At 37.3% G+C, this 70,145-nt stretch overlaps 7 protein-coding genes and 2 long non-coding RNA genes across 11 annotated transcripts; 8 read left to right on the top strand and 1 right to left on the bottom strand.

Moving 5' to 3' along the window:
• Positions 1–7,047: 7,047 nt before the first annotated feature.
• On the top strand, positions 7,048–8,399 carry LOC131322185 (glutathione S-transferase U8-like). The gene is made up of 2 exons (XM_058353423.1): positions 7,048–7,395; positions 7,908–8,399. Exons 1-2 carry the CDS (start codon positions 7,078–7,080, stop codon positions 8,286–8,288), a joined length of 699 nt encoding a protein of 232 aa, XP_058209406.1. The 5' UTR covers positions 7,048–7,077; the 3' UTR covers positions 8,289–8,399.
• Positions 8,400–14,689: 6,290 nt separating this feature from the next.
• On the top strand, positions 14,690–16,372 carry LOC131322184 (glutathione S-transferase U8-like). Its single transcript, XM_058353422.1, has 2 exons — positions 14,690–15,283; positions 15,794–16,372. The coding sequence occupies exons 1-2, from the start codon at positions 14,861–14,863 to the stop codon at positions 16,169–16,171; spliced, it is 801 nt and encodes a 266-aa protein (XP_058209405.1). The 5' UTR covers positions 14,690–14,860; the 3' UTR covers positions 16,172–16,372.
• A 2,478-nt stretch (positions 16,373–18,850) lies between these two features.
• LOC131322186 (glutathione S-transferase U8-like) lies at positions 18,851–21,902 on the top strand. The gene is made up of 2 exons (XM_058353424.1): positions 18,851–19,227; positions 21,363–21,902. The coding sequence occupies exons 1-2, from the start codon at positions 18,910–18,912 to the stop codon at positions 21,738–21,740; spliced, it is 696 nt and encodes a 231-aa protein (XP_058209407.1). The 5' UTR covers positions 18,851–18,909; the 3' UTR covers positions 21,741–21,902.
• Positions 21,903–22,917: 1,015 nt separating this feature from the next.
• LOC131322183 (probable glutathione S-transferase) lies at positions 22,918–27,006 on the top strand. The gene is made up of 2 exons (XM_058353421.1): positions 22,918–23,296; positions 26,464–27,006. The coding sequence occupies exons 1-2, from the start codon at positions 23,111–23,113 to the stop codon at positions 26,845–26,847; spliced, it is 570 nt and encodes a 189-aa protein (XP_058209404.1). The 5' UTR covers positions 22,918–23,110; the 3' UTR covers positions 26,848–27,006.
• A 2,755-nt stretch (positions 27,007–29,761) lies between these two features.
• On the top strand, positions 29,762–51,793 carry LOC131322180 (uncharacterized). 3 transcript variants are annotated; one of them, XR_009198723.1, is made up of 26 exons: positions 29,762–31,160; positions 32,462–32,752; positions 33,853–33,960; positions 34,594–35,815; positions 35,908–36,791; positions 36,900–37,086; positions 37,287–37,438; positions 38,783–38,938; positions 40,190–40,490; positions 40,651–40,865; positions 41,635–41,780; positions 41,902–42,144; positions 42,263–42,365; positions 42,612–42,695; positions 43,732–43,816; positions 44,420–45,007; positions 45,103–45,314; positions 46,466–46,490; positions 46,604–46,673; positions 47,855–47,909; positions 48,485–48,543; positions 49,630–49,755; positions 50,313–50,390; positions 50,469–50,639; positions 51,291–51,401; positions 51,509–51,793. It is a non-coding gene; the product is annotated as an uncharacterized LOC131322180 (long non-coding RNA). The 3 variants fall into 3 exon arrangements; XR_009198725.1 differs by having other exon boundaries at positions 29,762–33,742; positions 33,856–33,960; positions 35,774–35,815; XR_009198724.1 differs by having other exon boundaries at positions 29,762–33,960; positions 35,774–35,815.
• Positions 51,794–57,935: 6,142 nt separating this feature from the next.
• LOC131322178 (glutathione S-transferase U8-like) lies at positions 57,936–59,748 on the top strand. Its single transcript, XM_058353418.1, has 2 exons — positions 57,936–58,374; positions 59,182–59,748. Exons 1-2 carry the CDS (start codon positions 58,057–58,059, stop codon positions 59,557–59,559), a joined length of 696 nt encoding a protein of 231 aa, XP_058209401.1. The 5' UTR covers positions 57,936–58,056; the 3' UTR covers positions 59,560–59,748.
• LOC131322182 (uncharacterized) lies at positions 58,660–63,211 on the bottom strand. Its single transcript, XR_009198733.1, has 2 exons — positions 62,890–63,211; positions 58,660–58,903 (listed from the first exon to the last, which is right to left on the bottom strand). It is a non-coding gene; the product is annotated as an uncharacterized LOC131322182 (long non-coding RNA).
• On the top strand, positions 62,057–63,778 carry LOC131322179 (probable glutathione S-transferase). The gene is made up of 2 exons (XM_058353419.1): positions 62,057–62,539; positions 63,222–63,778. Exons 1-2 carry the CDS (start codon positions 62,222–62,224, stop codon positions 63,597–63,599), a joined length of 696 nt encoding a protein of 231 aa, XP_058209402.1. The 5' UTR covers positions 62,057–62,221; the 3' UTR covers positions 63,600–63,778.
• A 1,817-nt stretch (positions 63,779–65,595) lies between these two features.
• LOC131322177 (probable glutathione S-transferase) lies at positions 65,596–67,154 on the top strand. Its single transcript, XM_058353416.1, has 2 exons — positions 65,596–66,181; positions 66,613–67,154. The coding sequence occupies exons 1-2, from the start codon at positions 65,864–65,866 to the stop codon at positions 66,988–66,990; spliced, it is 696 nt and encodes a 231-aa protein (XP_058209399.1). The 5' UTR covers positions 65,596–65,863; the 3' UTR covers positions 66,991–67,154.
• Positions 67,155–70,145: the final 2,991 nt, after the last annotated feature.

Below are 70,145 nucleotides of genomic sequence, written 5' to 3'. Positions count from 1 at the left end.
GCCAATTATTTAAATTTTTTTTTCCTTTTATCTTCAATTATAACTACTCATTTAGATTTCATTTTTATTATATTTTATCTTCAATTTTAACCGCTCATTCAGATTTTCTTTTTATCTTCAATTCTCAATATATATAACTACTTCACACTTATTCTCATTCATCACATTCTGATAATTTCCTCAACTTTCATTTCATTTTCGTAATTCATAGAAGAACATTATGGATCAGTACAATTATTCATTTTCAGATAGTTTGTCCGTTAGGAACGATGTTGCGAATGATGTTTTCCTTGTGGGGAGAGAAGCTCTTACGCTGGGCGTGATTACACAGCCGAATTTATGACTAACCAGGTTAATTATTACTGTTGTTATTATACATATTTGTTACTTATTTTGAAAGTAGGCTGCATAATATTGTGCTTAAACGTATTTTTTTTTTGTTATAAATATTTGCAACTAGTGCTATCATGTTAGATTGGGTGCAGAGAGTTGGTAAAGAAAATGATTTTGTGATTGTCATAAGTAAATCTGCTAGTATAAAGGGCAACAAGATGCCGAAGTGCATTCTTATTTGTGAAATGGGAGGATTGTACAAACCGTCACCAGAAGGGCATTAAATGCAAAGGATTACTGAAACTAAAAAATGTGATTGCCCATTTAAGCTGCGAGGTGTAGCACAACCTCCAGACGATGTCCTGTGGGGTTTGAAGGTTGATACAGGTTTTCATAACCACGAACCAGATGAATGGGCTCAAGTACGACGGGACCTTATCCAAGAGATTGAACAAAATTATGTCATGTACGATCAGCTTTATCCAGAACATAATTATGTATATCAGGTGCTACAAAGACTTCGTTGCTTCCAGCCATCGGCACCAGAGGATGATTAGATGGATTCTATACCATTGGGACTTGTCATCTCATCAATGCACAACGTTGTACTACATACATTCAATATGATTGCTTCGAATTGTCTTACTCACTTGCCATTGAACTCCCATCCAATTCCATTCGCAGAGCGCACACATATCGCTATTGGTCATGTTAATGGTAATCACTTTGTGCAAGTTTTTCTATACCCTCATTACCTTGTACCATCCATCATCATATGGTGGAGGCAAAATGCATCAGTCGAAGCACGGATGGACTCATCCTTATGAAACACGCCTCCAATTGTGGTACAAAGTAATGGAGATAGATCCGTCGGGACGATGACCATAATTTGGCGGAAATACTAACTAAATTTGTGTATTTACTTATGTTCATGTATTGTAACGCCCCTAATTTTGGGAACGTTAAATAGACATTTTCATTGAAAACTAAATAGAGTCTGGCTGATTATTACTTCATAATCTTAACATAAGTATTTTCATTCAACAAAACAAGGGGGAACTAGGGTTCTATCTACTGCTCCGCTTGTTCCTCCATCCTGGCTAGCTCCAAAGGCTCCATAGGCTTCCAAGGTGTAGAGTTCACCATGTTCGTCTATAAGATCTGACACATCATACCAGTGTCGCAACCAATATAATATGTTAGGGTCACCAAAAGGTAACACCGTGAGCTACAAAAGCTCAATAGAGTAACCTATACCTACTAACCCCTAACTTACGAACAAACGATCATAAATTCAATGATTTCCACATAGTTCATACATATTCGACAAAACAGTTAATAATAACACATCCACATTCATTATCCAAACTAACGTTGGTGTCCATGATTTTTCGAGTTTCTCCTACGCGACTCCTCGTAGACTGTGTCATCATTTCATAACCATATCAACATTTCCAAAACTGTCATTTTACACACCCAACCTCGGTTCCGCTGCACCGGTCTCCCGAGCATCCTCACAATGGTTCCGCCGCGCCAGGTTCCCATTGGCACACAAAATCTGCATTGGGCTCCTCTCCGTGGATAACCAAGCTACACACCCAATCTCGGTTCCGCCGCGCCGGTCTCCCGAGTATCCTTACAATGGTTCCGCCACGCCGGATTCCCATTGGCACACAAAACACATACCACACAATGGGCTACCACGTCCGGCCACATTGCGGTTTCCAAAATATTTCACCTTTTCAAAACATGTCTTTTCATTAACCACACCCTAGGTATCATGTTTCTAACTTTCTCGATTTTTGTGACACGTTTTCATGCATAGACTCCGCGGTAGGACTTTTCACATTCGACATCATAAAATCGTCCTTTATAAGCTTGGAATTTAAACTAACAAGATCATCCAACTCTATATTATTAATCATGCTCAAATCACCACTTAAAGCATAACGCCACATGTACGGACGCATTTGAAGTGAAAATCACTTATGCTTTACAAAAATACAAGTAATACAAACAATTCATAATACATGCTCATAACCATCCTAAATATCAAAAAATGAATACTTCTATCAACGATAAAGTCTTATCTTTCGAAAATCATTCTTTCTTCTTTTGTGAGAAATTCAATACAACATATGTTTACTAGAGTAAAAGTCGATTATTCCAACATGCTCATACTTTCATTAGCAAAAATAAGTTTACTAATTATCATGCATTTCAAATCCTGTAGGTGATAGATAACCTTATATTCGGAAAACCTACTTATACTTCCAACATACGGTTCTACATTATACGTTGAGTTTAGTGGACAAGGAACTCTACATTTCTTCTTGGCAGTAGTGACGACTACGGAGAGAATGAGTACGTTGGCGGAGTAACTTCCTATAGTTGGCTTCCGGTAGCTTCGAAAAAGAAAGGTTTCTCTCGAAACTACTTCATGACTAAAACTACTAAACTTTATGGATCGAAATGGTGGTTTGGGATGAGTTTCTTGAAGAACTTTAAGAAGAACTCAAGAACACTTGAAGAACAAGAAGAACAAAGTAAGAATGCTAAAATTTCTTAGAGAGAGAAGTTGGAGGATGAAGGTGTGAGTTGAATGCTTGGATAAGAGTCTTATTTATAGCAAAACTTAGGTGGTGTTCCAACTAACCTTCCTTTTTAAAAAGTTCTTTTTCTTCAACTTTCAAACTCAAATATAATGAAAATGAAAAATAATTTTTTGATTTTTTCTTGCACCGTATAAAAGATCTCAATGAAATCTATCAAACAAGATCCATATTGGTAAGAAAATTATTTGCATAAACATATAATTTTTGGGCTTGAAATTACCTTTCTTTTTCCAAAACCTTCTTTTTTTGAAGTTGGAACACCCCCTTAGGCTAGGTTCCAGAAAAAGATTAAGAACTTATTTTTTGTTGAATAAGAAGGGTTGTTCCAGAAAATAAGAAGGGTGGTAATTATTTTGGTAGAATTTATATAGGTACCAATGGGCGCCGGGAGGGAAATCGTACCGGCGGCCACGCCGGGCCGTCTCCGGCCACCGGACGGCTCGGATCGGCCGTCCGGTGGCCAGAGACGGCCCAGCGAGGCCGCGGGTACGATTTCCCTCCGTCGGCGCCCATTATCATAGCAACAGTCTTATTTTTTGTATAAGGCAACTTCAAGCTCAAAAATCATGTATTTACGCAAATAATTTTCCTACCACTATGGATCTTGTTTGATAGATCTCATTGAGATCTTTAATACGGTGCAAAAAAAAATTGAATTTTTTTTTTCATTTACATTATTTTTGAGTTTGAAAATGTGAAATGAACTTTTTAAGAAGGATTTTGTGGAATGCCCCTTCTTATTTTTGAATTAGAAGTGACAAAATAAGAACTTATTTTTTAAGAAGGTTTCCGGAATGGAGCCTTAGCCCTCTCTCTCCCTCTCATGGCCGGCCTCCTATCCCTCTCTTTATCCCATGGATTTTGCTCCATTGACTTGTCATTTTAAGCCTTTAACCAAGATCCTATCCTTCCCTCACTTGTCAATCCAATATTAGGCCAAATCCTAGGTTATTATGAAAGGTTTATGGCTTGTCTTGTCCTAGAAAGAGTTAGCTTATAAGGAAGAACAAAATCATGGGCTAGGTTTATGACTAAAGTAGCCTAGAATGGGTTGGCATGGTCATAAATAGACTTAAAGCTATAAGGTAGCTTGTTGGAGTGAACAATACACAAGCACACACTCTCCCTCTCTCTCTCTCTCTCTCTGTCGGCCTCCCCTCTCTCTCTCCCTCTTGCTTTCTCTCTCTCTCTAGTTCAATGTGTGTATATATATATATATATATATATATATATATATATATATATATATATATATATATACACACACATAAATGGTTGTATATAAGTACACTTAGGTACAAAATAGACTTACTAAGGCTAGGAAAAGAGAAAGATCTTGGAGAGCTTTCAAGTGACAATTCAATGGAAGGAAAATGACTAAGATTTTCCTAGAAAGTGTACTTATGCAAGCATAGGCTCATATAGACATGCTAACATAGCTTATGAAGTACATATATACATGTATATAAGTGTATATATATATATATATATATATATATATATATGCATTTAGGAAAGTAACTCTAGGATAATTAGACTTAGGGCTATACCTTAGGCTTGCATGCATGGTATGGCTAGGCTTGCTTCTTTTGGAAGCAACATGATGGCTATGACTTGTCTAGTCAAAGTTATATATACATTGGCAAGTCAAATGTTCATTATCCAAGGGATAATAATTTTCCTAGCATTTGTTAACCAATGGATAAGGAGATAAAGAAGGTAGGCATGGGCTTGAATGACTAATCATGGGTGAAATGATTACTCTAGTGGCCTAATGGTCCAATTAGGGTTAGGAGGGGTTCATAAGGCTCAAAAATAGTCAAAAATGTCCATCTAGGGTTAGGAAAATGTTACTAGGTGAATTGGTAGTCTGGTCCCTCCAACTAATCAGTTGGGAACTAACTTTGTAGGGTTTTTAATCAAGAAAAAGGACTAAAATCTAATTATGACGGATTGTAGAAATTAAAAAGGAATATTAAAAGTAATATTAAATAATTAAAAAGAAATTCCGATAAATAAATGAAATTTTTATTCATTAAAAATTCTGAGTCGTTACATGTATTGTTTCTATATACTCAATTATAATTAAATGAAGTTTAATTTCAATTTGCATTATTGACTGTTCAGAGAAGTATAAAGTAAATTTAAGTGGATTCAACATACATAATTTGCCTAAAAACTCAATATAAAAGTTTGAAAAAAATGAAGGACAAAAAATAAAAACAATGAGATAATATATTGGGTCCAAAAAAATCATTTAATTTAAACACATTATTTCATATTCAATATTAGACTTGTTTGATAGGTTTCGTTGAGTAGATTTCAAAAATATAAAATTTATTAAAAAAATACGTAAACAAAATTATTAACATTTAAAACTTTATAACAAAAAAAGAAAAAGGGCGCGGGGGCGGGGGCGGGGGTGGGGGTGGGGTTGGGGGGAAGGTTAAAGGGGAAAGGTAGGGGCCCGGGTCGGAGGGTTCTGACATCGGGCGGAGATTAACAGCACTCTGATTGTGTAAAAAAGTTGTCCAACACATCTTTACCAATAAGTCTAGGTACACTACATCCAACCACTACACCATCCACTACATATTTTGTAGGGTTCATCTCAGCTCCCAAAAAAAATATAAAAAAATATTCATAAATTTTAAAATAATATATTATGGGGCCCTGCTAAAAATCAGCTTTAACAAATATCGGTAAGTATTATTTCTTGATTCGTAGGGGCGAAACTGTGCAGTTAAATAGTTTCGTCCCTATAAATCAAGAAATAATACTTACCGATATTCTTTGAAGTTGATTTTTTACAGGGCCCCATAAAATATTATTCTAAAATTTATGGATATTTTTCTGTAATTTTTTGGAAGTCGGGGTGAGCCCCATAAAAAATATAGTGAATAATGTAGTGGATGGATGATAATGTATGTAGCATCTCTTCATTTTTACTTGAAGTTTTATCACTTCCCGGTTTTTAATTCCCCATTCAAACACTTGCATTTTTACTCCATTCCATCTGCGGGCAATCAGACCCCGCGAAATTCCGTTTGACCGAAAAATAAATAAATAAATCAGACCACGCGGCTTCAACAAGGGTAAATGATCCAGCGCAACGCACATTGTTTTGTGATGCTCCCTACTAATTTTTTAACGGTGTCATTTCGGGAGTCCAAACACACTCAAAATTTCTGTTCTGATGCGGAGATAAATGTGATGAAGTTGGCGCTGTGCTATGTTGCTCTGAACTTGAATTTGCGAGTGATGGGGCAAAATTGGGTGTCAATAATTCAAAAGAAAAAAAAAACGGAGAATGGTTTCGGAATTCCGCGGACGTTGGTCCCTCACATTTTGACTGCACTGCCTCAACAAAGAATGAAAATAGAGCAAAGTTCATTTTCACCCCCTGTGGTTATCGTCATGTGTGAATATCCCCCTCATGCTTCAAAACTGACTATATAACCTACCTGTGGTTTTAAAAATGTGCAGATAGATCCCATACCGTCATGTTTTTCATCCAAATTAACGGAGTTGTATCTCATACGCCTCTAGAATATAATCTGAGTCGTTCATAATGTATTAAATAAATAATAAAATATCTCTGTAAAAAATCATCTCGATCAGGCATCAATAGCCCAGTGATCTAATTTTTAGTAAATTCAAATTTGAAAATTTAATTTCATAACAAAATCGATTCGACCAAGAGTTTTTCATTTTTTGATTGACTTGAATTTTGGCATAGATGTAGTACTCGTCAAAATTTACAATATCAACAGTTTGGATTTAATTTTTGATGTAGGAGATGGCGTGGTTATATTTAAAAAAAGAAGAAAAATCAAGGGACATGATGACGGTATATCTGTTTTTTAATGTTGTGTCGGTTAATATGGATAGAAAACATAACGATAAGGGGTCTATCCGCACATTTTTAAAACTACAGATAGGTTATGTGGTCAATTTTGAACTATAAGGAAAATATCCGCACATAACAATAATCACGTGGGGTGAAAATGGACTTTGTCCAAGAAAATAACAAGTCAAGATTGCCGTCTAAAAGATTGCCAATTTTGACTCAAATTCCTTTTTGGCTAATATAAAATCATCAATCTCAATCTCTCTCTCTCTCTCATATATGGAAAGCAAGGAAGCAGTGAAGCTTTTGGGATTCTGGGTGAGTCCATTTTCCTTTAGAGTGGAGTGGGCACTGAGACTGAAGGGCGTGGAGTATGAATACATCGAGGAAGATGTATTCAACAAGAGTCCTCTGCTTCTGGAACTGAACCCAGTTCACAAGAAAGTGCCAGTGCTGATTCATGGAGACAAAGTGATCCTTGAGTCCTTCATAATTCTTGAGTACATCGACGAGACGTGGAAACAATTCCCGATTATGCCTCAAGACCCTTATGACAGAGCCATGGCGCGATTTTGGGCCAAATTCGCAGAGGAGAAGGTGATTATCAATTACTTCCTTGTTAGTTCCTTGCTTTGAATTACTTTTGAGTTTTGATCATGAGTATCCCCTGATTATGTGTGATGATTTCATGTGAATTACTCCCACTAATTATACAAGTTTTTAGGTTAATTTGGAAAAGCTCTGTAGAATCGGCCCTGTAAGTCTGTAAGCCGCTTGAGGGGGAAAATTTCATAAAGTTTCTATATATATGTGTAAAAAAAACCCACTAAAATTTCAAGTAATCAACTAATTTTTTTTTACGAGTCTGTATATACGATATTAAATTGTGGTTACGCATATACACACAATCTCATCTCTTTCGTCGAACTAGCTTGTAGCAATATATAAAATGGATTATATTTTGGTTACTAATGTAGAAATACATGTGATTCGGGTCCTGTTGAGTAAAAATCAAGCGTAAAATCAAGCATCCGCCACTGCTTCCATCCATTTTTTTAACAGAGTGTGCTATGTAAAATATACTATATATTGTGACTTGTTTGTGACAGTTTATGATGAGTGCTTGTTCGGCTATGTGCACCGAAGGAGAAGACAAAGAAGCGTATCTGAAAGAAGCCGTAGAGTGCTTGGAGAAGATAGAGCAAGAGTTGATCAAAGGGAAATCCAAGTTTTTCAGTGGGGAAAGCATTGGTTATTTGGACATTGCAATTGGATGGATCTCTTACTGGCTTCCTGTTTGGGAGGAAGTTGGGTCCATGACAATTGCAGACCCAACCCGATTCCCAGCCACCGCCAGTTGGACGGAGAATTTCTGCAGCCACCCCGCGGTCAAGGATAGGTTACCGCCAAGAGATAAGATGGTCGTTGATTTTCAGTGTCGAAGAAAGGAAATCGGAGCCGCCCAAATCGCCTCTGCTAGGAAAGGTTGATTACAAGATTTTGAAATAATTGAATAACTATGTATCAGAATAAATGAGATCGTATGTTCTAAGAAACAGAGGGGATTTAAAATAAACATGTATCCTATGAGTTGGCATTTACATATTGGAGTTTATTATAAATATTTTGGACAAAATCAAATTAACCAATTATTTAGTTATTGTAAAACGAGAAAAACGATACGCTTGTCTGTGCGAAATTAATAATTTTGATTTACACACGTCTCCATTGAGGTTTGGGTTTACTACAGATTATTTGCTCCTCTTGTCATAATTTGTCTGTCGAATATGTAGTGACCGTACCCCGATTAAATGGGAAAGAATAACCTTCAACGACACCCTCATCCCTGGGTTTCAATTATTCCCTTGCACGGGGATTGCTTATCCCAACTGGATAGCTTATCCAGGACTGCTGCTCCAAACAAAACCCTGGATATGGGTGGGCCTTGGATAAGATGAACTTTTTGATTTCTCATTTTAGTTAACAAAAAGACTCATGGATTGTATTCTGCATATATCTCCCAAACACCACCCCTATTGCAAAATGCATTCTGCACATATTTAAAAAAAAAATCAATAAGTAAAATGCACAAAGCCAAAAATTTGGACTTCCAAAAACACCCCTATAGTTATTGCAAGTTTCCAACTTGGAAAAAAGTGAGGTTTGTTTTTTACTCGGATTCTTCATTCTTGAACTTGAAGCCCAAACACACGCACGCGCGCGAGCACACACACACACACACACACACTCTCTCTCTCTCTCTCTCTCTCTCTCTCTCTCTCTCTCTCTCTCAAAACCCTAGTCGTTACAAATATCCTTCTTCTCCCTTCCCCTCCCGCTTTGGGTTTCACATCCTTGTACGGCGGTGGGAGGACGCATTCCACTGATTTTAGGATTCCTGGAAAGTTGTGGATTCAAATACTTGTATTTTTCTGTTCCGTGCTTATAATTTAAAAAAAAATAAAAACAATGGTTGCGGAAAGTCCGCCGATGTTGGTCCCACACATTTTGTCTAGACTACCACGTATAATCAGAAAGAATATCTAATCATGCTTCGTTCTGCTAAAGTAATTATTTTCTAAATATTTATTTTTTATTTTATAAGACAGATCTTCCTTTTATAATTTATTACCATTAACTTAAAAAATAAGTATTTTCTCAGATTGCCGGCCAAAAGATTGCCAAGTTCGACTCAAATTCCTTTTTGGCTAATTGGGTTGCTGGCTATTTATACGGGCAAGCCATACCTTGCCACAAATCTCTCTCTCTCTCTCTCTCTCTCTCTCTCTCTCTCTCTCACACACACACACACACACACGGAAAGCAAGGAAGTAGTGAAGCTTCTGGGATTCTGGGCAAGCCCATTTTCCGTTAGAGTGGAGTGGGCACTGAGACTGAAGGGTGTGGAGTATGAATACATCGAGGAAGATATCTTCAGCAAGAGTCCTGTGCTTCTGGAGCTGAACCCGATTCGCAAGAAGGTGCCTGTGCTGATTCATGGTGAAAGAGTGATACTCGAGTCCCTTGTGATCTTGACTACATCGATGAGACTTGGAAGCAATTTCCGATCCTGCCTCGAGATCCTTATGACAGAGCCATGGCGCGATTTTGGGCCAAATTTGCAGAGGAGAAGGTGATTATCAATTACTCCCTTAGTTCCTTGCTTAATTTGAACTTTTGAGTTTTGATCTGTGATTCAGTATCCCCTGTTTCTCATGGTAAACTTGTTGACATATTTTTTTGTGCGGTAATTTTACCCACTTTGGCGACATCCATTTCGAGTCGTACTTCAGAAGGACTGAATTAGAAGCGCTTAATTTGTATGGATTGATTGGTTAGGAGATTATGCCAAAGCTGGTTTATTCTTCGGAAATAAAAAAGCAAAAAACTATTAACGTTACCAAGCGCACCGATAAACTAAACTATGGATGTACTCGTATTATGATTCAAAGTACATGGATCAATTTGTTCTTTTTCAACCTAATAATCAATGTTCTAAAAATCGCTAGGCACTAGTTGGGCAGAAAAAGGGCGCTTAGCGCCTAGGCGCCGACTAGCACCTCAGCAACACTGGCTCTGAGCCAAGGCGATCAAGGCGGCGGAATTAGGCCCCCAAATTTTGAATCAAAACTAAGGCCCTAGATAGGTATAGCCAGATATGTAATATATATTTAATTTAGCACTTATATGACAAATAAGCTAGCTAGCTTAGTGGAAAAGTTTAGTTCCTTTATCTGAGCGGTTGTTTTGGCTCCGAAATGGCTTAAGGACCGAGCGGGCGTGCCAGGATTTGTCGCATCTAACGTAAAGAACTAAGTGCCCCTTTTCTGACTTCTTATCCGTGAGGGTGAAGTGCTGCAAACCTAAGGGCCGGATTACAGTGTTGGTTCGTGGTTTTGCCTCTACGAGTGATGACTTAATAATTTTCTAACCTCGTAGGAAAAGAAGTAACAACGTAAAACAATTTTATTATGTCGTAATAATAAAGTTGGGGATACAAAAGAGACGGAATAACTTTATTATATCGTAATAATAAAGTTGGGATACAAGAGAGAGAGAAATGAGATAATTGCTTCGCTGGGAAGGCTTTGGTTTAAGCGTTGAGCTTGATTGGTGTGTACCCTTTTATCATCTTGTGAACTAGTATTTATAGGCAAGGGTGTTCGATTTTCTGCATGCAAAGGCCTTGTTGTCTTCCTCCCGTGGCGCCATGTGTCCTTTATAACTTCCACTTTATGGGATCATGGTATCATGGGTAATTACCAGAAGTTACACACATATTGCCCATGTGTTTTTCCTTATTATGGGGAGTTATTGGAAGTAACTACCAATTACCCATACGTTAATTCTCCATCATGGGCAGTTGGATTACATCTTTCTCACCTTGTGCGGTGAATTTTTACAGAGGTGTGCTCAAAATTAAACTAGACAAAAAAATATAACTAAAAATAGCACAGAATTCGATCCATACTTATTTTTAGCTATGTAATCGCTGTCGTGTAATTCTAACTTACAATGAACTTGAGGGGACCGGGAATTTTCTCTCGAACCTAAACAGAGAGGCAGAAATGGCAACGGGGTGGGCGCGGGTTTTGGCATCACCCGACCCCGACCCCGCCCGGGTTATTCGTGGGTGTCCCCGTTCGGGGGTCGGGTTTAACCACCCCGCCCTGTGAAAAATAAGAAAAAAAATTAAAACTAAAGGCAAAAAAGAGGAAAGTGGTTATAGATATAAGGTGTTATCTTATTATAATGATGAAATATAAAAGAAAAACTAAGTTTTTTTAGAATAATGAGAAAAATAGTGGGGTATAAATATATATATTTAGTTTAATGATAAAAGTATTAGATTAAAAATATAATTTTGTATGGAAAAATATTTTGGAGCGGGTTCGGGGCGGGGTAACATCAACCCGTCCCACCCCACCCCGATCGTGTTTTTTCATATTTCTCCCCGAATCCGCCACGGTACCTGAAAATTTGAAAAAAAATCCATCCCATTCGGAACCGATTCAAAGCGGGACGGGGCAAATTGCCATCCCTAAAGAGAGGACTTCGGCCTCGAAAACTTGGAGAGTAGTGTTTTTGGGATTTTTGTAGACGGAGAGAGGTTTTTCTGTTTGGTGGAGGGTCTGGAGACCAAGGGTCCTTTTTTTTGTTTTTTTTGAAGAAGCAGGATTTTGGTTTATGTGGGTGAGAAGATGAGAGCTTCGCTCTCGGCAATATGGCTTGGGATGGGAAGAGAGAGGTGTTTGGTTTGGTTTTCGGATCCCCTTTCAATGAAGATAGTCTTTTTTCAAGGAGCTTTCACGGAACTGTTCAATCTCGCGCGTTTATTTCGATTTTGGACAGTTCATATTTTAATGAACATCCGTAAAGAAAAAGTTACGGAGGTCAATCATGACCGTCTAAAGCATTTTTGGACGTTCCAGATTGAAAACCAATTATAACCGGTAATAATTGATTGTGATTAGCTTTTTTTCGGAAAAGTTGCATTAAAATCTAAACCGTCTAAAATTGAAATGGACGCGCGAAATTGAATAGCTCCGTGAATAGGACTCCGTGAAAAAGACTTATCTCTTCAATGAAACTGAAGTTGCCAACGTATACCAGCTTGCATTTAGGTTTAAACCATTGAAGCATACCAAATTTGTTAACAAACAAATGAAATTCTCTCAATTCTTTTTTTGTCTTCCGTATCTTTTTTACTTCGGATTTATTTTGCTCATTCCAATAGCTGGAGTAGTCTTTTGTTTTTTTCCTTATGCCTCTTACATCTATTACGAAAAGAAGGGTCAATGGCCCAAGAAAAAAAAAGTACACAAACTACTGGCAAGAGAAAGGAAAATGCACCGGTATAATTCTTTGAATTTGTATAGAGTTTTCATAAAAAAAAAAATTAAGGTTCAACCTCTTTCAAGTCTCTCTATTAACAAACACATGATCGAGCAATGAGGTAAGTCCATCAGTTACATTCTTACCTGTGGAGAAATGGATGAGTGATGCTTTGTTTTCCATTATTACCTGTGGAGAAATAGTATATATAGGATGTAATGGGTTTTGGGGGGGCAATTTGGTCTTAGAAAAGATGTTATAGAAGGGAAAATTTCCGCCAACAAGCCATTACCTGCTTTTTTGTTATTTTGGACCGAAATACTAACAGTTTCAAATCATGCTTAAGTATAGGGGTGCGAGTGATTAAAAATGAAGTAAAAAAGATGTAGTTGAAAAATGACCAACGTACAGAGAGTGTATCTAAAATTTATCCTTTTGTTTTATGTGGGTGAGAAGATGAGTGCTTCGCTCTCGGCCTTTTGGCTTGGGACGTGGAAAGAGAGAGGTGTTTGGTTTTTTCCTGAGGCGTAGGGGAGAGAGAGAGAGAGAGAGTGATGAGAGCTCTTTTTTTTTGGTTTTCGGATCCCATGAAGATAGTCTTTTTCAAGGAGCCTTCACGAAGCAATTCAATCTCGCGCGTCCATTTCTATTTTGGACGATTCAGATTTTAATGAACATTCGCAAAGAAGAAGTTATAGAGCTCAATCACGACCGTCTAAAGTGTTTTTGAACGATCCGGATTGAAAACCAATTATAACCGGTAATAATTGATTGAGATTAACTTTTTTTCAAAAAAATTTCATTAAAATTTAAACCGTCCAAAACTAAAATATAGACGCGAGATTGAACAGCTCTGTGAACAGGACTCCGTGAAAAAGATTTATCTCTTCAATGAAACTGAAGTTGCTCGCCAAACTAGGAAAACATGATGGGCCCATGGCATTTGCTGCTGTTGAAACTGATTGGGCAAAGAAGTTGGCCGACACATTTTTACTTGAAGTTTATCACTTCCCAGTTTTTAATAAGAATAAATTATTTACATTATCGGTGTAAATATTTATTTTTTTAAAATCAATTTTATTGCGCAATATTATAAAACAGTAGTTTCAATTAATAAAATATGATGATGTGACACAATATAATTAATTTAAAAAAATAAATATTTATACCGACAGTGTAAAAAATTTAATCTAATTTTTAATTTCCCATTCCAACACTTGCATTTTACTCCATTCCATCTGCAGGCAATCAGACCACGCGAAATTCCGGTTGACCGAAAAAATAAAAATAAAAATTCAGACCACTCGGCTTCAACAAGGGTAAATGATCCAGCGCAACGCACATTGTTTTGTGATGCTCCCTACTAATTTTTTAGCGGTGTCTGTTTGGGGTCCAAACACACTCAAAATTTCTGTTCTGATGCTCCCTACTCAAAATTTCTGTTCGGTACCAATATCATTTCTCGAGATGAGTAGTGCTATATGTACCGAAAGGGGGGGGAGAGATTTCGTACCGACGGCCGCCGGTGGGCCGTCTCCGGCCACCGGACGGCCGATCCGAGCCGTCCAAAAATTCTAAAAAAAAAAAATGAGGGGGCCCGCGTTGGAATCAACGGCATCCGAGGTGTGTAAGGTGCGAATATACATATATATACGAAAAAAGGGTGCTCGGCACCTTACACATCTCGGATGCCGTTGATTCTTGCGAAGGCCCCCTCGTTTTTTTTTTTTAGAATTTTTGGACGGCTCGGATCGGCCGTCCGGTGGCCGGAGAAGGCCCGGCGCGGCCGTCCCTACGATTTCGGTACCGAGGAGGTCAGTACCAATATCATTTCTCGAGATAAATATGATGAAGTTGGCACTGTGCTATGTTGTTCTGAACTTGAATTTGCGAGTGGTGAGGCAGAATCGGGTGTCAACAAGGGAAATGTTAGGTACGAAGAAAACTTATCCCGAAAACAGTAATTAGTGGTTGAAAATCACTTTGATGATTGGGTCACACACATCAAAGTCAATCTCAACCACTAGTTAATCTTTTTGGGGTAGTTTCGGGATATTATTTCTTTGTCCCTAGCATTTGTGTCAACAATTCAAAAGAAAAAAAAAAACGGAGAATGGTTTCGGAATTCAGCGGGCGTTGGTCGCACACAGTTTGGCGGCACTGCCAGTCAACAAGGAACGGAAATTCCTGCTAAACTACACAACAAATCAAGATTGCCGTCTAAAAGATGGCCAATTTCGACTCAAATTCCTTTTTGGCTAATATAAAATCATCTTGCCAATTACTCCAAGTTAAAATCATCAATCAATCAATCAATCTCTCTCTCTCTCATATGGAAAGCAAGGAAGCAGTGAAGCTTCTGGGATTCTTTGCGAGCCCATTTTCCTTTAGAGTGGAGTGGGCTCTGAGACTGAAAGGTGTAGAGTATGAATACATTGAAGAAGACATCTTGAACAAGAGTCCTCTGCTTCAGGAACTGAATCCAGTTCACAAGAAAGTGCCAGTGCTGATTCATGGAGATAAAGTGATCCTTGAGTCGTTCATAATTCTTGAGTACATCGACGAGACGTGGAAACAATTTCCGATTATGCCTCAAGATCCTTATGACAGAGCCATGGCACGATTTTGGGCCAAATTCGCAGAGGAGAAGGTGATTATCAATTACGGAGCACTTCCTTATTAGTTCCTTGCTTTGAATTACTTTTGAGTTTTGATCATGAGTATCCCCTGATTATTTATGATGATTTTGTGTGAAATACTCCCACTAATTATACAAGTTTTTAGGTTAATTTGGAAAAGCTCTATAGGATCGGCCTCTGTAAGTCTTTTGAGGGGGAATTTTTTTTATAAAGTTTCTATATATATGTGTAAAAAAACTCACTAAAATTTCAAGTAATCACCAATTTTTTTTCGAGTCCATATATACGATATTAAATTGTGGTTACGCATATGCACATAATCTCATCTCTTTCGTTGAACTAGCTAGTAGCAATATATACAATAGATTATATTTTGGTTACTAATGTAGAAATACATGTGATTCGGGTCCTTTTGAGTAAAAACCAAGCGTAAAATCAAGCATCCGCCACTGCTTCCATCCATTTTTTTAACAGAGTTTGCTATGTAAAATATACTATATATTGTGACTTGTTTGTGACAGTTTCTGATGAGTGCTTGTTGGGCTATGTGCACCGAAGGAGAAGACAAAGAAACGTATCTGAAAGAAGCCGTAGAGTGCTTGGAGAAGATAGAGCAAGAGTTGATCAAAGGGAAATCCAAGTTTTTCGGTGGGGAAAGCATTGGTTATTTGGACATTGCAATTGGATGGATCTCTTACTGGCTTCCTGTTTGGGAGGAAGTTGGGTCCATGACAATCGTAGACCCAACCAGATTCCCAGCCACCGCTGGTTGGATGGAGAATTTCTGCAACCACCCGGTGATCAAGGACAAGTTACCGCCGAGAGATAAGATGGTTTTTTATAATCAGTGGAAAAGCAAGGAAATCGGAGCCCAAAGGGCGTCTGCTAGAAAAGGTTGATTAGCTGATTTTAAAATAATTGAATAACTATGCATCAGAATAAATGAGATAATATGTAATAGGGGGGATTTAAAAAAAAAATGTATCGAACTAGTTGCTTCATGGTTTTTTTTTTTTTTGCAAAATGGAAAAGATTATACACCGTATTATTAATACTCCGTATTAATAATAGTTCAGCGGCACTTATGATTTCATTACAAATCAGGTGGATTACAACCAAGTATGAACGTACTAATGAATTTTCAAAGACTACTGATTTGACAAGTCACCATGAGTTACTCCGCAAAAAATATCATGTAAAGTACGAGCACTATTGGCAGGGTTATTACTGTAAAGCAACATCGTCTCTGAGAAAATTTAACCTGGAGAAGAAATATTCATCTAAAGACGAAACTACCAACTCTCGAAAAGACGTGAGACAAAAATCTCACAGAGCATGACAAAGTTGTTAATTTAAAGAGATGAGAGAAAAATAAAATATAGACAAAACTATAAAATAAAAAAAAATAAAATAAAAGATGTTTAGAACTAGTACCATGACATTTCCCTCCCACCGTTATAAAAAGGTGTCAAACTAGAGGGGAGGGGAAGGGAGAAGAAAGATATTTGAGGTGACTATAGTTTTGACTTTTGAGAGAGAGTGGGGGCAGGGGAGGAGCTATTGGAGCCCCAGTCCGTCAAGTTTTAAAATTTTTATTTTGTATATACTTAATTTTAAATATTATTGATGTTTATTTGGGTATAACTATTTATAATCTTAATAATTTTAATTTGTTTTGATAAAAAATCGGTTATTTTATATTCTTATTTTTCAATTTCTTTAATAAATAAAAAATAAGCACATGACTGTTGAAGTTGCCCAAAGAAAAAAAATAACATGATTGAAATACTGTAACTGTATTAGGTTAAAATTATTTCAATGTACAAATGTGATCCCGACAGAGGAACCGGGGGAGACTCATTTGGGCGACATCGTGATTTCAGTTGGACCTTACACCGGAGCATGTGCTGGAAAATTATTTCCCCTTCCTTTCTTTTTTGTTTCCGAGGTTCCAAACACACGCTAAGTCAATGAAGAGAAAGAAAAGGAAAATTATTTTCTCTTGTTTGGTTTGAGTGGAAATAGAGAGAAAACCAACAAAATTAATATTGTACAGTGAAATTTTCTTTATTCAAAGTTTTTTTTTTTCTTTCCCTTTTCTGTTCTTTTCTCAAGTTCCAAACGGGTCATACTAACTCAATGAGCAAGCTTCTCACAAAGTGCGTGAAGCAATGTTGGCAATTATGTGCCGTACCGGTCTATACCGGACATAAAACGATATACATAAATAGGTGTTTCATACTGTCCTAAATACCGACATGTACTGAACAATATCGGGCTTGTACCGAAATCTCGGCAATATAAGCAATATGAGATTTGTTAACAAAACTTATATCTCAGGGGAACTTAAGCAATGTAAGAATTGTTAGACATGTCTCGTTCAGTAGATTTTAAATGTATATATTACTAAGCATTTTAAAATTTTGAGTTTTGAAATACTCCAGTAAAAAGGAGGGAGAGAGAGAAGTGGAGGCTTCATTCCGCTTTTTTAAACAAGTACTTAAAAAATAAAATTTTATTTTTAAGTTTAAAAATAATGAGTTTACGAAAATAATTTTTTATTTTTTATTTTTGCAAGGTTTGATAGATAGATATTATCGAAATCTATCAAACAAAATCCATATTACATATTTTTTTATTTCAGTAAATCTATTATTTTTAAGCTTAAAAATTGTAAATAAATACTTATTTTTTAAGAGAGGAATCTGGTACAAACCACATGACCTACATAGCATGTGCTGTCTGTTATTGAAACGCGCGGAGCATGTGCTGGCCCAAGAGAGAAAGAGATTAAAATGTGCGCGCTCATGTGCTCGCTGATATTAGATCGAGGTAAATTTGTAAAATTAAACCACAATAGAATTTAGCCAGCATTGCACTTGTAGGGTAAGGATCCTCCAAACCATAAACTCAACGGTTTTGCTAACCTCTGGCCACTAGGCAGAGAATAATATCCTAATAATTTTAAACAAGTTCGGATATCAATGCATATTTCATAAACATTAATACGCTTTTACAAATATTAATACACCTTTATCGAATATCAACATATCTTTTATTTATTATTCTATACCATTTGAGCTGATATTAGAATAATCTTATTAGCAATCATGCACAAGATGGCCTTACAGGCAAAGAAAGAACCCAACGTGGGTAATGGGTTAACCCAATCAATCAAAAACAGGGGACGCTATCCACTGATTTTAGAAATCCTGGAAAGTTGTGGATTTAATTACTTTTATTTTTCTATTCCGTGCATATAATTTAAAAAAAAAAAAAAAAGGGCAATGGTTGCGGAAAGTTCACCAATGTTGATCTCATACATTTTGGCTGCACTACCATGTATAATTAGAAAGAAAATTTAATCATGCTTTGATCCGCTAAAGTTATTATTTTTTAAATATTTATTTTTTATTTTATAAGATAGACCTTTCTCTTATAATTCATTACCTTTAATTTAGAAAATAAATATTTTCTCAGATTGCCGGCCAAAAGATTGCCAAGTTGGACTCAAATTCCTTTTTGACTAATTGGGTTGCTGGCTATTTACACGGGCAAACCATAGCTTGCCACAAATACATCTCTCTCTCTCTCTCCTCTCTCTCTCTCTCTCTCTCTCTCACACACACACACACACATGGAAAGCAAGGAAGCAGTGAAGCTTCTGGGATTCTGGGCGAGCCCATTTTCCGTTAGAGTGGAGTGGGCACTGAGACTGAAGGGTGTGGAGTATGAATACATCGAGGAAGATATCTTCAACAAGAGTCCTATGCTTCTGGAGCTGAACCCGATTCACAAGAAGGTGCCAGTGCTGATTCATGGAGAAAAAGTGATACTTGAGTCCTTTGTGATTCTTGAGTACATCAATGAGACTTGGAAGCAATTTCCGATCCTGCCCCGAGATCCTTATGACAGAGCCATGGCGCGATTTTGGGCCAAATTTGCAGAGGAGAAGGTGATTATCAATTACTCCCTTAGTTCCTTGCTTAATTTGAACTTTTGAGTTTTGATCATAGTGATTCAGTATCCCCTGTTTCTCATGGTAAACTTGTTGACCTATTTTTTTGTGCGGTAATTTTATCCACTTTGGCGACATCCATTTCGAGTCCTACTTCAGAAGGACTGAAATTTTATTTTATTTTGATCCGAGAAGGACTGAATTAGAAGTGCTAAATCTGTATGGATTGATTGGTTAGGAGATTATGCCAAAGCTGGTTTATGCTTCGGAAATAAAAAAGCGAAAAACTATTAACGTTATCAAGCGCCCCGGAGAACTAAACTATGCTGTACTCGTATTATGATTCAAAGTAAATGGATCAATTTGTTCTTTTCCAACCTAATAATCAATGTTTTAAAAATTGTTAGGTGCTAGTCAGGCAGAAAACGGGCGCCTAGCGCCTAGGCAGGGCTAGCTCTGAGCCGAGGCGAACAAGGCGACGGACTTAGGCCTCCGAATTTTCAATCAAAAGTAGGGCCCCAAATAAGTATAGCCAGATATGTAATATATATTTAATCTAGCACTTATATAACAAATAAGCTAGCTAGCTTAGTGGAAAAGCTTAATTCCTTTATCTAAGGTGTACATGATTCAAGTCTCAGGTCCCCCTCTTTTTTTCCTGCCCATATGAATATTTTTTCTCCTCATAAGTTCGTCTTGGGCTCCAAGAATTTTAAAGCCAGCCCTACACCTAGGCAGCCGACTAGTCGGATGTCTAATCTAAGCGTCGGACCATCGCCTAGCGCCTAGGTGGGGACTAATTGGCCTAGGCGGCCGCCTTTTAGAACACTGCTAATAATAAGTCTCATATGTAAATAAAACCGCATAACGTATTCAGAAGTAAATGTCTGATGTAGCCGTAGTGTCATCGATCACTATGCCCAAAATGAATATAGCTTTCATAATCACATTAATTTCTGCAACTCTTGTTATGACAATTCTTCAAACTAAACTGTGGATGGACCTTTCGAGTGATACGTTTGTAAAAAATTTTATGCTACACGTTTGGGGGATGTTTTGGATTGATCAGAGACCAACAACAATTTGTTGTGATGAGGCACGCACAGGTTGGTGTTTTGGTTTATAGTACTTTTACTGATGATGCATATCTAAAGAAAGGAAATAGATCCTCTCCCGCACCACACCTAACGGCCTGTTTGGCAGCATCATATAGAAGGGGATATAGAAAGGAAAATAGATCCTTTCCCGTTCATTCGCTGCAATTGTGCAACGATTTGAATGTGTTTGGTAAGAATTGATGAACGAATCCGAATCATTGATTATATCAATGGACAGTCCGGTTCTAGATTGTCTCGTCCAGTCCAAATCATTGGACTGTAGAGGATCCAGACCCATAGAAATCTTTTTTCGGGTATAGAAATCCGGGTGAGCGAAATCCGACGTTTGTTTCGTTCGTTTGGCACCGGATATGAAATCCAAGGATCCTTGTAGAGGGATTATTTTTGGACACCACCATTGTATCCAAATTATATCCACCTTTCACATTACAAAAATACCCCCTTTGGGCCATAAGTACTGAATATCGAATATATATATATATATATATATATATATATATATATATATATAGAGAGAGAGAGAGAGAGAGAGAGAGAGAGAGAGAGAGAGAGAGAGAGAGAGAGATGTGTTCAAAAGGACCTCGCTGACCGATTCTGCGTCAGTGGAAAGCCATCTAAGACTGAGAATTAATGAGGGGATTTTTTTTTTCTGTTCGGGGCCAAAATAGGAATTTCATGGTATTGTATGTACGTTATTCCAACCCCCCTCCAAAAACAACTAAACAAACCAAATAACTTTTAATTTCCTCCCTAAAAAATAATTCCCCCTCCAAATACATCCACCATACGTGAATTCTGGGTACTTTTCTTAACATATTTCTCTAGGTACCTAACACTTCTGTTGAACTAAAAAACCCATCATTTTGTACCAAAGAAAGGTAGGCAACAATTCTGTTTGTGCTTATTGACATTAGATTTTCCATAACTGTACTTCGTTTAATTTTTCTATGTAAAATATACTCTTGCGGGGTGTTTCCATTGAACAATTTTAATATTAACTTTTGTTTGTGACAGCTTTTGGACAATACATGGATGGCTATGTGCACCCAAGGAGAAGAAAAAGAAACGTATCGGAAACAAGCCGTGGAGTCCCTGGAGAAGATAGAACAAGAGTTGATCAAAGGGAAATCCAAGTTTTTCGGTGGGGAAAGCATTGGGTATCTGGACATTGCACTTGGATTTATCTCTTACTGGCTTCCCGTTTGGGAGGAAGTTGGGTCCATGACAATAGCAGACCCAACCCAATTCCCAGCCACATCCGGTTGGACGGAGAATTTCTGCAGCCACCCTGCAGTCAAGGACAAGTTACCGCCGAGAGATAAGATTGTCGTTTATTTTCAATGGCGAAGCAAGGAAATCGGAGCCCAAATCGCCTCTGCTAGGAAAGGTTGATTATAAGATTTTGAAATAATTGAATAACTATGTATCAGAATAAATGAGATCGTATGTTCTCAGAAACAGAGGGGATTTAAAATAAATATCTTGGACAAAACCAAATTAACCAATTGTCTAGTTATTGTAAAATGAGAAAACGGAATTGATAATTTTGATTTACACTCGTATCCATTGAGGTTTGGGTTTACTACATATTATTTGCTCCTCTTGTAGTAATTTGTCTATCGAATATGTAGTGACCGTTAGTTCCCTTGCGTCTCTACCCCATTAAATGGGAAAGAATAACCTCCAACGACACCCTCATCCCTGGGTTTCAATTATTCCCTTGCACGGGGATTGCTTATCCCACCTGGATAGCTTATCCAGGACTGCTGCTCCCAACAAAACCCTGGATATGGGTGGGCCTCGGATAAGATGAACTTTTTTATTTCTCATTTTAGTTGACAAAAAGACTCAGGGATTGTATTATGCATATATCTCTCGAACACCATTCCTATAGGAAAATGCATTCTGCACATATTTATCGAATACTCTATCAATTTCAAAACACATTCTGACCATAATCTAAAAAATCAATAAGTAAAATGCACAAAGCCAAAAATTTGGACTTCCAAAAACACCCCTATAGTTATTGCAAGTTTGCAACTTTTGGAAAAAAGTGAGGTTTGTTTTTTATTAATTGGTTTCTTTTTTACTCAGATTCTTCATTCTTGAATTTGAAGCCCAAACACGTGCGCACGCGCGCGCACACACACTCTCTCTCTCTCTTAAAACCCTAGTCGTTACACGTGCGCACGGCAGTGGGAGGACGCAATCCACTGATTTTAGGAATCCTGGAAAGTTGTGGATTCAAATACTTGTATTTTTCTATTCCATGCTTATAATTTAAAAAAGAAAAAAAATAGACAATGGTTGCGGAAAGTCCGCCGATGTTGGTCCCACACATTTTGGCTGGACTACCATGTATAATCAAAAAGAAAATCTAATCATGCTTCGTTCCGCTAAACTTATTATTTTTTAAATATTTATTATTTATTTTATAAGACAGATCTTTCTCTTATAATTTATTACCATTAATTTAAAAAATAAGTATTTTCTCAGATTGCCGGCCAAAAGATCGCCAAGTTCGACTCAAATTCCTTTTTGGCTAATTGGGTTGCTGGCTATTTATACGGGCAAACCATACCTTGCCACAAATCCATCTCTCTCTCTCTCTCTCTCACACACACACACACACGGAAAGCAAGGAAGCAGTGAAGCTTCTTGGATTCTAGGCGAGCCCATTTTCCGTTAGAGTGGAGTGGGCACTGAGACTGAAGGGTGTGGAGTATGAATACATCGAGGAAGATATCTTCAACAAGAGTCCTATGCTTCTGGAGCTGAACCCGATTCGCAAGAAGGTGCCAGTGCTGATTCATGGAGAAAAAGTGATACTCGAGTCCCTTGTGATTCTTGAGTACATCGATGAGACTTGGAAGCAATTTCCGATCCTGCCCCGAGATCCTTATGACAGAGCCATGGCGCGATTTTGGGCCAAATTTGCAGAGGAGAAGGTGATTATCAATTACTCCCTTAGTTCCTTGCTTAATTTGAACTTTTGAGTTTTGATCATAGTGATTCTCAGTATCCCCTGTTTCTCATGGTAAACTTGTTGACCTATTTTTTTGTGCGGTAATTTTACCCACTTTGGCGACATCCATTTCGAGTCGTTCTTCAGAAGGACTGAATTAGAAGCGCTAAATTTGTATGGATTGATTGGTTAGGAGATTATGCCAAAGCTGGTTTATGCTTCGGAAATAAAAAAGCAAAAAACTATTAACGTTACCAAGCGCACCGGTGAACTAAACTATGGATGTACTCGTATTATGATACAAAGTAAATGGATCCATTTGTTCTTTTCCAACCTAATAATCAATGTTCTAAAAATCGCTAGACATTAGTTGGGCAGAAAAAAGGTGCCTAGCGCCTAGGCGCCGACTAGCACCTCGGCAGGGCCGGCTCTGAGCCAAGGCAAACAAGGCGGCGGAATTAGGCCCCCGAATTTTGAATCAAAACTAAGGCCCCAGATAGGTATAGCCAGATATGTAATATATATTTAATTTAGCACTTATATGACAAATAAGCTAGCTAGCTTAGTGGAAAAGTTTAGTTCCTTTATTTGAGCGGTTGTTTCAGCTCCGAAATGGCTCAAGGACTGAGCGGGCGTGCCAGGATTTGTCGTGTCTAACGTAAAGGACTGAGTGTCCCTTTTCTGACTTCTTAACCGTGAGGGTGAAAGTGCTGCAAACCTAAGGGCCGGATTGCAGTGTTGGTTCGTGGTTTTGGTTCTACGAGCGAGGACTTAATAATTTTCTAACCGTGTAGGAAAAGAAGTAGCAACGTAGAATAACTTTATTATATCGTAATAATAAAGTTGAGGTACAAGAGAGATAGAAATGAGATAATTGCTTCGCTGGGAAGGCTTTGATTTAAGCGTTGAGCTTGATTGGTGTGTTGACCCTTTTTTCATCTTGTGAACTACTCTTTATAGGCAAGGGTGTTCAGTTATCTACATGCAAGGGCCTTGTTGTCTTCCTCCCGTGGCGCCATGTGTCCTTCATAACTTCCACTTAATGGAATCATGGGATCGTGGGTAATTACCAGAAGTTACACACATATTGCCCATGTGTTTTTCCTTATTATGGGGAATTATTGGAAGTAACTACCAATTACCAATACGTTAATTCTCCATCATGGGCAGTTGGGCAAGATAATAGTCCACCTGTACCCTCTTTTCGTGGGTCATTAGCAACTACCAGCCATTTGACCGAGTCAAATGGCCTCTTGCCAGGTAACAAACATTTCTCCTCCTTCCACTTTTCGTGGGCCATTTAGGTAATGGGCCATTAAATTAAATTAAATTAAATTAAATAGCCTGCTAACATATTTAGCCCACACTAACACTTAACAAACTTAAATAAGTCATGAACTAACTGAATTCTTACTGCAAATAGGCCCAAAACTCTCAAACTCAAGTCCAAAATCAAACCGAAATCAATCGGGCTTAATTATTCCTGCCTTGGCCCGTTAACTTTGGTTTAAATAAATATATTTTTCGGCCCAATTTAATTAAATTTTAATTAAATGGCCTCCCAGCGCTAGCTCAGGACTGGGTGCCAAAAACGGATGTAAACAGCGGTACATGGTTCAAGTCTTAGGGCCTTTTTTTCCCTTGCCCATATGAATATTTTTTCCCCTCATAAGTTCCTCTTAGGCCCCGAGAATCTCAAAGCCGGCCCTACACCTTGGCGGGGACTAGGCGCCCGACTAATCGGCTGTCTAATTTAGGCGTCGGACCACCGCCTAGCGCCTAGGTGGGGACTAATCGGCCTAGGTGGCCGCCTTCTAGAACACTGCTAATAATAAGTCTCAGATGTAAATAAAACCGCATAACGTATTCAGAAGTAAATGTATGATGTAACCTTAGTGTCATAGATCACTATACCCAAAATGAATATAGCTTTCATAATCACATTAATTTCTGCAATTCTTGTTATGACAGTTCTTCAAACTAAACTGTGGATGGACCTCTCGAGTTGTATGTTCGTATGGGTGGATGTTTTGGATTGAGAGACCAACAACAATTTGTTGTGATGAGGCACGCACAGGTTGGTGTTTTGGTTTATAATACCAACAGTACTATGCTGATGATGCATATCTAAAGAAAGGACATAGATCCTCTCCCGCACCACACCTAACGGCCTGTTTGGCAGCATCATATACAAGGGGATATAGAAAGGAAAATAGATCCTCTTCTGTTCATTCGCTGCAATCATGCAACGATTTGAATGTATTTGGTAAGAATTGATGAGTGAATCCAAATCATTGATTATATCAATGGATAGTCTTGATTTAGACTATCTCGTCCTGTCCAAAGTATTGGACTGTAGAGGATCCGGACCCATATAGAAATCTTTTTCGAATATAGAAATCCGGGTGAGAGAAATCCGATGTTTGTTTCGTTCGTTTGGCACCGGATATGAAATCCGAGGATCCTTGGAGAGGGATTATTTTTGGACACCACCATGGTGTCCGCCGACTGAGAATTAATGAGGGGCTTCTCTTCGGGGCCAAAATAGGAATTTCATGGTATTGTACATACGTTATTCCAACCCCCCTCTAAAAAAAACTAAACAAAACAAATAACTTTTAATATCCTCCCTCAAAAATAATTCCCCCTCCAAATACATCCACCATTTTATCACCGGCTTATTATATCCTCCTCCGCCCCTCTAAATCCTTTCCCGCTAACAAACGAGCCATAAGTGGAATATGCACCAAACCATTCGTGAATTCTGGGTACTTTTCTTTACATATTTCTCTAGGTACCTAACACTTCTGTTGAACTAAAAAACCCATCATTTTGTACAAAAGAAAGGTATGCAACAATTCTGTTTCGGATAAAAAAAAAAATACAATTCTGTTTGTGCGTATTGACATTAGATTTCCCATAATTGTACTTCGTTTTCTATGTAAAATATCAAAAATGCTACTTGCACAACCGTTATGTTGATTGTGTGCGTAATTCTAATCGTCCAGATGTATTGCAGCAATGGACGGCTAGAGATTGGTTGTGTGTTGTGTTTTCCACAACCGTTATGTGTGTAGCACTTTTGGTAAAATATACTCTTGCGGGGTGTTTCCGTTGAACAATTTTAACAGTAACTTTTGTTTGTGACAGCTTTTGGAAAATGCATGGATGGCTACGTGCACCCAAGGAGATGAAAAAGAAAAAGAAATGTATCTGAAACAAGCCGTGGAGTCCTTGGAGAAGATAGAACAAGAGTTGATCAAAGGGAAATCCAAGTTTTTCGGTGGGCAAAGCATTGGTTATCTGGACATTGCACTTGGATTTATCTCTTACTGGCTTCCCGTTTGGGAGGAAGTTGGGTCCATGACAATCGCAGACCCAACCCGATTCCCAGCCACCGCCAGTTGGACGGAGAATTTCCGCAGCCACCCCGCGGTCAAGGACAAGTTACCGCGGAGAGATAAGATTGTCGTTTGTTTTCAGTGGCGAAGCAAGGAAATCGGAGCCCAAATCGCCTCTGCTAGGAAAGGTTGATTACAAGATTTTGAAATAATTGAATAACTATGTATCAGAATAAATGAGATCGTATGTTCTCAGAAACAAAGGGGATTTAAAATAAACATGTATCCTACGAGTTGACACTTACATATTAGAGTTTATGACAAATATCTTGGACAAAACCAAATTAACCAATTATCTAGCTATTGTAAAACAAGAAAAACGATATGCTTGCCGGTATGAGATTGATAACTTTTATTTACGCTCGTCTCCATTGAGGTTTGGGTTTTCTACAGATTATTTGCTCCTCTTGTCATAATTTGTCTCTCGAATATTTAGTGACCATTAGTTCTTCTTCTTTTTTTCAATAATAAGGCTTGTTCCACAAAAATAAGAAGAAGGTACTTATTTGTTCAGAATTTATATAGGTACCAATGGGCGCCGGAGAGGGAAATCATACCGACGGCCGTGCCGGGCCGTCTCCGGCCACCGGATGGCCGATCCGAGCCGTCCAAAAATTTTAAAAAAAAAAACCAAGGGGGCCACCGCGGGAATCAACGGCATCCGAAGTGTGTAGGGTGCTTGATCCGAGCACCCCTTTTTCGTGTACATATGATAAGCCCCCTCGGTTTTTTTTAAAGAATTTTTGGTCGGCTTGGATCGGCCGTCCGGTGGCCCGAGACGGCCCGGCGAGGCCGTCGGTACGATATTCCTCCCCGGCGCCCATTACTCATAGCACAACTCCTTATTTTTTAAGAAGACAATTTCAAGCTCAAAAATCACGTGCTTATGCAAATAATTTTCTTATCAATATGGATCTTGTTTGATAAATCTCATTGAGATCTTTAATACAGCGAAAAAAATTGAATTTTTTTTATTTACATTATTTTTGAGTTTGAAAATGTGAAATAAACTTTTTATTTTGGTTTTGTGGAATGACTTTTCTTATTTTTCTTTGAGAAGTTCCAAAATAAATACTTATTTTTTATTTTTTAAAAAGGTTTCTGGAACGGAGCCTAAAATCCCCTTACCTCGCTACCCCATTAAATGGGAAAGAATAAACCTCCAACGACACCCTCATCCCTGGGGTTCAATTATTCGCTTGCACGGGGATTGCTTATCCCACCTAGATAGCTTATCCAGGACTGCTGCTCCAAACAAAACCCTGGATATGGGTGGGCCTTGGATAAGATGAACTTTTTTATTTCTCATTTTATATATATAGTTAATAACAAAAGACTCATGGATTGTATTATGCATATACTCCCAAACACCACCCTTATTGCAAAATGCATTCTGCTCATATTTATCAAATACTCTGTCAATTTCAAAGCACTCTTCAGAAAGGATGTTAAAAAATTCTCAGCATATGTAGAAGAAAAATTCTAAAATCAGCCCACAATAGTAAGTGAGTGAATGTGTATTAAATGGTGTAAAAGATTCACAAAAATACTTTTTTTTTATCTTTTAGTATGCATATTGTCAACCCAATAGACTGACAATAGCAAGACGGCTCTTACTGCCTTGCGGATTTATAAGAACATGGAAGACTTCACTTCCAGCAGGCAGGATGGAAAAGACAAGGAAGGTAATGTTACTAAATTGGAGTTAAGACTTTGTGGCAAGATAACACAGTACTTCCCAGTCTTCTTTACGGCTTTGGAATCTGTTTTGTAAGCCCTTGTTTTTCCGGGATAGGAAGCGTATCTGGTTTTGATTGACCAGAAAAAAACATGGTGCGCGGATTAGATGATTTTAGAATTTCACGTAGCATTGCTGCCGTGATGTTTGCTTCCGTTTTGCTTCGTGTAGCTATTACTATTGCAAATTTCTTCTCAACTCGTATGCCTTCCCAAAAGAAATCACTTCTCAAATAGTTGGTGCATTCCTTGTACTCTCATGCACATGGGCAGAGTTCAATTTCCGTAAGTACTCATTTTCCTCTCCAAATCTCTTAGGATAGAATAGATTAAAATTAACGAATGACAAAAAAAGAAGAAGAAAGCTATTCATCAAAGGTAATGCCGCATTAGATTTATGTTACATTGTGGATGTTACTTGCTGCCGTTTCCGTACATTCTACTGAACTCAAAGGCCAGTACTTGACTACGTCATACTTGTTCATGTGTATACTGTAACTGCATTCTTTTGACTTTTAACTTAAACTTAATTTAAATATGAAAATTGTCATTATTTTAATTTTTTTTTGCTTTTGTTAGTTTTGAGCCGATTTTTTTTGAGTTATTGATTCGTCTCGACGTGAGGAATCAGAAAATGAATTTTTTTTTTACTTTTACCTAAGAATTTTGAGAAATAACATTTTTTAAAAAGTTTGGCTAAAAACTAACAAATTCGAAAAAAAACTCGATTAAGGACAAAATTTTCAGATTTAAGTTAAGGTCAAAAGAATGCACCCTGTATACAAGTAATTTCGTTTTTAATTTTTAATAGGTTCACGGTAAATTTTTTATAGTTGGTCATTCGTATTAAGAAGGAGAGTTTAAAATTAAAAAAAAAAATGACCTAAAGAAAAAAAGATTTCACTAAAGACAAAAGAATACCAACACAAATGTCATTTTTTGTGTCATCCGATATGATTTTTTTCAACTCCGATTTATGTTTTTATTCTTGTCTGATTACTCTCGTCAAGAAAAATGCTTAACTCTACAAATTACGATAATAAATAAAATAAAATATTAGTATTAAAAATGAAGGAATACCCAAAAAATACTAGAGCGAAAGATTAGGAAGAAATCCGTTTTTTTAGCAATGAACTTGAAATTGAATTATGCGATCCCATTGTCAATTGTGTAGATGCTCCCCATATCTGAGCCCGTTTAATGGGATAAACGGCTCTTAAATACCAGCCGTTGGATCAATGGATGGTCAAGCAGCTTAGACTTGTGTAGATACTCCATATCTAAGCCAAACGGTTCTTAAATAGCAATTATGAGCGGGATCAATGTAGAGCGTCGTCGGTCGAAGGAAGCATAGGAGCGTCGGTGTCCGACTCCTCTATCTCTCTCTCACAGCGCTCTCTCTGGTTTTTTTCGATCGGTCTCTCTTTCTCTCTCTCATCAAAGAAAGCATAGTAGCATCCGCCTCCTCTCTCTCTCTCTCTCTCTCTCTCTCTCTCTCTCTCCCTCTCCGTTTACAGAGGATAGGTAGTTTTTGGTTCAAATTCAGGAAAGTTTTCTGCGGAATCGAGAGGTTTTGGTGGAGTCTCTGTTTGAATCGAAAGTTGGGGTGAAATTAGGGTTTTATGTGTTTCGGTTCAGTCGATGAAATTATGGTTTTGATGGTTGATTTCCATCGCTTATTAGATGGCTTATACTCGGAGGAGGATGAAATTCGGAACGCCAAACCGTCAGCGGCGCAACGAGGTTGTGTGGAAGGGTATTGATTACACAGAAGAAGAGGAATGATGGGTAAGGAGCTTCGATCAGCTACACGGCGGCGTAGGCAACTGCGGCCTCGTGGGTTCTTTTCACGACGGAGTGCCGTATTTCGATGATGAATAAAGCCCAGTAAAGTCCTGTTGACAAACCCGTCTCTCTCTCTCTCTCCCTCTCTCTATGTTGGTTGAGTTAGTGGATCTGATTTCTAGGACTCTTTAGATTTGATTTATGCATTATTTTTTATGTGTAGTGTTCTCTTTATAATTTTGAAGACCGTGGGTGTTACAATGCTTGCTGCACCGCATGTGTAACTAGGCCCCGACGTTCGCAACGTAAAGTTCTTTGGGGAGTTTGACTGTTGTGTTGGTGGTTCCTTCCGCCCCAACACTAATTACTCCTCTCTTGCAACAGTTGGCCTCCTGCTCGTTATAGGGGGTTTCGGGCAATTGGTGGACGATTGTTGGACTCTTCATCCAGTCATTCAGGAGTGGGGAATATTCCCTTTGTATTTTTTGTATTTGTAGCGTGTCATCGAAGAAAGGGCAGGAGAGCTCGGCTCTCCTCTCCTCTCCTCTCTCTCTCTCTCTTTCTCTGTTTATAGAGAATAGATAGTTTTCAATTCAAATTTGGAAAAGGTTTCTGCAGAATCGATAGGTTTGGTGGAGTCTTTGTTTGAATCAAAATTTGGGGGTGAAATTAGGGTTTTATGTGTTTCCGTTCAGTTGATGAAATTAGGGTTTTTATGGTTGGTTTCTGCCGCTGATTATATGACTTATGGTCTGACACAATATATATACATCTATTTCTATCGTACTTTTACAGATTTTTTGTACGTAATCTATTCTCAAATTGAGTCAAACGTAGCTGTGGTTTATGCGACTTTGATTAACGATTTGATCCATGTGCGCTGGAAGTCAGCTCAAATCCAAGAAGAACGCCATGTCTATACAAGTATTTTGTTTTCTACTTTTACTGTTTCACATGTACTTGAACTTTTTATCAGGCCATTCTCTCTTACTTTGAGCACTAAATACTTGTACACATTCAATTGCTCTGGTGCAATTCCTGGTTCCGGTGTGCTTAACTAGATAATCTTATTGTTTATGTCAGTTTTTCTCCTTGGTTTAATGAATTTGTAGCCATGAGATAAATGCAATAACTTAACAGCACTTGACTTTTTGGTAAATTCATAGAGATGTGGATCAACTTCTTTCAGATGTTCATCATATATATTACTATGTCAATGGCTTTATCAAATGTATGCAGCAATAGATATGATAATCAGGATTTAGAAGCTATTTTGCAGACTGATTTGGTTATGTAAGAGCACACAATCTAGGACAAGCTATTTTGCAGACAGCTATGGTATGTAAGATCACATAATCTAGGATAGTATTTGCCATCACCAGCAAAAATGCTTTCAAATTTTCTCTTTATCTGGCCTATCACAGTATGCCGTATGTTCCAAATTCACTTGTCATTCTTATCTTTTGACAAGCTCTTCCTACTAGAGCTTTCAATATAAACCACCTGGCTTATTCCTAATAGTTTTATCAAGCATGCTTGTTAACTCTTCCCTCATGTTATTAGCTTATTTAGGCTGCTAGATTTTGTCAAATGTCTTCCCCAATCTCATTGTTCTCAGTCTTTCAAGTCAACATCACAAGTTTTAAATATTAGGTTATAGTTTTGGGAATACTCCTTTTCTTCAACTAGTTCGAAGTACCAACTTGTGCTGATGTCCTTCAGGTTTGTGGAGGTTTAACTGGCTACACACTGTTTAAGTAGAACCAATATTTTGCAGGACCGAGTTTTGTCAAAGATAGATGAATATCATGTACCATAATTTTAAACAGAGTACATCTGAGACTCTGAGTCATTGTTTTAAAGCTGAAATAAACTAAGAAAGTAAGAGTGTAGTTCCTTTTTCTTTAAGAGCGGTGTACCTGTGTCAAGGCAACTGTAGGCTTAGGACAATGAAGTGCAGCTACCGAACCACCAATCATCCCCGGCCCGCATGATTTTGCTCTGTCTATGTCATATATCCATGGAGTGAAATATTTTGCTTCTGTTCATGAATTGTAATTGGCCCCTACAAAAGCACTGTTGGATTGCTATTCTAATTGTGTATTTTTTTGAAAGTTTAATATGTGTTGTTAAAGTACGTAGTAGAAATGTAGGGTTGGGTGTTCATTAAAATGTAGGCTATTTCCTTTCATTATAACCTGTTTAAATATGCTTATTTTTTGCAGGAAGGTGTTAACTGTTAAGCAATAGCTCGAGTTACTATTTTAATCATTCTTTATTGTGTTTTGTCATATTTTGTAGGTATGCGCGTATTCATCCTCATGGTCATATAGTTTTCTGTACCATTTTTCATGAGTTTGGGAAGAAGGGGATATGATGTCTGCATTGACTCTATTTGAAGCCTCCAAGCAGAAGTTGAGTGGTCCTAATATGTATGCTTACCGCACAATAATTGATGTTTGTGGTCTTTGTGGGGACTACCTCAAATCTAGGTCCATCTATGAGATACTCACCTGGTAATCTTCCGAAAAATTAATTTCATTCGTGAAATTTCTTTTTCGGGTTCCTTTTAGGCATTATCTGCAATCTATTGATCCATGTACTACTGTGTAAGTGTAGTAATTGGTATGTGGAAATTTGAAGTTTGTATTGGCAATGGTCCTTGTATTGCTGCAAAAATTGCTGCTTTTGCAGTCTTTGTCATTTTTGACTCCTAATTATTTGGCCTTGGGCAAATTTTGGTTCACAATCACATTGTAGAGTTTCTTAATGATAATGATCCATACGGTTTGGTCCCTCGTGTTCTGTAGATGATTGCGTTGTGTTTATGTAGGTGCCAACTGCCTATCTATACTATTGTGGGTTTAGGGTGGCTTTCCTCACATATTGTTGTTCTGACAAACTTACCAAATAGAAAATTGGTCATGAATCCTGATGACGCTTAACATTTATATGCTTTGATGTAAACATTGTCAGTCCATGTGCATAAGTTAACTAATCATAGGATGTGAGCATGAGCTGTTTCTGCAACCATTATCAGCAGAGATCCAGATGTACATCTTTAGTTGTTCTTTCAAAGTTGTCTGTGTAGTTTGGAAGATAATTTTTTTGTTTTGGTCCCAATCTTCTAGCTATATAGAAAATCAAGAGCTGATTAATTTAAAGTAGTGTTTGGCTATGATATTGACAAGATCAACATAAACGAATTGAAGGTAGGTCTTACACGCAGATTAAAAATGAGGGACCGAAGCCTAATGAAAAATTGGGCACGATGGAGCCATTCCAAGCTTTTATTTACTCTGCATAACTATACATGTTAATTCATATAGAACTGCTTTTATGCCACCATATAAAATCCTGACAACATGTGACCTTTTGAATTGTTTACTTTAATATGTGACAGTAATTTCATTAATTTAAATTAATGATCCCACAATATGCCGTTCTCTTGTGACAATCTACACAAAAGATACTTGACTTGCATTTTGATTGGTTCATGAAGTTTAGTACTCTACATCTCGGTCAACACTTGGGGTGATTATTCTAAGAGCAAATATATGCATATGAAGGCGTTCTTAGATATTTATGCTGCCATTACATTTAATTTTTGCTGCAGGAGTTACTTGCCAAATAGGTCACCCCAAACGTTTATGTCTTCAACAGCCTCATGAATGTGAATGCCTGTGACTTGAGCTACGCAATGCATCTTTACGAGCATATGCGAGTAATCTCTCTCTCTCTCTCTCTCTCTCTCTCTCTCTCTCTCTCTCTCTCTCTCTCTCTCTCTCTTCTCTCTCTCTCTCTCTCTCTCTCTCTCTCTCTATCTATATATATATATATATATATATATATATCTTACTATTTACAGAGGATATATAGTTTTTGGTTCAAATTTGGGAAAGGTTTCTGCGGGATCGATAGGTTTGGTGGAGTCTTTGTTTGAATCAAAATTTGAGGGTGAAATTAGGGTTTTCTGTGTTTCCGTTCAGTCAATGAAATTAAGGTTTTGATGGTTGGTTTCTGTCGCTAATTATATGACTTATGATCTGACACAATATATATACATCTATTTCTATCGTACTTTTACAGATTTTTTGTACGTAATCTATTCTCAGATTGAGTCAAACGTATGATATTCTCTCTTACTTTGAGCACTAAATACTTGTACACATTCAACTGCTCTGGTGCATTTAATATGGCGCGTCTTGCTTACGTGAATTGTTCTTTGGTTAGTAGTTGTGGTTTAGATGATGCTCCATAGATTTGGTTGTTGGTTTGTTTCTTACACGTTGATTGATTTGTGAATTTGACGTTAAATTTCATTGGATCTAATTTGACTAAGCTCTGTTTGCAATAGACATGGATTTTGGATGAAGAATGTCATGTTCAAACTTAACTGGAGTACGAATATTATTCAGTAGTCCCGGACTACCAACTCACCCAACCCATGTGGTACTCCCCAACAATCAGAGGGCGCCATCTCATCTTAATAGCAGTGAGCTGTCCTTTTTCCCTCGAATTAACGGAGCCCGGTGTTAACGTTTTTTCCAATCCCCAATACTTTCACCGCTTTCCCCAAAAATTTCATAACCAGCCCAAATTGAAAACTCTCATGTTTTCGCTGCAAACACCACGAAATCTCCTCTCCTCCCATCTCCTCATTTTCTCTCACGAAATCCGCTACCGTCATCAACTATATTGATCCGTGGTGAATGATGACGACCAGATTTGGTCAAACGAGATGACTCCTTGCCGGCATATGGGTCATCTCTGTCAAAGAAACAGCTACATTACGAGGCGAATAATTTTCAAGCAAATGAAGCACAAGTGACCAAATGTGGTTGAAGGAGATCACTATTTCAAAAAAAAAAAAATGAGGGTTTCTCTGTTATTTTTTTGCCAAAATATTGTAAGCTAGTGGAAATTGTGCTGCTGCTCTTCTTTGATGTGCCTGGATGGGTTATTCAAATGATTTCGGAATATAGGATAAACACCTAATTAACAGATAGGTCAACATTTGCTCTATGTGCTCTTTTGAAATTGGATTTGCAGATATAGTTTTTTGAGCAATCAACTCCCATCTCTCTGTTTTTGGTTTGCTGGAACCACTATTGGAGTAGAGCAGGTTATGAAATTGGGGGTTTTCTATTTGGGCTGGTTATAAATTTTCGGGGGAAACGGTGAAAGTATTGGGGATTGGGGAAAACGTTAACTGGCGTTAAAGGGGCTCCGTTACTTCAATGGAAAAAGGACAGCTCACTTCCATTAAGATGAGATGGCGCCCTCTGATTTGTTGGGGAGTACCACATGGGTTGAGTGAGCTGGTAGTCTGGGACTACTGAATAATTTTCCACTGGAGTATTGGTTGTTTAGTAAATAGCCTATCTGGACAGTTTTTAAAATAATAACCTATATGTGGCTCTGATATTTGCTCTAGCAAGAATTTTCTCTTTCTTCACCCTCTCCTACAGTTTTTCCCTTAGAATTGGAAGAGAGAACAAAATTTGCAGCAATTCTTTTTGATCATGCATTGGCAGCAAGTGGAATCAATGAATGGAGTATTCAACTAAACAAACAAGGTATACTTCGACTTATGACTTCTCCTTCATCGTTGCTCTTGGTTGAAACTAGATGACAAATGGCTAATTCATTTTGGTGATATTTTCTATAGGAGAACGAGAAAATTGAGGGAGTGATAGCATAAAGAATTCGAAAGAATACCACCCCAGTATTAGAGAATCCAATGCAGGAGGTAGTCGCCTATTTTTCGAGCTTTATCTTCGATTCTTCCTTTTTTCATCACTAAGGCATAAGTACTCTTGAATATGCTGGCATATTGTCTTTTCATCACTAAGGTATATGTACATATAGCCCCATTATGTATGTATGTATGGTGTTACTAGAATACTTTAAGTAGGGGAATGGCAAAAAAAAAAGCAAAGGGGAAAATTATATTTTCAATTAAAGAATTTTATAAAAATACGAGAGTTCTTGCTTTCGAGTCTTTGCTAAGTCGAGCCTTTGATGTGGAGGCTTGTAGTGCCCAAAATGGTCAGTCGGCCTTGGATTAGCAAAGCGGGCCATAGCCCAACTCTTGGGAGTAGGCTAGATTGATACTGGGCGCTTGGCGGGAAAAAAAGAGTAAAAAGTACAAGAATTGATGTCATAATTTTCTATTCATAAGGTGTCATTATGAGTCTCATCCATGAAGATTTAGGAATTCCTACCCATTCCCGATTTCATTTTCTTGCAAAAACAAAAGAAAATTGGGAGAAAAAGTACAATTTATATTTCAACAAATTCATCCATTTTCCCCGCAATCTAGTTGGATCAACTAATGAAACTATTCAAAATCATTTCTTGATCAATATGATGTTTGTGAGCATTTGAGGATTCAATGAGAGAGAGGATGGAGCAGGATAGGAAAGGAAGCCATGCATTATTTGCAAGGCGCAATGGTGGAGACGAAAGCCGAAGGGGTAATTCAACAAAAAGAAGTCTAGAAGCCAAGGCAAATGCATGGGAGAAATCAGCCATGGTGAAGCTCGTAAAATGGTACAAATTCATTGATATTTGGAATCCAAATTCTTTTCAGAATCCTGCCTACATGCAGCTCAGTTTTTCAGTTATACTTGGAGTGAACTTTAGTGAACTTCCATCTAGAATTTGAGCAAGGAAAGGCCTCAATGTGGAATGGGAGTTCGAGGCAGACATGCTCGCAACATTCAGTGAGGATCTTCAATTATGCATGAAGGCTGTATGGGCTCTTTATCGGATTAATGAAAAGATTGGCAAGTTTGTGTAGATCTCCAATCTGCAAGTGTTTAGCCAATGTGATGCTCTCAGATATGTAATCTATCTGTTAAGTAAAAGAGGCTTAATGCCAATTGAGAGGCTCGCCCAATTTTTGGCTGATTTTTCCAATTGAGCCCCTCAATTTTCTGGTATCCCTTTGTAACTCCAAGGGTGATTTCGTCTTTTCAGGTCTACCACTATGATGACGTTGTGAATGTATTATATTATATTGTGCACGGTTCCCCATGCAGGTAGTACACCGCTATTTCTTATACACGCTTGAAAGAGGGGAACGGATGTTTCTAGAGCCCTCCCCCATGGTTTGGTGAACGATCTTCGGTGATGTTGATGGTGATTGGGATCTCTGCTGGTTGAAATCTTTAGGATTTATGCTCTTTCTTCGACAGGTTCTCCCTACCTCTTCTCTCTTAATTTCTCCGACAATTGGGTTCTCTTCTGCTGCTATGGTTTTCCCTTTGCTATAGTAGATGTATATATATTTTTCATACAAGGGAAAACAAATATACACACAGACACATACAGAGAGAGAGAGAGAGAGAGAGAGAGAGAGAGAGAGAGAGAGAGAGAGAGAGAGAGAGAGAGAGAGAGAGAGAGTTTTGTGGTTTATTGTGGCTTCTGAATTGTTTTGTTTGTGGTGCGTGCTTAGTTCGTAAGTGGATCATACTAGGTCTGGCTACTGCATGTGTTTTGCTGGAGTTTAGGATTTATGAGATGCAAAATTATGGGAATTGTTGTTGTGACTTTAGGCCTAGTATAATATAGTTTAAAGAGTTTTGTGGTTTATTTTGGCTTCTGAATTGTTTTGTTTGTGGTGCGTGCTTAGTTCGTAAGTGGATTATACTATGTCTGGCTACTGCATGTGTTTTGCTGGAATTTAGGATTTATGAGATGCAAAATTATGGGAATTGTTGTTGTGACTTTAGGCCCAGTATAATATAGTTTAGATAGATTGTGTATTATAAACCTATTTGTGCTGATTCTCAAACTCACACATTCACACACACCCCCAGAGAGAGGCAAAGAGTTTACTGAATTTATTACTATTCTGCTTTCTGATTTATTGTGTTTGTGCCGAGTACTTAGTTTGTGAGTTTAACAGATTAGATTTCTGTGCTCCATGTGTTTTTGTGGGGTTTGGGAGTTGTGATATAAAATGTGGAATTTTGGAAGTTGTTGGTTGTGCGTTAGTCTAGGCTCAGTAATATATATTGGCTATATTGAGAGTGTATTTAGTACTTTTCTGCTGATTTTTCTGATCTTACTTTGCGCATGGTATCGACCATATGCTTACATACTTTCTCCCTCATATATACGGTGAAGTATGGTTTTACTCCTTGAAGAATTCTGTCCATGTTTCAGCTCCACAATTTGGATCAGTGGTTCAAATGGCTCCCACAAACTACTACAGTACAGTCGTTCTTATCTTTGTACATTGATCTTTTCCTGTTGGCAATATCTGCTGCTGATGAGTGGTGTAGAACTAGATTTATGAATGCACTGTGAAATAAAATAATAATGCATTAGACCTTGCTTCTTTATTACTTTATCTGTCCTGTTAAGTAAAAGAGGCTTGAAGCTTTGAGTGGCTTGTCCAATTTTTGGCCGAATTTTCCAATTGAGCCCCTCAATTGGCCGGCCTCCTCTTATAACTCTAGGGGTAATTTTGTCTTCCCAACTCTAACACTATGCTGGCGTCATCGTGATTGCATTGTGCATGGTTCCCCATGCAGGTTGTCCACCGCTATTCCTTGTACACGCTTCCAGGAGGGAAACAGATGTTTCTAGAGCCCTCATCCCTGGTTTGATGAGCGATATTTGCCGATTCCCTTGGTGATTGGAACTTTTGCTGGTTGAAATCTCAGGGGTGTATGCTCTTGCTCCGACAGGTTCCCCCTGCTTCTTCTCTCTTAACTTCTCCGAGAAATCGGTTCTTGTGTATGATTAGTTTATATATATTTAGACATCTTTTAGTCGGTTGTCGTTGTTGTGCGCTGCAGATCGTTGATGTTTGATAGTGACGGAGGCTGCAGTCCTTCCTCTGACAAATATTTAGGCATCTCTCCTGTGGCTATGGTTCTGTCTCCGATATGGATATATATGTATGCATATTTGTGGATTTATTATTATTGTGCTTTCTCATTTGTTTTGTTTGTGGTGTGTACTTAGTTTGTAACTTTACCAAACCAGATTTGCCAATGCATGAAGCTTGAATTGTGGTGGAGTTCAGGAGTTATGAAATGTGAAATTTTGAAAGTTGTTCTTCTGTCTCTAGACCCATTAATATAGTTTTGATTCATTGTGTATTATGAACTTGTTTGTAGTATGTTTCCCAAACACACACACACACACACACATAGAAAGAGTTTCATGAATTTATTATTATTGTGCTTTCTCATCTCTTTAGTTTGTGCTACGTACTTAGTTTGCAAGTTTATCGTACCAAATTCCCCTGATGCATGTGTTGTGGTGGAGTTTAGGAGTTAATGAAATGTGAAATCTTGGAAGTTGTTGGTGCGACTTTGGGCCGAGTAATATAATTTTGGTTGATTGTGTATTATTTTGTGAATCCCTTCCCCCCCCCCCCCCCCCCCCCCCCCCAAAAAAAAAGCTTATAGACCTGTTTGTGGAGTTTTGGCTTCTAATATATATTTGACATTGAGGGTGTATTTAATAGTTTCCCGCTGGTTTCCTGAGCATCCTCTGCACTTTACTATTCCCTCATATATTTTCTTCCTTGTACATACGCTAAGGTATGGCTTTTGTTGCTGAAAAATTCCGTACATGCGTCCGCCCCAAAATTTGGATCAGTAATATATCCGGCTCCCGCCAAGTGCTACTATCGTTCTTATGTTTGTATATTGAGTGTTTTGTTGACAAAGGCTGCTGCTAATGAGAAATGTACAGGTGGATTTATGAATGCACTGTGAAAATAAAATACTTATGCATTAGATCACCCCTTTCATTAGTTTCTATCCCTATAAATGTAGCATTCTCCCCGTACATAATTTATATATTTGATAATGTTCACAATCTGCACTTAGGTTTATTGGTAAATTCAGTAGTCAATATTTTTAGACTAATAACTCAAAATTATTTCTAAATTCTGTTTTTGTGCCTTTGTGTTTTTTGTGCTGCAGTACTATTATGGTGATTCATGCTCCCTTCATCCGTTGGTTTTATAAGGACCATCCAAGTTGTCTGAATAGTAATCAACGCGATTACTACGTCATTACTCATGGATGTGATGAGACAATTGCTGCCCAAGCAGAGCACCAAGGAACGGATCATGCGCTTTACCAAGTCTGCCATGACTTCAAGCGTGACTATACAAACATCTTAGGTCTGGCATATAATCTAATCTGACTATACAAACATCTCAGCTGGTAGAGTGGTTAGATGCTCTGGTTCATAACTCGTCCGTACGCTATAGCAATATAGGTGATGCATCAGTATTTGGTTTTAGACTTATATCATTCAATTCAAGTTGGCATTAACTTGGTTATCAAAAACCAAAAAAAAAAATAAAGAGAGAAAAAACAAAAAAAAAAAGTTGGTATTTACTCCTCCTTCTGTGCATTGGCTTCTGCATTGCTTCTAGGTGTTGCTCACTGCTGGTATTTGAAACACATTCACGCACAACTTGATCTACATGGCTCAGGGGTATGACTATTGTGATTGCTCTGTTTGTATCCTCCTTTCCTTGTATTTGGATCTTCGTGCTTGTTCTTGCGGGTTGTCGATCACCATGTCTTCTTCTTCTTCTTCTTCTTCTTCTTCTGACAAGGCTGAAACGATTGAAGAGAAACTAAAGCGGTAATATATCATTCTCCTTTATCTTCTTACCCCCTTTTATCTCCTTCACTTTTTAAGTTGTGTATGGTACCATTCACCACAAATTGAAATAACCAAAGCACGACACTTTATAACCAACTCAAACGACCTAAATAGAACCACACAATTACATAATTGAGTCATTTTTATGGAACACTAGCCCTAACAGTTTTTTAGTCTCTTCTGTATTTTGATACTACTATGATTGATTTCAGTGGTTGTTGGTAGGATGAGTTTGCTCTTTACTTAATTAATAATAATGTGTGCGTATCCGATATTCCTAATGATATCAATATCTTTCCACCTCGAGAAAAACTAGGTGTATCCCATATTCTTTATGATATCAATATTGTTCCCCTTCGAATCATGCCGAATGGAAGAATATTGTGGCATACAAGGACAGGGTCACCATGACAATTGACATGCATGATTGATCCACTGTTTATATAGGGGAGCCATTAGCAAAAAAGCCAAAGGTGGGTGACGATGAAAAGAAGAGAATACAACATGAAATTGGTATGCGGAAGCTAAAAATATTTCGGGACATGGTCACTAACGCAAGAATCTACGAAGAGAGTCAAGGAAAGTGGGATATGTAAATTTACTACACATGATGTTCTTTTACACTTTCTGCTTACATCCCTTTTTTACCTTTCATATCCATTATCATTTTCCTCTCACTTACTAAAAGAATTGACATTTCCCTCTCCTTTTAATTCTGATCGTGTAGCCTTGCTTAATGTACCTACAGGGGTTTGATGTTGGAGATATACCCTATAACACTAGGGCCTTAGGTGTCCCTGTCAGACCAATTGACTTGGGCAAGGTTCCCGAGAGACTGGTGATGATTGAAAGTTTTTCAACCTTAGCTATTTTAACGAGTTCAACGAAAGGAAGGTATGTGTGGGTCATGTGAGCGCCTTTTTTGGTACATAAAACTCTTCCATGCACCACTCTCTGATCATTGATCAACTTCGCTTTATTTGTACTTGGTTTAACTACTTGCTTTAAATTGTAGAAGACGAAGTATCAGTTTGAGACGGTCCTTAAGGCAAACAGCAGGATTTCTTGGGCTTGCGATTGCATGATTTGGTAGAAAAATGGAAGAAGGGATTAGAGTAGTGATTCGTTGAGACGACAACAAAAAAAAAAATGATACTTTATACTTTTTTTATGTGAAAATTGTGATATAGTATTGAATTGGAGATGGGTGGTGATGAAAAATAGGCATGGGAGAAGTATTCTTTTTTCATTTTCCGTCGTGAGTAAAACGCACACATCTGATTTTTATTTTATTTTATTTTTTATTTTCCTTTGGCAAGGATTTAATTTTGCCTTCTATTTTGGTTTTTAATCCATGTATGACACTAATTTTGAAGGTCATGAGCACAAATGGAGTTGTTTCCATCTAGCTGGACCACCATCACCAGAAGTTACATTGACAATTCTAGCTAATGTTTATGGCCAGAGAAATTGTAATTTGTAAGCTCAAAACTCTATTATTTTCTTCCAATAATTCTGTGCTTCAACTTCTGTGAATTGGACTGTGGATAGTGATTACGTCTTTTGATATTTTAAAGTTTGATTCAAAATTCTATGGCTCATATTTTCTTTCAATTATTTCCATGCTTCAACTTTTGCGAAGTGGATTATGGGTGGTGATTGTCCATAATGTCTTTCGATTTTTTGAGGTTTGATATGATACTATTGATTTGTGTTTTTTTGCAGTTAGAGATGTACATACAGTTCTAAAATTGCACAGCTCACGTCACTATCAAATGGAATCAGTTGAATCTCATGCACTTTTAGAAGGTACATGAAGTTCTCTCTGTTTTTTTAGATTCTCATTCAATGTTCCTGATTATGCTGCGGAGAGTGATGTGGACCAAATGTGAAACCAAATAGTTGTCTGAATTAAGAGTTATTCTATGTAAATTCTCTTATTCTTTTCCCGTTTACAAAATGAAATAGAATAGTCCTCATTCCTTTCTGTTATAAGGATTTCAAATTGAAACCAATCATATAGTCTTAGCCGAGACATATTTCTTTGGTGTGTATCATGAAACATTTCCACTAAAATTTTATAACTACTATCGTGTCAGTAATTGTTGATTCTTATAACCAAATTCAACATGCTTGCAAAGTACTCAGAAGGGTTCTTGAGATATGTTTATTACTTTTGCAGTCTGTAATTTCATGAGCTATCAGTTTGGTTGGAAAGGTTTCACTAATTGTTTGAATACAAAAAGAATGCTCCTTTATCTCTTCAAGAAGAAAGGACAATTCATTTTGGTTGGATTCACGCTTCCATAAATCAATGGTAGAGATTTTAAGAGTTCATGCTGTTCAAAAAAAAAGAAAAAGAAAAAACAAAAAGATTTATGGGTTCATGTTTAAGTTTTCCTCGAAGGAATGGCAACAATTGCTTTCTTTATCACCCTAGATCAGGTACTAGAGATGCCGCTTTCCATCCCCAATTTCCTCATCTTAAAACCAAACACCTCTGGGAAAAGAGAATGAATAATGCGGAGAACACATAGATTAGAAACCATTGGGGGATTGAGCAACTAGGCAGCGAAATCCGTTGAAAACCCCAATCAGTAAGTTGAAAACCCCAACCAGACAAGCTCCTTGATTGCGTATTAGACTTGATAGTTAGCAAAATGGGGCTACCTATTGTCATTTGTTACTTTTCTATTTTCTTCGAGTCTATTCATGGTTTGTGGTTTTTTTGGGGCGTTTAATATATTCATAGGTCGGAAGCTCTATCTGGCTAATGACAGTGTTGTTCAGAACCCACTTATATTGGAATCTCTTGCCTCCAACCTCATCCCGTCTCTTATCCCAGGTACCAGATAAATAAACCATATTTTCAAGAGAATCTTGTGGCTTAGTTGAATGGATGGAAGAGGTGGTGGTCGTTTATCTTGGAGGTATATTTGATAAGCATCATTTCTTCGTTTATTTGGAAAGTATACTGCGAAAGATTATGGATTCTTTTGCCAACTTGATTAAACTGTAATCTGGGTCTCGAGACTGTACTAAGCAAACCATACCAAAAATGTTTGTTCTCAGTTTTTCTTTTAACGTGGCTTCACTCAGAGTTAATATATTTGAAGCTTTATCGAATTTCGTATGCTTGGGGTGACTTAATCTAGGACAATTGTTAGGTTTTTTTTGTCATACTCATTTTTTGAGACATGTTCATTACATGTTAAACATATTTTGTTCTAGATTATGCTACTTAATCTATTTGTGTCATTGATATGTGTTGAATAAATCTGTTATTCAGAATTCTCTGTGGAATCTAAACAAAGTAGACATCGTTGCAAATGTTTTGGTGTGCATGATTTGCAACAATGTACTCCATCCCTGTGCTAATTGATGTACAGTCCATGTACTACCATGTGCGCCAAATAGACCCGGATATCTAGAAAAAATTTACAATTCGGGTTTTGCTCCAATTTTTGAAAATCTTATTGAAATGGCATAGCTGACTTTAATTAGACCATCGTTTTGCTTTTCATATGATGTAGCAACCCTGGTCATTGAGATGGATAGGATCTTCTAGTGGATTGGTTTCGTGCTCCTCCATCTTTTGGTTTCTAATGGCTTTTTGCCATTACTTTGAAGAAACTAACATATGCTTTTTTGTTTTTGGTATATTTGGTTTGGTTTATTCTATTTTAAGGTCAAGCATGTTTTCTCTTAAATTTTAACATATGCTTGTTTGTTTTTAGTATATTTGGTTTGGTTTATTCTATTTTAAGGTCAAGCATATTTTCTCTTAAATTTTACATACCAAGTAAGCATGAATCGTATGGTTGAAATATTTTTGTAGTGTTCTTTTCAAATTTCAATTCCTATTTGACACGTTAAACAGTTTCTAAAGTCTATCTCTGACAGAAGAAAGTTCATTACAGGTTACTCGAGTTATTCCCTCCATCTGTAGAGGTAGCCAATCATAGCACTGAGTTACCTTCTTGCACTACGTACAGGTACATTTTCAGTGGCAACTGAATACAATGACAGGCATATGTAGGTCGCGGAGCTAACTACTCCATCTGTAGAGGTGCTTTAAGCGACTCTAAGGACATCAATAGACCGCAGATGTTAATTAACAAGTTTGTCCCCTTCTTTTTTATTTATTTATTATTCTCCAATTTTGAATGACCTACTTCGACAACTCAATTTTTTTCTCTTTGCTTTATATGAACAGACATTGAAGGTGGAGGAAATGATCTGTTTGGTTTTTGAAAAGCTCTTCATTTTATTGGCTGTTTGCTAAGCGTTTTCTTTTTATTGAGCAAAATGGGTAAAGAGAGGACAATCAGTGCTTCAGAAACCGGAAACACCCCTGGCTCGACTGCAGGAGCCCCTTCCCGCTAAAGAGCCGGAAAATAATGGCCTAGACGGACCCGACAATGGCAGGTACCTTAGAGACTGTTCTGTAGGCCCTCCTTCACGAAATAAAACCCACTAGTTTCGAAAGCTCTTATGTTCTTTTGATGATGCATGAGATTTTTGGAGTTTCTGGATCTATTAGGCATCCAATTACATTATGAACACTGCATCCCAGATGATTTATTTATATACGTTTGACTACTGCAATCCATCTCTTGGTGAACAGAATGAGTTAAGCTATTGATATATTTTGGAAGATACTGATTTCAGTGAGCTTTTCGTGTCAATAGTTGCCTGCAACTTTTTGCACTACTTGTATGAGACAATATTCGAAAGTGAAGTTGCCTGAAGGAAGGGTGCCAAAATGACCACATGATGGATGACTAACAAAATTTGAGAACTAATAAAACAAAATCAGGTCAAAGTCCTCATTTCTCACATCATGGGGTGATAAAAGTCACATATTAACTGCTTAAATGTCCAAATAAGATGAACTTTGGAGGGACTTTTCGGTTACCTCGGGAGATCCTCCAAATGTCCCAAATTCATTCACCTCCGATTCTCCGAAATAAGAACAAAAAATATATGTATATTAACTTTCCGACTGTCAATTAAATCAATGAGTATGCAAAAACGTACGAAGCACGAGCATTACACTAGTTATACAGAAAGGATCAAGATGCTTCCTAATGATGATGGCTATGAATTGAAAATTCTTACATTTGCATTTTACTTGGTGGTTTAAGATTAAAAAAATAAAATAAAGTGATAGTTCTTGTTGCAAATAGAATCATCTAGCTACATAGGGTCTTTTCCCAACGAATTGTCTATTCTTGCTGTATGTTTTGGGTTCTTGAGCTTGCATTGTCAGGGTGGTTATTTTGTATCAGTAGTACTTTTGCTTTGTTAAGTGGATTTGAGTTATTTATCATTCGCCTGCGCAAAAAGAATGCTAGATATCATCTCCAAAATTTCAGAACGTTCGTCTCTTTTTTCTTGCTCATTACTTACAACTTTTGAGTTGCGCTTTATGAAGAAGTAAAATTTGAATAGCTCAAATGGATATTTGGGGAAGAATATTCTTGAGTATATCAGGGTAAACTTTATATGATTTTGATCACTTTAGAACTGCGGTGCATACCTTCAGCGAATGCATTTTTTTTTTTTTCAATTTTCAGGAGAAGCATGTTGTCGTGAATCATAGTGAATATTGTGAATGAGGTTGGAATTAGTTTCTCTCTCTCTCTCTCTCTCTCTCTCTCTCTCTCTCTCTCTTTACATTAGAGAAAATTGAATTGATAATCTTGTATGTGCAGTGAATACGGTTTTACCAAGCTGTCTAATTGATCTCGAGCGATGTTTGAATCCCGTCAATTGGTTAGTGAGGTATGGAAAATCATGGCATTCACTATAATTGCTTTTTGTAATTCCCTTTTGGAAGTACGAGACAAGTTGATTTCAAAATGCCTCAAATCTTGAAAGTAGTCGTGGGTTCTTGATTTTTTGTACTTTAGATTTAGTGTTCACTCCAGGTATGAAGAGACCTCAATCGGTTTTGCTTTTTTACACTAGCCACGAGAATCCCTCGGATTTTGTGCTTGAGCAGGCCCTGTGATGAAATACAATGATGTTCGCTTTGTTAGTAGTGATGCATATTACCAAAGTTCATCTTTTAAGTTTTATGTCGATGATAGAAGGAATTTAGATGAGTACGTCCATAGGGTATTCATTGACTAAAATTAAAGGGAATTTGTTTTTTTTTTTGAAAGTAAGGGAATTTGTTTGTGTAGATAAAATTCTAGAAAAATGCCTTTGTACATGACAAGTCATGCAAAACAATCACAAAATCCGTTCATGTAAAAATGAGTTATAGGCTCTTGAATTCAAGCACTAAATTTTGCATTAGTTTGTCATAGTGCAAAAAATGATTTTTTGAAAGAACTGATCTCTTTTTTCGGATTTAAATGGACAGAAGACTAGTTTGTTCAAGGGGTATGGGGTAAATCTCCCTCATTCTCGCTCTCCCCTTTTTCCTCTTTTCTTGATTGGTCAATAAAGAATACAAGCACAGAAACCAAGAGAAAAAAAGGAAGGATATTAGAGCAAGAACCGAGCCATTAGAAAGAGTAGCCTAAAATGGTTGCAAACAATTCTTTTGTTTTTTGCTTCCCTCTCCTAATTGTGTGGTGTTATTATATTTTAACTGAGGTATGATGCTTAGGCCTATCCCATTGGTTAGGGAATTGAAAAACATTAGACGATTGTGCCTACTAGGTGTTCAACTGAATGCCCAGCAATGGGTGAAGAGGTAGTAGGGTTAAGGGCATCCAAAATAATTTAAAGTCTATATGTTGGCCGATAGGGATGGCAACTGTTGGTTATTCATTTTTGTTTACTTCGTGGTTGCTTTTGTGGATGATTTTCAACTTTGGTTTAACCTTTGAGAAGGTGAAGTTTGCTAGGAATCGAGAGATTCAAGAGAATGAGAATTGGGTTTAGGTTTTTGTTTATTTCATCTGGATTGTTGATTAATTTTTGCCTCTTTTTCATCATTTCCGGTGAAGAAGATCTTGCACATCAATCTCTAGGGTCTCTTTTTCATCATTTCCGGTGAAGCTTACAGTAAGTTGATTAATCTCAATCCCTCCTCTTCCTTTCACATTGTAATGATCCATAGGTTGATAGTCTACGAAGTAAAAATTTTTGTAGTGGGAAAAAATTAGAATAATTGCAATTTTAGGCAGGCTCTCTTTATTGTAGACTATACCTCAAAAATTTTGCCGTTTTGTTCTTGCCCCAACTCATGGCATAGCAGTTGTATATAGTTGTAACAATGTGTACTATATGAAAGTAGAACGTGATCAACTTAGAATGGGTTGGGATGGCATTGCATTTGGTCATAGCTTTCGCCAAAATTACCTGGTTTTGTTTGCCTCCATTGGTCATGTTATCTTTGATATGCATGTCTTTGGTTGGGACTGCATGGAAGTAAGATATTGGTGGTGGTGTGCATAGCAAGCCTATCATCCATGAAAATTCTGAACCTAATTGGAATCCAATAGCAGCACGTAAATGTTGTAGTATTGTAAACCAACAGAATATTTCCATGGACTTGTATGTGTCTAGGCCTGATCTAAACATGTTACTTTGTGCGATAGCTCCAATTAAAACATCCTACATGCCATTTTTTTTGCTAGACCTCGAAGTTGAAGTGCGCTTCTGCAAGCAACTATGGGCTGCTGATTTTCAAAGCCTGGTAGGTTAAAAAATTTAATCCTTCCTTAAATTTCCTGCAATGCAGTGCCATCTTCTCCTCTTGCTTAAATGAAATTGTGTTATTCTTTATAGATTCTAGCCACTGTTTTTAATGATTATTTAGAGGAGTATAGAGTAGATAAAGTTATTCTTGATTGAAAAGACATGGCCCATTGATTGCAGCGAAAATGGGGTCAAGTTTGAGATTTGGTTGGGTTTTAGGGAGAAGCGTGAGAAGATGGTCAAAACAAGGTTTTTTATTCTTGCCCAATATTGTTGGTTTTGTTCTTACTTTGTATGGACTAGAGTTAGTAAGAGTAGTTGGAATAGTGCTTCCTGGGATTCAATATCTACAAATCTGTCGAAAATCCAAATTCACTGCCTACACATCTTCCCTTTGTCAATTCCCTAGTTTTTAGGGAGAAAGCGTGAGAAGAGAAAAAGTCCTTTCATTTGAGGGAGGAAATGGATCTGTCTCTCTTGAAACCATGCATCTGTCTGGATTAGCTTACAACTAGCAATTCGAGAAAACTAAATCCTCTGTTTTTATGCAATTGCATCCCAGTCTGATTTGTTTTTGGCGTGTTTGAGCTCATATAAATATGTTTGCGTATTTGATCTGGTTTTGTAGCTAACAATTAAACACTGTGTTAGAACTATATATGGCTCATATGTTAAGTATGAAGAGATACTAAGGAGTTCTAGAAAGAAGGCCAGGTGCCCGAGCGGAAAGAGTGGAGCGAAGCGTAGTGGAGCGACGGCATCTGGCCAAAGTAGGCTGGGCCGAAGGCCCAGACGTTTCGTAATTAGGGGGTGCGGGGGGCAATGCGGTATGGTACGTTTCGTACAAGGGTATTTTTGGGATACAGACCAAATACCAGATTAGGGTTAGTATAGAGTCTGTATAAATACTCTATGTTGTAAACCCTATTCCGTTACTGTGATAATAAAGAACAACAGCCGCTCCCGTGGACGTAGCCGGTTTTGGGGAACCACGTATATTTTTGTGTTGATTTCTTTACTGTTTTATGCTCGTGATTTGTGTGCATGTGTGTGACAATCCTAACACATTAGTTTGATTTTTCAGCTGTATTGAGCATTGGTGTCTTTCGATCACGAAGAGGTTACATCACTCTATTTGTCTGTAGATATGCTTCCATTTCCTCTGAATCTCACTTCTTTCAAGCTCTCAATTGAATCCTCCTGCTCAAAGGTTAGTAACCACTCTCCAGAAGGCAATATAAACCAGTTATTGTTTCTCAATTGTATTGCCCTATTTTGTCAGTTGTTTTTGTTTTCCTCCCATTGAAAGCATGGACTCATATACAATACGGGTTTTCTTTGATTTTTGTTTATTTATTTTTCTAGCACGTCGGTTTTAAACTAATCTGTCGGTTAACTTGGTTTGGATTACTACATCCAAATGCATAGTTTTTCTACCACTCTTACATAATCTTTACTTTTTTGCCATGTAGGGCACGAGAAGAGAAGTATGCCTACTCCAGTCTCCTCATATCACATCTCTCATTCTCTTCTTCTTGTTTTGAACTGTTCAATCGCTACGCTCTCTCACCGTGTTTCATTCCTCTTGAATTATAGCAGTCCTCATTTGCCACTAATAGTTTTGTTTTAATGCGATTGATTCATTTATTTTCCATAGCCTGATTTCCTTCCCTTTGAATCAAAAGAGATGGATTCATATCTTAAGGAGTTTGAGCTTTTTTCCACGTCGCCTTTCCACATCTAATATATACTTTTCCATTTCCACAGGTCTAGGATATTACTGGTGTAAATTGCAGTAGCTGACAAACCCAAATGGGTCCTCTTGAGTATTTTTTGTTAGTGCTGGTAAGTGGTAACTTGAATCTGTAGTGGATTGTAATCCTCTCTTGCAAATCAGAATAATAGTTTTTTTTTTTTTTTGAGTTTTCCCCTAGAGATGTGGGTAGGAAGGAGTGGACATGATGATTATTGTTGAAGGGACATGGAAATTGTCAAACATCAAATAGGATTGTCTTTTTGAAGCTTGGACCAGCAAATGCTTGTATTTCTCAACCTGAAGTGAAGCATTCGTCAGGGCAATCTTCTCATCACAAGGTGCGCACTAAAAGAATTGCTTTCCAATTTTCTTTTACTAAAATCAAAAGAAAGTTAAAGCATGCTAGGGGAAAGGAGAGAAACGGAGTTCCTCCCACTGATTTTGCCAATAGAGTTTTTTACAAGCATCAATTCCTCCCAATGATTTTTCCAGTAGAGTTTTTTACAAGCATCAAAAGTCCGGAATTCATGAAAAAGGCGTTGGAGGGAAAAAAGTTGGATGGAATTCCCCAAATAGAAACTATTTCTGTAATGAAAGATTTGCCAAACTCACACTAAATCAAGTATGGGAAGCAGAGATGTGAAATATTCCAAGCTCAAGGTTTATAACAATATCTACTTTTAGGATATTCTGAGAAGCAAATGGAGAGACATTTTATTCACAGAATTGAGACTGGAATGAAGCGCTAAATATTATTGAATATGGTTACCCTGAACAGGTTTTTTTTATAAACGGTGTACTCCTTTGGTCTCATCTATTTTTCAGATATGTGTTGTGTAGAATATCTGTTGCTAGATTGAGTTTAGAGCCACTAATTTTTGGTTTTCGTTTTATGGTCTCATTGACATTTCTTCCCTTTTTTACTCTCTCTCTCTCTCCCAACAAACATCCAGTTCTAAGTAAAATATTTTTGCTGCAATCTGTTGAAGGAATGAAACTTGTATTCGTTGAGTTGGATCAGGCAACTAGCGATCCTGAAGGCAGTGCTATGCATAAAATTGTGAAAGATGCTGATAGGCTTATCATGCTTAGTAAATAAGGTAACACTGTTCCAAGATGCTGATAAGCTCGTCTCATGTTTAAACCTATGCTGGGTCATATTTTGGCTTGCCAAAATCCTCATTAACTTCAAAAACATTTGTGGCAGCTAGTCAAGATATTTGACTCAAGTCTCACAGGAGCCTCTTCAAGGTCTTGTGAACGTGTTCTCTATGTAGTAATGCAGGTAATTTATCGTCAACATCTCCCTAGTCTACTTGATGTTGATCGTCATTTGATTGCAAAATGTCAGTAACAAAAAAGAAGTTTTTGCATGGAAATTGGCTCATGCAACTTGCCAAAAAATATAAATGAATGTTGTCTCATAAGGGAAAAATACCAATGTATATGGTTCAACCGTTCAAATGAGAAAACAAAATTGTTCTTTACACAATGCACCGTTAATGGCATTGGGGGGGGGGGGGGGGGGGGCGAGGGTAAAGGGAGAGTTGGGGTTGGTAAGACATGGATTGCTAATTTCTTTATCGTTGTTTAGCATTACACTTGTGGTGTAAAGTAGTTGTTATGAGTATTTGTTGAGAACCTAGTGGACTCTTTGGCCATTTGTGGTATGGTCAGTTTTGCAAGCACTTTTGCTTCATCAGAATGCGATAATTTCCAAGGTGAGGAGTAACAATATTGCTAGCATTGTGATAAAATTTGCTACATTGCTTCTTTTTGGGTATAGGTTCCATTCAAAGTGGGCTACCATTATTTTTATTGTCAGTTTATAATCATCCAAGAATTGTTATGCACAAGTAAAAAGGTGCCAAGGTGAATCACTATTTAAGCCCTTTTTTAGTATTTAAAAATGACTCCTAGGTTGGCACTTACTTTAAATGGTACTTCTTCTTCAATTGTATTTAAGGAAGTGTAAATAGAACAAAATCTAATGAGAAGCATTGCTTCTTTTTGTGTATAGGTTCCATTCAAAGTGGGCTGCCATTATTTTTATTGTCAGTTTATAATCATCCAAGAGCTGTTATGCACAAGTAAAAAGGTGCCAAGGTGAATCACTATTTAAGCCCTTTTTCAGTATTTAAAAACGACTCCTAGGTTGGCACTTACTTTAAATGGTACTTCTTTTTCAATTGTATTTAAGGAAGTGTAAATAGAACAAAATCTAATGAGACTAAGCATTGAAATTTTCTTTTTTATCCCACGCTTTATATATTCTTCTTTAACAAATTTTCCTTCTACACTCAAATTAGTTCCTAGATCACCAATGCAGTAGTCTGTGCGACATGACTACTGTGCGACATGTTCGTGTACGTGACAACCTCCATAGTCTCAAGTAGTCGTACATACTTAGTAGTGGACCAATCACATTTGATGCAACCAAAGATACCCATAGATAATGTAGAGAGAGAAACTCCCAAATGGGATACAAAAGAGACTAGCTCTTGATAATATTTGTTCAAAATGATAAAAGCTACCTAATGAGCACTCTAGACTCCTATTTATAGACCCCTCTATTACAAAGGACTAGAAAGACATACATACTCTTAAACTTACTGCATCAGACTCACCCTCTTAAAAAAAACAACTTGTCCTCAAGTTGGACACAAGACTCGAGACAACTAAATAAAGAAAATATAGAACTATAAAACTAATTATTATGCAGCTCCGAATTAGGTATGTGACTGCATTTCCTTAATTCACGTCACCCTCATGCAATAACCCATCTTCAATACGAGCTTTCGTTTGTGTACATCCACCGCGTCCTTGCTTATGTGCCAAGAAATTACCCACTTGCCATACCTCTAAAGGATCAACACTTTCTCAACATAGGTGATTACACTTGGTTCCAAAATATCACAAGAATCATCAACCTTCGCATAGAGAAAATTCAACTTTACCACATGTCCAAGATCATACCCAAGACTTTCTTGAGTGAACATTATTCCCAAAGGATCTTCAAGATGTCCCAAGTCGTTTCTTCTCTCTCTCGGCCACTTTAGAAGTTGTTCGGGCACCACAACATCACAAACTTGCACATCTTGGACCAAAGACAATCCAAGAGACAGGTTTGGAGAACAATCATCAAATTTTGGCTCTATGAAGTCCTCTAAACCCGCCAGGACTTCGAAAGCAAACTCATTTGTCTTGGGTAGCACACAAAATGCAACATTTGCTCCATGCCCTTCTTGTACTTGTTTGCTATCGTCCCATTGCAAGAAGCGAGGTTCATTGCTAATAAGAATGGGCATTTCTTGTTCTTCATTGGAGCTTCCAACATTCTCAAGTCCATCTTCATGACCATCAATATCCTCACTTGGATATTCATCATAGATGGGAACGTCTTCCACATCAGTATCCCCCTTTGAAGACTCGTCAAATATGAAAACTCTTTCAAATTCACCTCCATCATCTTCATTTGGAGACTCATCAAAGATAGAGAAATCTCCAAACTCAAAGATGCAATCATCTTGAAGAACACCTTTAAGGTCTTCACTAGGATATTGATCATAGATAGGAAAATCATCGAAATAACCAAGTTCCTTCCCCCCTTCAAACTCATCCGAATCGAGGCTAACATCCTCTTCAATCTCATTTAGATTAAACTTTCCATAAGATTCAACAAGGTCAACATCAATGTTGCTTTCCTCCTTATAGTTAAAACTAGCCTTAAATTGACTGAGAATTATCAATACCTCCACGAGGTAGTAAACGATGCACCTTCGTAATCAAGGTAGCAACTTGTCTTTTCAACATCAACAATTGCACCTTATCGTTTAAGGTAGCAATTTGTGTACACTCTTCAATCTCATTCCTACAACGATTTTGGTTGCCAAAGTTATCAATTTCATCACCATTATTTACCCCCAAGCCTTTACCTCTTCTACCTTTAACCCGATAAGCCATTACAACACCAGCAATCAACTCTAAACAAGCAAATCAACCCAGTCAACTCAGTCACCAATTTCAATAGAACAACCCCAAAAACACTTAATCAACAGTAATCATGCTCGAATCGACAACTACGGAGCAATCTAGCAACAACCCAACAAAGAAAATAAGGATTTGACACTTACCCACCATAGATCTAGTCCGAAGTCAGCAAAAATGGGTTGAAATCAGTCCGAAAACCCTCAAAACCCACGGATCTGACTTGAAATCACTGAAGTAGGCTCGAAATCACTGTGTGAGGTCCAAAACAAACAGATCTGGTGTCGAATCAATGTTCCGAACACTGTAGAGGCATTTTTTCAGCTATGGTTCATTGTTCCAAGCTCCCAAAGTGGCAGATCGAGTGCAAATAGAGTTGGGTCAGGTGCGAAATGGTGCGAAATAGGGTTTTGAGGCCTAAAACAGCAAAAATCAGCTGCGAAATGGTTGATTCTGTAAGTTTAGGAGTCCAAATCGAGATGTAAGATCTAGGTTTGAGTAGATTTGTTGGTTTTGAGTGGAATAGGGGCTCTGGCAAGGTTTTCCGGCGTCGTTTTAGGGTTCCGGCGAGATTTTATGGCGAGGTTCAGGTTTCCGGGGAGGATTCCGGCGAGATAAACGGTGGGGATCGAGCCTAGAAGCTCTGATACCAAATGTGATGCAACCAAAGATACCTATAGATAATGTAGAGAGAGAAACTCCCAAATGGGATACAAAAGAGACTAGCTCTTGATAATATTTGTTCAAAATGATAAAAGCTACCTAATGAGCACTCTAGACCTCTATTTATAGACCCCTTTATTACAAAGGACTAAAAAGACATACATACCCTTAAACCTACTGCATCAACATTGGACTAGCAAGTCAGTTTAATTAAATTTTCAGATTGTGTGTGAGATAAATAAAAACTACAAAAGATTATTATTAATCACACCACTTGCCTAGGAGTCTTTTAAAAGGTAATCCACTTAAAAGGCATTTAACTTGAACAAGAAAGGTGTTCTCAATAGCATAGCAGTGCCTGATTAGCCATGGCATTACCGTTTTCTTGAACTAATTGACCACTGCAAGGGGAAGAATGCTAAGCATATTGTGGTGAAATAGGCTTTACCATATATAGCACTTTTTGCATGAAAGAAGTAATAAATTTTCCAGCTGAAGAGCTTAGATACTGAGGGGGTTCTAGCAAGGATTGATCGAAATTGAAGGGACATATTAGCTTGTACATATGTCTTGTTATCAGAGGAAATTAGGAAAATATAAGCATCAGAGACACTTGGGGATTGAACACAAGATTCATTTATAGTAAATTGTTATTCTAACCATAATCTAAAAAATCAATAAGTAAAATGCACAAAGCAAGTTTGCAACTTGGAAAAAAGTTAGGTTTGTTTTTTATTAATTGGATTCTTTTTTACTCAGCTGCCACAAATATCCTTCTTGTAACTTCCCCTCCCCCCCCCCCCCCCCCCCCAGGGTTTCACACCCTTGTATGACGGTGGGAGGGGAAGGCCATGGCTTAGTTTTGTCTTTGTTTTTGTTTTTCTCTCGTCTCTTCAGATCAACGACCTGTCGTAATTTGTGAGAGTTAAGTCTCTTGTCTTCTCAAAAGTTTTTAGTTTCGTCTTTGGACAAAGATTTCATCTACAGATCGGGTATTTTCAGAGACGATTTTGCTTCATAATGATATATGTGCCAACAGTGACTTACCCTACATAATGTTTTTGCCAAGGCAACTCATATGGCTTGTTAGATCTGTAATTTTTGGAAGTTCATTAGAGTTCATCTGATCGTCGGTATTTATTGTCTTTTATCTTTAGCTAGCACTTTATCTCTTTTGAGATTGCTAATTTTAGATATAAATATATAGCAGATTGCGAGTGCAGCTATTTGCGTCAAGTTACATCTGGGTTAGGGTGAAAGACATCAGCTGCCTCGTGCTTTCTCGTTTTACAATAGGTAGATGATTAGTTTGGCTTTATCCAAAATTTTCGTAATGAACTCCGTTATGTAAGTGCCGCTGAGCAATTATTAATACAATCTTCTCAATTTTGTCAAAAAAAAAAAAAAAACCTTGAAACCCAATGGGCGCGAGGATTTTTTTTTTTTTTTGATTGCCCATCGTGAAGAAGTTGGGCTCCTGTATTGTCTACTTGCATAATTTGCACACTACAAAATCTTTTCACTCTCCCAAACTTATAAAATGAGGGGAAAAGCTTTCGTTCAAACTTTAGATAAAGCAGTTTGCAATGCGTAATATGTATTAGCCCAGATCCCGTTATTGGTAACTCGCAAATGCAATCTCAATTTTGCAATCATACAAAGATGGTAGATGGAGTGAAAATAGTAGTTCGTGAACGTTAATTAGAAAAATAATTTAAGGAGAATTATTGAAAAAAATGGCCCTGCAAATAGCAATGCACCATTGCAAATACCATTGTCTATTCATGTCTAAATGGCCCGACCATTAGACTAAGCTCTTACAATTTTACTCTCTTATTAAAAAAACAAAAATACTAGACTGAAACGTAGGGTTCAAAAACACATTGTCTCTCAGCAACTGAATGGTTTGTCCGAGCCAAAATGGTGCTAACTTTGATTGTTGAAAGGCTCAAATCTTTTAGCTGCTTTAGGAATGAAGGAAGGTTATGAATTCAAATACTTGTATTTTTCTAGAGCTTGTCTTATTCACGGAGGCTCCGTGAATTCCTTATTCACGGAGCCGTGCGATCTCGGCTTTAGACTATCCAAATTTAAATGAAACTTTTTCGGAAAAGAGTTTAGGCTCCGTTTCGGAACGATAAATAAGTACTCATTTTTTAAGTAGGTAATTTCAAGTTCAAAAATCATATGTTTACGCAAATAATTTTTCTATCACTATGGATCTTGTTTGATAGATCTCATTGAGATCTTTAATACGGTGCACAAAAAATTGAAAAATTATTTTTTATTTACATTATTTTTTAGTTTAAAAATATGAAATAAGCTATTTATTTTTTAAGAAGGTTTCTGGAACGGGGTCTAACTCTTTTCCAAAAAAGTTTTATTAACATCCAAAACGTTCAAAATACTCTTGAACGGTTGTCATTCACCTCCATAAACAACTGTTCACAGAACCCTCCATTAAAAAGATTTTCTCATTTTTCTATTCAGCACTTGTGATTCAAAAGAAGAAAAAAACGGAGAATGGTTTCGGAATTCCGCCGACGTTGGTCCCACACATTTTGGCTGCTCTGCCAGTCTACCACGTTCAAATATATATACGGAGTATATACTACAACTAACTGACAAAATCAGTAAATCGAAATAGAAGTGAGAGAGAGAGAGAATCTTGTTCTATTATTTTCTCAACTATTTTTTTCTGTCTTTACAGAGAAGAGAAACCCCTATTTATCTCTCGAGATGAAACACCTCCAATTGGACCACAAGTACACTGCTTGGATTGATGAGCTGGCAATCCAAACTTACATCTCAACTAACTCACAGAGAAAGCACAAATGAAATACGATCAAACTGAATTTCAAATGAATTTGAACAAACTACCAAACTAACTTCTAACTGTTGTGTACTGCTGTGCAAAAAAAAAAAAAAACAAAGAAAGAAAGAAAATCTTGCTAAACTAGTAAACTACCCAAGAAGTCAAGATTGCCAATTTCGACTCAAATTCCTTTTTGGCTAATATAATTATTGGGTTGCTAGCTATTTATACGGGCAACATGCATTACCAATAAAGTTAAAATCATCTCTCTCTCTCTCTCTCTCTCTCTCATGGAAAGCAAGGAAGCAGTGAAGCTTCTGGGATTCTGGGTGAGCCCATTTTCCTTTAGAGTGGAGTGGGCACTGAGACTGAAGGGTGTCGAGTATGAATATATCGAGGAAGACATCCTCAACAAGAGTCCTCTGTTTCTGAAACTGAACCCAGTTCACAAGAAGGTGCCAGTGCTGATTCATGGAGATAAAGTGATCCTTGAGTCGTTTATAATTCTTGAGTACATCGACGAGACGTGGAAACAATTTCCGATTTTGCCTAAAGATCCTTATGACAGAGCCATGGCGCGATTTTGGGCCAAATTTGCAGAGGAGAAGGTGATTTTCAATTACTTCCTTAGTTCCGTGCTTTTGTTTGGAACATGGAGAAAGTGAGGGAAAGTGAGGGAAAGAAAATGAGAGGAAAATTGAGGGAAAATGAAAGAGAAATTTTCACTATTCACAAAACTTGAATTCATTATTTTCTCTCATCTTTCCTTCACCTCCAAGCAAAAGGAAGGAATTTTTTTTCAACTTTCCTTCATTTTCTTCCTATTTCCCTAAGTTCCAAACAGAGCTTCAAGTTTTGATTAGTATCCCTGGTTTGTCATGTAAACCGAAGTTCACCCACTTTTTTTTGCGGTAATTTTAGCCACTTTGGTGACGTCCATTTCAAGTAGTATTTCAGATTGATTGATTTAGAAGCGATTATTTTGTATGGATTGATTGGTTAGGAGATTATTCCAAAGCTGGTTTATGCTTCGGAAACAAAAAAAAAAAAAACGTTACCATGCGCACCAGAGAACTAAACAGTGGATGTGCTAGTATTATGATCCAAATTAAATGTATCAATTAGTTATTTTCCAACCTAATAATAAGGAGTGTTTTCACTAGTGAATAAGTTGTTGAAAAACGTCAAGTTGTTTCCGGTAGTAAATATGTTATTGATGGGTATGTGAGTGAAAAAATTGTTGAGAAGAAGTTGTTGCTAAAAACTTTTTGCCAGTGGAAACGAGATAGTAAAATGCTAAAAGTTTTTTGTTTTTGGAAACAAGATGACAAAATGCGTTAAGTCTCGGATGTAAGTAAAACCGCGCGCATAAAGTCTTTAGAAGTAAATGTACTTTTGTGACTTGTTTGTGACAGTTTTGGAGGAATGCAAGGAGGGCTTTGTGGACCGTAGGGGAAGACAGAGAAATGCATCTGAAAGAAGCCGTGGAGTCCTTGGAGAAGATAGAGCAAGAGTTGATCAAAGGGAAATCCAAGTTTTTCGGTGGGGAAAGCATTGGTTATCTGGACATTGCACTTGGATGGATCTCCTACTGGCTTCCTGTTTTGGAGGAAGTTGGGTCCATGACGATCGCAGACCCAATCCAATTCCCAGCCACCGCTGGTTGGACGGAGAATTTCAGCCACCACCCCATGGTCAAGGACAAGTTACCGCCGAGAGATGAGATGGTTGTTTATTATCAGTTTGCAAGAAAGGAAGCAGAAGCCCAAATGGCCTCTGCTAGAAAAGGTTGATTACCAGATTTAAAATAATTAAATAACTATGTATATATCAGAATAAATGAGATGGTATGTTCTCAATGGGGAAAATAAACATGTACCATACAAGTTGCTTCGTTTTATTGTTTTTTTTTTTTTTGTCTTGACAAAATAGAGAAGATTATACTCCATATTAATAATAGTCCAGCTGTACTTATGACTTCATTACAAATATCTTAAGCAAAGTCAAAATAGTCATCTCACTATTGTAAAACAAGAAAAACACAAGGTAGTCGATGCCTTTTATTTTCACCGAGATGTTGAGTTTGACGCAAACAGCGTCACTAGCCTGTTATATATTCATATCTAGGCTTAGCAGTCTCAAAAGAGATAAAGTGTTAGTCAAAGATAAAAGATCACAAATATCCAGATGATCAGATAGTCTTCAATCAAGTATGAACGCACCAATAAATTTTGAAAAGACTACAAATTTGATCAACTACCACAAGTTGCCCTGCCAAAAACGAATATCATTTTTCTCCCTTCCCCTCCCCCTAGGGTTTCACACCCTTGTACGGTGGTGGGAGGGGAAGGCCATGGCTTCGTTTTGTCTTTGTTTTGTTTTTCTCTCGTCCCTTCAGATCAACGACTTGTCGTAATATGTGAGAGTTTTGTCTCTCGTCTTCTCAAAAGTTTTTAGATTCATCTTTGGACAAATATTTCGTCTACAGATCGGATATTTTCAGATTCGATTTTGCTTCATAATGATATCTGTGCCTTCACGAACTACTGTTTTCTCTCCATCTACCATCTTTGTATGATTGCGAAATTGAGATCCAACAATGGGATCTTGGCTGCATACTACGCATTGCAAATTGCTTTATCTAAAGTTTGAGAGAAAGCTTTTTCCCTCTTTCTATAAGTTTTGGAGAGTGTGAAAAGCTGTTGTAGTGTGCAAATTATGCAAGTAGACAATACAGGAGCCCAATCCCAATTTCTTCACGATGGGCAATCAAAAAAAAATTATTCCGTGCGCCCGTTGGGCTTCAAGCTAGTTTTTTTTTTTTGACAAAATTAAGAAGATTGTATTAATAATTGTCCAGCGGCACTTACATAATGGAGTTCATTACGAAAAATTTGACAAAGCCAAACTAACCATCTAACTATTGTAAAATGAGAAAACACAAGGCAGCCGATGTCGTTCACCCCGACCCAGACGTAGCCTGACGCAACCAGCGTCACTCGCAATTATCTGCTGTATATTCATACCTAGAATCAGCAGCCTCAAAAGAGATAAAGTGCTAGCCAAAGATAAAAGACAAAAAATACCCAGGCGATCGGATGGACTCTAACCAAGTATGAACGCACCAATGAACTTCCAAAAACTACATATTTGACAAGCCATACGAGTTGCCCCGCCAAAAATATCATCCGGGGTAAGACACTGTTAGAAAAATAATCAAAGTTAAATTATTGAAAAAAATGACCCTACAAATACAATGCACCATTGCAAATACCATTGTCTATTCACGACTATTTAATGGAAATGGAGTCTAAATGCCGCAACCATTAGACTAAGCTCTTACAATTTTCCTCTCTTATTAAAAAAGAAAAAATACTAGACTAAAACGTAGGGTTTAGAAACATATTGCTGTGTTTGAATGAGTTTTTGAGAATGTTTTTAAAATTTTTTTGGGGTTATGAGTAGAGAAAGAAATAGAGTAATGATTGAAAATAGAAGTAATGAGTACAGAGAGATAGAGTGAGAAATACGAATAATGATTGAAGATATGGGTAATGAGTGGAGAGTAATGATTGGAAGAAGGGGTAATGAGTACTCGTATTTCTTGAGTTGGAAATTTTATTTCAAAAACCTAACTAAACAAGGCAATTCTCTCTCAACAACTGATCAAATTGTCCGAGCCAAAATATTGCTAACTTTGATTGTTGAAAGGCTCGAATGTGGTTATTGATTAAGAGCCACTCTTTTACCTGCTTCAGGAATTGAGGAAGGTTATGAATTCAAACACTTGTATTTTTTTAGAGTTTGTCTTATTCACGGAGCAATCCAGGAAGGTTATGAATTCAAATATTTGTATTTTTCTATAGTTTGTCTTATTCACGGAGGCTCTATGAATTTCTTATTCACGGAGCCGCGCGATCTCGGCCATCTATTTTGGCTTTAGATTATTCAAATTTAAATAAAAAAATTTCAACTCTGTGAAAAGAGTTAAACTTTTTCCTGAAAAAGTTTTATTAACATCCGGATCGAACATCCAAAATACTCTTGGACGGTTGCCATTCAACTCCGTAAATAACTGTTCACGGAACCCTCCGTTAAAAAAAAATTCTCATTTTTCTATTCAGCACTTATGATTCAAAAGAAAAAAAAAAAGCGTAGAATGGTTTCGGAATTCCGCTGACTTGGTCCCACACATTTTGGCTGCTCTGCCAGTCTACCACGTTCAAATATATACTACTACTAACAAAGAAAGAAAATCGCTTAGCAAAAAAAAAAAAAAACAAAGAAAGAAAGAAAGAAAATTTTGCTAAACTACCCAAGAAGTCAAGATTGCCGTCTAAAAGATTGCCAATTTTGACTCAACTTCCTTTTTGGCTAATATAATTGGGTTGCTAGCTGTTTATACGAGTAACCATGCATTACCAATAAAGTTAAAATCATCTCTCTCTGTCTCTCATGGAAAGCAAGGAAGCAGTGAAGCTACTGGGATTCTGGGTGAGCCCATTTTCCTTTAGAGTGGAGTGGGCACTGAGACTGAAGGGGGTGGAGTATGAATATATCGAGGAAGACATCTTCAACAAGAGTCCCCTGCTTCTGAAACTGAACCCAGTTCATAAGAAGGTGCCAGTGCTGATTCATGGAGATAAAGTGATCCTTGAGTCGTTTATAATTCTTGAGTACATCGACGAGACGTGGAAACAATTTCCGATTTTGCCTAAAGATCCTTATGACAGAGCCATGGCGCGATTTTGGGCCAAATTTGCAGAGGAGAAGGTGATTTTCAATTACTTACTTAGTTCCTTGCTTTGAACTTAGCTGAGTTTTGATTAGTATCCCTGGTTTGTCATTTAAACTTAAGTTCACCCACTTTTTTTTGCGGTAATTTTACCCACTTTGTTGACGTCCATTTCGAGTAGTATTTCAGATGGATTGATTTAGAAGCGCTTATTTTTATGGATTGATTGGTGAGATTATTCCAAAGCTGGTTTATGCTTTGGAAACAAAAACAAAAAAACAAAAAACTATTAACGTTACCAAGCGCACCAGAGAACTAAACTGCGGATGTACTAGTATTATGATCCAAACTTCCAAAGTAAATGTATCAATTAATTAGTGTTTCCAACCTAATAATAAGGGGTGTTTTCACTAGTGAAATATTTGTAGAAAAATATTTTCGGTTGAAAAGTTGTCAAGTGTTACGATAGTGAATAAGTTGTTGAGAAACGTCAATTTGTTTCCGGTTGTAAATATGTTATTGATGAATATGTCAGTGAAAAAGTTGTTGAGAAAAAAAAGTTGTTAAAAACTTTTTGTTAGTGAAAACGAGATAGTAAAATGCTAAAACTTTTTGTTTGTGGAAGCGAGATGACAAAATGCGTTAAGTCTCAGATGTAAATAAAACCGCGTGCATGAAGTCTTTAGAAGTAAATGTACTTTTGTGACTTGTTTGTGACAGTTCTGGATGAATGCATGGAGGGCTTTGTGGACCGTAGGGGAAGACAAAGAAATGTATCTGGAACAAGCCGTGGAGTCCTTGGAGAAGATAGAGCAAGAGTTGATCAAAAGGAAATCCAAGTTTTTTGGTGGGGAAAGCATTGGTTATCTGGACATTGCACTTGGATGGATCTCCTACTGGCTTCCTGTTTTGGAGGAAGTTGGGTCCATGATGATCGCAGACCCAATCCAATTCCCAGCCACCGCTGGTTGGACGGAGAATTTCCGCAATCACCCCATGGTCAAGGACAAGTTACCGTCGAGAGATGAGATGGTTGTTTATTTTCAGTGGCGAAGAAAGGAAATCGGAGCCCAAATGGCCTCTACTAGAAAAGGTTGATTACCAGATTTTAAAATAATTGAATAACTATGTGTATATCAGAATAAATGAGACTATATGTTCTCGGAGGGGAAAATAAACATGTACCATACAAGTTGCTTCGTTTTTTTTTTTTTTTTGACAAGATTGAGAAGATTATACTCCGTATTAATAATAGTCTAGCGGTACTTATGACTTCATTACTAATATCTTAGACAGAGCCAAAATAGTCATCTAACTATTGTAAAACGAGAAAAACACAAGGTAGTCGATGCCTTTTATTTCCACCGAGATGTTGAGTCTGACACAAACAGCGTCACTCGCCTGTATATTCATATCTAGACTTAGCAGTCTCAAAAGAGATAAAGTGTTGGTCAAAGATAAAAGACAACAAATATCCAAATGATCAGATAGACTTCAATCAAGTATGAATGCACCAATAAATTTTGAAAGACTACAAATTTGATCAGCCGCCATAAGTTGTCCTGCCAAAAACACCATGTACTGTAAGAACAATGTTGGCACATATATCATTGTGAAGTAACATCTGAAAAAAGTTTGATTTGTAGAAAAAAAAATCATCTAAAGACGAAACTCACAAATCTCAAAAAGACAAGAGACAAAACTCTCACAGATCATGACAAGTCGTTGATCTAAAAAGACGAGAGAAAAAGAAAACAAAGACAAAATTATAAAAAAAATGTTTAGAACTAGTACCATGACTTTTCTCTCCCACCGTCATACGAAGATGTGAAATCCTAGAGGAGATGGGAAGGAAGAAGAAAGATATCTGTGGCAAATAGGGTTTTGAGAGTGTGGGGGAGAGAGCGCCTAACCTAATTCAATGCTAGGATCCCATACGAGTTGCTTCGTTTATTACTCTTTTCCTTTGTAACCAAATACAAGTAAGGTTGTTAATATTGTTCTGTACTGGTCAATATATCCCGTTTTAGCCATATTCCGGTACTCTTGTCATCTGATTCCGTTCCAGCTAACTTTCCGGCCATTCAAAATCTATTTCAGAGTACCGGCATGCATGTTCCCGTTGGTACCGGATCATCTCGGTTGGTACCAGCCATTAATAAATCTGTGCGGGGATGTAGTTTTGTTGAACGGAGCGGGGCTCCTCGTCGCCGGGGAAGAAGCAAGGGTTCAAAAATAGATCCACTCTAGTTCCTTTGAAGGACTAAAACTCGCATTTTTTAAGATAAATGTACTTTAAAAATATGTCAATCGATATACGGTCAATATGATTCTTGACGTGCCCAATAATCTTGATGAGATATAAAATGTGAAAAAGGCTCCGATCATGAAAATATGCCCACTAGTAAGCCTAAAAATGGATTAGATTGGTCTGTGCAGAGGGACTATAGAGGGTCCAATCCCTTATTAGGGTTCCACTTAAAATATTAAAGGCCGGCTCCCTTTTCATGTAACCACATAAATTTGAAGGGAGAATTTAAATTATTTGGTGTTTGAGGGATTTTTTAGAGGACATATTTCATGTCTAATTTGTTAATTTTTTTGATATTTATTACTATTTGTTTAAAAGGCCGTCTTATTCGAATTTTTATGAATTCGGTCTATATTTTTATATTTTTCTTATTTGTCTCGACAAGACGAACGATTAATCTCGAAAATTACAACGAAAAGCGAAACAAAAAGCTACAAAAAATAAATAATAGAAATAAGATTCAGACTTATAAGTTTACAAAAACACAATCTGACTGCCACGTTCAAATAAAAACGGAGGAGAATCCACTCCGTGGCCGCTTCGGTTTCTAGAAAAAAAAAGTTTTAGAAAAAAAAGGTAATTTCAAGCTCAAAAATCATGTGTTTACGCAAATAATTTTTCTATCAGTATGGATCTTGTTTGATAGATCTCATTGAGATCTTTTAAACGGTGCAAACAAAATTAAAAAATTATTTTTTATTTTCATTATATTTAAATTTTAAATTACCCTCTTTTTAATAAAAAAAAGTTTAAAAAGAAAGCGGAACGATACAACCACCCAACAGGTCAAAATTGCCGTCTAATGAATGCAAAGTTCGACTCAAACTCCTACTCCTTTCAAGCTAATTAACACCAACTCTCTCTCTCTCTCTCTCTCTCTCTCTCTCTACTCCTTTCTGGCTAATTAACACCAACTCTCTCTCTCTCTCTCTCTCTCTCTCTCTCTCTCGCTAATTAACACCAACTCTCTCTCTCTCTCTCTCTCTCTCTCTCTACTCCTTTCAGGCTAATTAACACCAACTCTCTCTCTCTCTCTCTCTCTCTCTCTCTCATGGAAAGCAAGGAAGTAGTAAAGCTTTTGGGATTCTGGGCAAGCCCATTTCCCTTTAGAGTGGAGTGGGCTCTGAGACTGAAGGGCGTAGAGTATGAATACATTGAAGAAGACCTCTTTAACAAGAGTCCTCTGCTTCTGGAACTGAACCCAGTTCACAAGAAGGTGCCAGTGCTGATTCATGGAGAAAAAGTGATCCCCGAGTCGTTCGTAATTCTTGAGTACATCGATGAGACGTGGAAACAATTTCCACTTTTGCCTCAAGATCCTTACGACAGAGCCATGGCGCGATTTTGGGCCAAATTTGCAGAGGAGAAGGTGATTATCAAATTACTTCCTTAGTTCCTTGCTTTGAACTTTTGAGTTTTGATCAGTATCCCCTGATTATGTGCGAAATACTCCCACTAAACAAGTTTTTAAAGTTAATTTGGAAAAAACTCTATAGGATCGGCCTTGTAAGTCTCTCGAAAATTTCATAAAGTTTTTATATATGTGTGGAAAACCCCACTAAAATTTCAAGTTATCAATCAATTTTTTGTCGTAGTCCGTAGGCACATTATTAAATAGTGATTAGTAGCAATATATATCATAGATTATATTTTTGGTTACTAATGTAGAAATACATGTGATTGGGCCCACTCGGGTTCTGTTGAGTAACAATCATGCGTTTGCCCCCTGCTTCCATCCATTTTTTTAATAGAATCCTTTTCTATATAAAAAAAAATACTATTGTGACTTGTTTGTGTCAGTTTTGGATGAATGCATGGAGGGCTTTGTGCACCGAGGGAGAAGACAAAGAAATGCATCTGAAAGAAGCCTTGGAGTCCTTGGAGAAGATAGAGCAAGAGTTGATCAAAGGGAAATGCAAGTTTTTCGGAGGGGAAAGCATTGGTTACCTGGACATTGCACTTGGGGTGATCTCTCACTGGCTTCCTGTTTTTGAGGAAATTGGATCCGTGACGATCGTAGACCCAATCCAGTTCCCAGCCACCGCCAGTTGGATGGAAAATTTCCGCAACCACCCCGTGGTCAAGGACAAGTTGCCGCCGAGAGATAAGATGGTTGTTTATTTCCAGTGGCGAAGCAAGGAAATTCGTGCCAAAATGGCCCCTGTTACCAAATCTTAAAATAAGTGACTAAAAAGTATCGGAATAAATGAGATCGCATGCTCTCAACGACGGAGGGGATTTGAAATAAACACATATTGTACGAGTTGCTTCATTTACCTTGGCTACTTATCTTTTCCTCATTTACCTAATATGAGTACACGTGCTCGCTCGTTCGTTCTTTAGTGTAATCCTCCGAGTTGTATTTTCATGGCTTCAGCAGTAGAATTTGCACATAGTTTTTCATAACTCATAGTGCCCAGATTAGCTTAAGGGCATGCATCTTGAGTAGTCACTGGAGAACCAATCCCACCATCTAGTTCAATTGAACCTAGAACATGAAAATAGACTGGACGGTTCAATTTTGTTTGCATGTTTGCAGATACTTTTTGGTCGACCCAACTTTGCTGATTCGATTCCTTCACTTTTTAGAGCTCGTTCCAAACATTGACAACGTCGAAAACAAAGTCGATCATACGCTAGTTGAAATAATTTCAAAATGCATTTATCTAGACATAAATTGACTTCCTGGATTTCGATTCACTGTTACAGTTTCTCTATTTTCAAAAAATATAAATGCATTTCAAAATTGTAATAAACGGCATCCGATCAACATAATTTATTGCGTTTCAGGATCAGATTTAAAACACGAACTAATCGGTGGGCCAAGAGAGAGCTTACAAATTAGCAAAATTGGACCATTAAGTCTATTTGTTCCATGGACCCCATGTCCATTATTGAAAGCCGGCCCTGTCTTCACGTCACTACCTGAATATAGGCATTTCAGCCACTGATCCCACATGTGGGCTGGACCGCCATGTTTGAACGAAGAACGGAAGAGATGCACATAATTTGGAACATCTCCACTCATTATCAATTGATTTTAAGATGAACATAAAGTTTCCACAATATGATTAGATAGCTTTTACTTTCTTGTTAAAAAACACAAGCAAATTTCGTTTTTTCCATTAATAAAACAAGTTGAACATGGAAACTTTCAAACCCACAGAGAAGGGAAAAGAGATCCTCGTACTGTGCGATTGCACTACAGGTTCGGTAGGGTTAGAGAGATTCATCTCTGTGATTTGAGTTTGTATTGTTTCATGAACACTGCGTATGTTCTAGAAACGAAATAAATCGGACATCGCTAATCACATAATAATGTTAGATTTGTATTACATTTCATTTTTTTGAATCATACTGACCATACGGTTTTTTTTGTTGGGATTAATAACGGATTGAGCTACGCACTCAAACTGATCAGCAGACAAAACTCTCAGGATCCTTGGATGTTATATATGGATCGCAGAAAAAACAAACCAGAAAAATAGAGGGAGAGAGAGTAAGACAGAACATACGTATATACGTGGTTTGGCAAGAGTAAGACAGAACATATGTATATACGTGGTTTGGCAACTGCCTACTCATCAGGAGCCACACTTGTTCATTAGAATTAATGGAGGAAACTCTGTGAGTTACAACAACTTTTTCCCTGTAAATTGCTACTCCCCCCCCCCTGACACCCCCCCCCCCCCCCCGACCCCACCTCCCTTTCCCAGTTTACCCCCGTCCCCCCTCTCTCTCTCTCTCTCTCTCCCGCCCCCCACTCCCTCTCTCTCTCCCTCTCTCTCTCTCTCTCTCTCTCTCCCTTTTCTTTTTTTCCACTTTCTGCTTCTTTTCTTCCTTTTTTTTTTTTTTCTTTTCCAGTTTTTTTTTCATTTTATTTCATTTTCTTTCTTTCCGGTTTGAATTTTTTTTTCTTTTTAATAATAGGTTCAAGTCTAATTCTAGGCTTTGTAAAGTAATTGAGAGAAAAAAAGTGTTTCAATTGATCATGTTTATCCCACTGTTTTTTTTTCTTTTTTTGTCCTTTATAGATTAAAAAATATAATTACGAAAATAAGTGTTTCAATTTTTAATCCGTTTGAACCAGTGCAAAGATGTTATTTTTCTGATCATTTCATCCTAAATGGTCGTAATAAATTTTTGGCTCCAAGGCCTTTCAATGAACACCCTAAGAGAGTCCTGAAACTAAATAATGAGTCTTAGGTTGCTCGTTGAAAGGTCGTAAAGCAAAAAATTCATTAAGATTACAATTAGTGTTCGGGAACTAATTACGAAATGTATTTTGCAAACGACATACTAATCCATAATACAAATATTATATTCAGGATTACTTTTTTTTAACTATAGTACAATTTTATAAATTTGTTAACTATTATTTAGCATAGATCCTCTTAACTGATTCAGTAGTATGTTGCTTCAAATCACGTTTATACTCCATAGGATTGCAAATGGATGGTTTCTATTTTTTTATAACTAAAACGGAAACGTTTTAGGGGCTACTATGTCAATGGGGGCAGCAGAGCCCCCGGGTCCCCCATACTTTTTAATTTATTTTTTTATTTAATTACTTATATCTTATTTATTTAATTTCTATAAATACACCATTTGTATATTTAAAAATATAATTCAAGAATTAAGTGCTTTAATTCTCAATTCAATTAAATCAGAGCAAATATCATTTTTTTATTATTTTATTTTAAATGGTCATAATGAATTTTTTGGTTTAAGACTTTTCAACAAACTCCCTAAGACTCATTATTTAGTTTTAAGACTCTCTTATGGTGTCCATTGAAAACCCTTGGAGCCAAAAATTTATTATGACCATTTAGGATGAAATGATTAGAAAAATAACAACTTTGCACCAGTTCAAACGGATTGAAAATTGAAACACTTATTTTCGTAACTATATTTTTTAATCTATAAAGGACAAAAAAAAGAAAAAGAAAACAGTGGGATAAACATGATCAATTGAAACACTTTTTTTCTTTCAATTACTTTACAAAGCCTAGAATTAGACTTGAACCTATTATTAAAAAGAAAAAAAAATTCAAACCGGAAAGAAAGAAAATGAAAAAAAAAACTGGAAAAGAAAAGGGAAAAAAAGAAGCAGAAAGTGGAAAAAAAGAAAAGGAAGAGAGAGAAAGAGAGAGGGCGGGGGGGTAAATTGGGAAAAAGAAGGTGGGGCCGGGGGGGTGTGTGTGTCGGGGGGGGAGTAGCAGCCCTCTTTTTCCCTCAAGAATAAGATTTTAGCTGTTTAAACACATTCATAGGATACCCTAGGGGTTTAAGCATTTTTATAAGCTACCATATGGTTTAGGCACTTTCATAGG

This window comes from Rhododendron vialii, chromosome 4a (assembly GCF_030253575.1).
Source record: "Rhododendron vialii isolate Sample 1 chromosome 4a, ASM3025357v1".
NCBI classification, from domain to species: domain Eukaryota; kingdom Viridiplantae; phylum Streptophyta; class Magnoliopsida; order Ericales; family Ericaceae; genus Rhododendron; species Rhododendron vialii.
Note: the sequence above shows the minus strand (reverse complement) of the source record. Positions and strands in the feature narration are given on the sequence as shown.

Excerpts from the sequence above, each read along its gene's own strand:
- LOC131322185 (XM_058353423.1), top strand. The coding sequence starts at position 7,078 with ATGGAAAGCAAGGAAGCAGTGAAGCTTTTGGGATTCTGGGTGAGTCCA. Across the intron at positions 7,396-7,907 it reads CCAAATTCGCAGAGGAGAAG|TTTATGATGAGTGCTTGTTC; the intron begins GTGATTATCAAT and ends TGTTTGTGACAG.
- LOC131322184 (XM_058353422.1), top strand. The coding sequence starts at position 14,861 with ATGGCCAATTTCGACTCAAATTCCTTTTTGGCTAATATAAAATCATCT. Across the intron at positions 15,284-15,793 it reads CCAAATTCGCAGAGGAGAAG|TTTCTGATGAGTGCTTGTTG; the intron begins GTGATTATCAAT and ends TGTTTGTGACAG.
- LOC131322186 (XM_058353424.1), top strand. The coding sequence starts at position 18,910 with ATGGAAAGCAAGGAAGCAGTGAAGCTTCTGGGATTCTGGGCGAGCCCA. Across the intron at positions 19,228-21,362 it reads CCAAATTTGCAGAGGAGAAG|CTTTTGGACAATACATGGAT; the intron begins GTGATTATCAAT and ends TGTTTGTGACAG.
- LOC131322183 (XM_058353421.1), top strand. The coding sequence starts at position 23,111 with ATGCTTCTGGAGCTGAACCCGATTCGCAAGAAGGTGCCAGTGCTGATT. Across the intron at positions 23,297-26,463 it reads CCAAATTTGCAGAGGAGAAG|CTTTTGGAAAATGCATGGAT; the intron begins GTGATTATCAAT and ends TGTTTGTGACAG.
- LOC131322178 (XM_058353418.1), top strand. The coding sequence starts at position 58,057 with ATGGAAAGCAAGGAAGCAGTGAAGCTTCTGGGATTCTGGGTGAGCCCA. Across the intron at positions 58,375-59,181 it reads CCAAATTTGCAGAGGAGAAG|TTTTGGAGGAATGCAAGGAG; the intron begins GTGATTTTCAAT and ends TGTTTGTGACAG.
- LOC131322179 (XM_058353419.1), top strand. The coding sequence starts at position 62,222 with ATGGAAAGCAAGGAAGCAGTGAAGCTACTGGGATTCTGGGTGAGCCCA. Across the intron at positions 62,540-63,221 it reads CCAAATTTGCAGAGGAGAAG|TTCTGGATGAATGCATGGAG; the intron begins GTGATTTTCAAT and ends TGTTTGTGACAG.
- LOC131322177 (XM_058353416.1), top strand. The coding sequence starts at position 65,864 with ATGGAAAGCAAGGAAGTAGTAAAGCTTTTGGGATTCTGGGCAAGCCCA. Across the intron at positions 66,182-66,612 it reads CCAAATTTGCAGAGGAGAAG|TTTTGGATGAATGCATGGAG; the intron begins GTGATTATCAAA and ends TGTTTGTGTCAG.